Source organism: Schistocerca americana, chromosome 1, assembly GCF_021461395.2.
Source record: "Schistocerca americana isolate TAMUIC-IGC-003095 chromosome 1, iqSchAmer2.1, whole genome shotgun sequence".
NCBI classification, from domain to species: Eukaryota; Metazoa; Arthropoda; class Insecta; order Orthoptera; family Acrididae; genus Schistocerca; species Schistocerca americana.
Window position 1 is genome coordinate 209,889,320 of NC_060119.1, and position 72,089 is coordinate 209,961,408.

A 72,089-nucleotide genomic window follows, 5' to 3' on the forward strand; every position below is an offset into this window, starting at 1 on the left:
TTGGAAGTGGCTGTTTGACATGGGGCATTGTCATGATGCACCATCCACTTGGCACACATGTTACACTTTTTGTTGGTTTTTGAAGTTGAATGTCTCCTTGCATGAGATTCATCTTCAGCATGTTCTCAGCCTTCCAAAAATGAGTTGTGCCAGCAAATAAATATTGCCCTTATATGGAATGTCCCCATAAGCTGGTTTCAACTTTTCAAAGGTCGTATTCATGGATTCCCCAAGTTTAATACAAAACTTGATGGCATAATGCTGCTCTAAATTCCAATGGTGCATTTTCATCACATACATCAAAAAACAACTTCACTGATGGCACTCTCACAAATCATGTGATGGTTGAATGGAGCTGAAAGCTGAACTGAGCAGCTGGAAGGGATACCAGTCTACACAGGTAGAACAACAAGGTATTACTAGATTGCTCACAGTGTTGCAGTCGCATTACTTTTCTCAGACACCTTGTATAACACTTACTTTGTTTTATTTTAGTAATCTGGATGTTACATGAATCATACTCACAAAAATTCACTGTAATGTGAAATGTTTCAGCATGTTTAACACATTTTCTCTGTCAAAATATAACAACATGTAGGTCATTTACATGACTGATTTTTTTGTTTAACGTTAATCTGCAATAAAATTTAACAAAGGTAGTCCAACTACACAGATGCTTTCTATGTGGAAATTCACATGTAGAGCATAAGGGTTGTCAAGAAGAAAGTATTTAAATGTGCCATTGTCTTCCAGCACTTTTATTTCATGAGGGAAGTTTTCAAATATTTTTATGTCTGCAGATTTTGCTTCTTGCTGTGTAAGAGTAAGATTACGTTGTGGATAGTAGAAATAAATTATCTTCAAATTGTTACTAGATTTTTCACAACAAACTTCACAACAGTGGCAAACATGAGATTAAAGGATTGATATTAGATATTGTCCTTATGGTGCATTTCTGTGCAATGCATACTTTCTGTCTAAGCATGGATTTCAAGTCAGTTTTGTTTGGTCTATTCTTTCTGGAAAATGCAGTTTTCACAAATGTTGGTCAATTACAATCAAAATATTCAAATACACTGGCATTAACACATTATCTATTTCCATATTATCATTATAGAATAGTTGTCATGTCCAAAATGGAGCAATACTTCTTATGTGAGTAAACGAAAAGCTTATGTCATGGTAACTGAAAAGAAATGGAGGGTCTCTTTTTTTTTCTTTTTTGATGTTTGTCTAGTTTCATTTTTTTCTCTCTCATTATTGTCACACAAACATGGTCACATGATGTTCAATATTATTTATGACCCACTGCAAATTCAGCTATGATAGAGAAACAAAATGATTTTAATAGTGTATGAAGATAGCAACTGTTTACAAAAGAACAGATACCATTGATGACCATGCAGCTTCTCTAGAATAAATGATAATTAATTGAAACCCTCAGCTGCCAACAGGTGTTGTTGATATACCTTGATGGGGACAGCTGAAAATGTGTGCCCCGACAAGGACTTGAACCAGGGATCTCCTGCTTATAAGGCAGATGCTCTAACAATCTGAGCCAGCGAGGGCACAGATGAACAGCGCACCTGCAGGGATTTATCCCTTGCACGCCTACTGAGAGACCCACATTCCCAAGGTATATCAACAACACCTGTCAGCAGATGAGGGTTTCAATTAATTAAGATTTTAATAGTATCTGCATAATAAGGAGGTCATGGAAGTGAAATGACTGATGATTTGATCCAGAACATGTCTGTATGTCTCAGGTGTTCCAGACATGCCAAAATGAAATGTAACCAAAGGACAAAGAAGGACCTAATATGTATGTTATTTCTTTCTCAATGTTTCACAAATGCCACTGAGGGTTCTTCATTTTTGTACTATTTTTACATCCATATTCCATGGATCCACTTGTGTCTGTAATGAATCAATACATATTCAGACAAGTAATAATAATCTCAATGTAAAAAATAAAAAATAAAATGAAAAAATACATAATAACAATAATTCCTGACAGACATCACATTTCCCTTTAAATTATAACAGTTAAAAAAAACAGTTAGTGAAAACTTAAAAGCTGTGATATTAATAACTACAGAATAATCTTGTTTATAACTGCTATATACACAAGAAGACCACTTCTTGACTTCATTTGCTTCTACTAAATAGTTCTATCTAAAATGGAGAGACACATATCAATCAGGATCTTCCTTAACTTTAAATAGAGACTTACTATCTGTCATATACAGAGTGGTCAGAAACAGTCTGAAAAGCTTGTGAAGGTGTTGATGGGTAGGTTGTACTGAGAAATAATTGTTATGAAAAAATTCAATATGTTGCACTATTTCTGAGTTAATTAGCTCTGCACTTAGCCTATCAGGCCATCGGGTGCAGAAATTCAAGTGGTCCATTGGATACAATTAGTATCCATTGTTCTCACAGAATAAATGATACCACATGAGACTGTTCAGCCTTTAGCTCAGGTTCAGTCCTTACTACCATCCCATCTCCAACTTTTGTATTTAGGAAACCAAACAAAGAACATGTTTAGTGACACCGTCTCTGACAGGCCACTTGAATTTGCATGCACTATGACCTGGCTGGTTGGTTAACTTCAATGCTAATTAACTTGGAAACAGCCCAACATACCACAGTTTTTTCTTAGTAATTATTTATCAGCACAACATACTCTGCAACACCCATAAAAGCTTTTGAGACTGTTTCTGATCACCCTGTGTTTAATATTTTTTGACAGAGAATAGAAAATTTTAGTACTAACATACTTCATCACCTTTGCGCTATTGACTAATGCTTTAGCTCACAGTTAAGATCATCCTTTTGTCGATGCAATGTTATTGCTTTGGTATAAACTATTTCTTTTGCATGGAAAGGATTGTTTACTGCAAAACACATGAACTAATATATATGGTGTGATGTAGCCATAATTTCAAATCTTTCTGAAGAGCCCACAGCATGATGTTCTTGGACATACACCACCCGTAGGTCTCAGCTCTTTTTTTGTGCTACGAAGATTTTTTTTGAAATTGGCATGCTCAGCTAGAAAATTAGGCCACAATACATTATGAAGTGGAAATAATGAAGTATGCTAATTTTGAGACAGTGATCTCACCAAAACAGATGATAATTTCTAAGATAAATCTCTTCACTCTCTAGAAAATGTATTCTTTCCAATTCCTGTTCCTGTCTGCATGATCACTAAAAACTCTGGAAGAGTATGTGCTTTATTGGTTGGTTGCTATGGATAATACCAGTTTCTCTGGATTCTTACAGTTTGTGTGGAACTGAATGAAACTAGTTTTATTTAAGTTTATCAAGAGACAGTTAACAGTGAATCACACTGAAGTTTCTTTGGGCATGTTATAACTGTTGGATTCTTAGTTTTTAGAAGACTATCATGTAACACAATACTTGTATCATCAGCAAACATTGTGAGGATGCATTTTTTGCTTACTGATGAAGGTATGACATTGAGGAACTCCAGGGAATATTATCCCCCATTCAGAGGCCACTAGATCTTTTAAAGTTCTGTTTGAAACATCTAAAATTGTCTTCTGCTTCTGATTTCTATCTATGAGGTATGCCTTTAGCAAGTTACCTACTGATAAAAATATTCTACAATTATGAGCATTCTCTATGAGTACCTGTTGAGCTACACAGTTGTTGGCTTGGCCAATTTACAGAAGGTGCTAATCAATGACATTACTTTCCAATGACTCCAAAATAACATATGTGAATGAGTAAACAGCACTGTGTCTAGTTCTCTTTCTAAAACCAAACTGTCTTCTGTTAATGATGTTTAGGTTCATGAGATGCTCCACAATCCTGTGGTATAATACTTTTTCCTTAATGATTGAAGCTGTGGTGGAGAGAGAAATAGATAACAGTTTGTGGTACATGTTTCATCTTCAGATTTGCAAAGTTATCTGACAACTGCAGTGGTTCCCAACCTTTCTGATACCATTAGCCCTGAACGAGATCATATAGAAACCAGTACTCACCAATAGAGTTAAGTATATAACTACAGTTTAGATGGCTCAAAAGCTGTTTCTACATGCTATTTTTTTTAAATTACAAGAACATACAGAGTATTTCATTAATGTTCAACAAATAACACTCATATGTTTTGTAGGTGTTATATTAAATCAAGAAATAAAGACAGTCAGTAAGATGGCTGGTACTGCTTATTTCTAACAATATTTTTTATAGTCAGTTTTGTTTTGGCCAATGCACATAATAAATTGTGTTCTGAGTTCAATCAGTTCCTAGCTTTTGTTTTCATTAGTACACCTATAATTTGTGATGAATGGAATCAGCATTCTTAATGCTTTTTCTGATAATAATGGATATTCATCACCAAACTTTTTCAAAATGTTGCTGGTTCTATTTTAAAGAAATATCTTTTTATTGTGTTGTCTCCAAGAAGCCCAGGAATTTGTTGATGTTAAGGATCACTGTCAGTTACGGAAATCTCAAAATGTGTTGAACTACAGTGCTGCATTGGTAATATTCCAGTCTGTGAAGAAAATTGGTAATTTTATCATGTGCTATGAAAGTAATATTTCATTGCAAGCTGAGATTATATGCATTTATTTCTACCAAGAAATCTGCAAAATATACCACTTTCAAAATAAATATATTATGTGTAACTTTAGCAATATGTTCGTACTGGCGTCAGCTACAAAATCAGTGAAGTGAAGAACAGTATGCAAACTTCATTGACAATTGTTTATATACTTTTGATATCTTGAATAGAAACACCAAGCTCATAAGGGACTTCAGATGCCAGAAAGCACAAAGTCATTACCAGACTCTTTTTTCCAGTCATTACAGCTGTACAATATGTTTCTTTTATCCATGGTTCAGATCGAACAAATATTTTAAGTCTGTGACAGAGATTCAATAAAATTTTTGAACCGTCCGTTCTTACTGGCAAGTGGTTCACTGAAAGGAATATTTCCACTACAAATTGCACTATTTTTTAACACAAGGCTTTTTGCTCGTTTTTAAATGATGGTACAGCACAATAAACATGGCACTTGCAATCTATATTCACTCCAGCTGTGAGCCTGCTTGAGCTCTGACTGGAACAACTCTGTGCAACGCAGTTAGGTACAGTTCTGTGCTGTGTGATGCAGCCCCTGCCAAAACTGAGCATGCACAAATGTTCTGCTTCTTTTGTTCAGAGTGTGATCCACATTAACATATTAAGATGTTATTTGTTTGGCCACTTTGAAATTATACATAAGACTAGTAAACAAATCTCCACTGGCTAGAAGAGAGATATACATATAGTTCTTCCACAGTTACAAAAATCGAGTTTGCTACGTAAAACTATAAGCATCACTCATAAACATTGGTGGATTTGTGAGTTTTTTAAAGAAGGAAACATTGGGGATGGTCTTCTTGACACCTTAAAAATGAAAGACGGAAAATGTCTTACAGATGAATATAGAAGCTTACCAAATATTTCTAGAGGTGGGCAGGGGATGCATTTTTAAAAAAAAAAAAAAAAAAAAAAAAAAAAAAAAAAAAAAAAAAAAAAAAAAAAAAAAAAAAAAAAAAAAAGAGACAAAAATTTTAGACTGCCAATTTCTGCTTCCATCAGATTAGCAATGGTACTTTGTATTCATAATTCACTGAAAATTGTTCAAACAAGGGCAAATCTGACCAATAATGAAAATATAACAACTAAATGATGTTAGTGACTATAGGCTGCAAAATAACCAAATATTTTCATTGAGTAGTTCCCCTAAAATTGTTTGTGAATTATTGCATTGCAAAAAACAGGTTTTTAATATTCTATTCAAAGAGTAACATGTCTTCTGAAGAGCAGCAGATGGCTCAGCTTTCTGCTTTCCTTGACACAAAGGTAAATTCTGAGATGATCACTTCTGTAATAGGGCAGTAAAGTATGCTACAATGCGTGCTACAAAGAATTGCGGTAATAGGCCTGAACAATGAATTACTGCACACTACGCTTACAGGAGGAGTGCTGTCATGGGCTACATGTCTGGATCAGATTTGTTCAGGAGGCGGATTGATGAGCATGAGATTTGTGATAAAATGGGATGTGCAAACAGTGGCATGATGCCAAAGTGTGTCTAGTATTTTGAGGCATGATCAGATGTTAAATTTGTTGGAGCCTTAATCACAAACAAAGCCATTAAAAATCCTATGATGATAGTGAATATTTTTTTCTTTTTATAATAATGATAATGTAAAACATACATTTCATAGATTTCCATAAGGATTTTCCTCACAGCAGACTTCCTCAATTTCACAAGACAGTGCTACAAATCGACTGTTTCTTAATCAATAGCTGCCATGTGAATAGACAAAAATTCACTCACTTGCTTCTATTTCTCATCTATCAGTATGAAATACGTTGAAAACATGGTGAAACTGGTGGCAGCAACAATGTATTCACTTCATGTACTGCGAACGTGGTTGGCAAGTGAATGACTAACTACAGAAAGAAGAACAATGAGCAATCCAATAACTTCCCACGCAAGAGGCTGGGTACTTAGTTGTGATTGCTAACTGTGTGCGAATTTCAAATGATGTCATTAATACATTTCCTCTAGCCTGCGCCAGGTCATGTCATACATTAATGCTCATATATGAAAATTTTCAAATTAGTTACCCATCTAAAAGTTATTAATCTGATAGGGTAGTCACATGAAAATTTTCAAATTAGTTACCCATCTAAAAGTTATTAATCTGATAGGGTAGTCACACATACATACACACACACACACACACACACACACACACACACACAGGATATTAGCGGTATTAGATATATAAGTGCAGATATTTTTATTGTTGGGAACATAGTACACTTCATTTTCTCCAGGAACACTCCCTGGTGCAAGCATCCATGGCATATATGAGCTCTGCCTTGCTTATTTCATAATAGCCAGCTTTCAATAGTTTATTGGAGATTTTATCTATACCTGCAGAATTTTTACACTGCAAAGAACCAATGATTTTTATTATTCCTTTAATGATTATTGGGGTTCCACCTATCTGACTGTAGGGTACTGGGAACCCTGTGGCTTCACCTAAGAAACTGCTGCAACCTATTTGAGAGGTGATAGTTAAAAAGCAATTGTTATATACTTCAAACAATGGAAGATCCAGGACAGAATGTAACAATATTCTCAATATTGTTATACATTTCAACTATTTTCTTGCCGTCCACTATATGTCAATTATTAATGTTGAGAACAATGTTTTTGCCACTGTTAGAGGGTAAGAGCTCCTGTTTCTCTTTTTACCAACTCCAAACTGCTTTGATTTTATCATAGGAGATGTTAATTTCAAACTTTATACAATTTTTTTTTAAATTTCCTGATTATATAAGCTAGAATTTCATAATAATCCTTAGCTTGTCAGAATTATTTGAAATGTTGAATGCTATGTATAGCTCTCTTCCTCTGACAGTATGTTTTGATTCCATTTGTGAGCTGTGGATTTTTATAGGTGTATAAACTGTATTTTGAATTAATACCATCTGCATTATAGACATGCCTGAGTGAAGGCAAAGCATCAAAATACCTGAAAATTATTATTGTGACATAACATCAGCAACTAACCTGTTGCGAAAGACATTTGGTCGAGAATTACGCTGTAAACTTTGTACATGCATTAGATTATGGTGATCACTTAGTTCTTCAGAAGTAGAAAATCCTCGGCCACAGAGATCACAAAGCCATAGTGTTGCATGACAAGTTTCCTTGTGTTCGCGCAGACGTTCAGAGCTGGAATTATCATAAGATATCATTTGTCCATATGCTTAGACATCTCACATTAAATTAACTTTAAGAAATACTTTAACTTTGCACAGGCTACAAGAATTATAAGTCATGAAATGAGAGGTTTTTCAATATTAAAAGTTTATCATAAATTAAGTAGTGAACTAGAAACTAGATCCATATATATCATAAAAATGTATGTGCATATGTTCCACGTCTCTTCCTACACCCCTGGAGCAATTTCAACCATACTTGGTACATACATTCCTTACTGTCACAACAACTGCTTTGGGAGTAAGAACCACTTACATATCATAGTTTATGTCATAAATAAAGATATCTGTGAAAAACTGCCACATCATGCATGTTGTTGAAATTTATTATTTCTGTGCTACTAACTCTATTCACAAAAAATTTCACAGACAGTATCCTCATGTGCTGCTAAGTGCACCTACAAAATTATATCATTGCACAACTCATAGGTCAAGAGATATGATTTCATAAACATTGAAATGTATGAAATAGTGCTCCATGAAGCATGATGTTTTAATTTATTACATCTTTACTATTAACACTATTCACAAAAAATTTCACAGACAGTATCCAAATACACCACTGAACATATCTACAAAATTATATCTTTGTACAAAACATTGTTCAGAATATATGACATCATACAGATTGAGCTGTGTGAAAATTGAACTGCAGAGCAATATTCACTATAGATATAGACGAAATGTATGTACAAATATGTGTGAAATGTGTTAAATATGTGTGAAATATGTATTACATGTGCATACTCTGTCAAAGCCATGGTTAAAGAGCTCCTCCTAAACCAGTTGGCCGATTTCAAGCAATCTTGGTATCTTACTATCTGGAATGAAATACTGTGGGAGTAAAAACCACCAGTGTGTTATTGGGATGGGGGTGATAAGTTGTAGAAAGAAGGTGTGAAGGAAGAGATGGGCAAAGAGACAGAAGGAGGAGATGGACTCAGATAGAGGGAGGAGGAGGTGTACAGAGAGAGAAGAGCAGGAAATGGACAGAGAGAGAAAAGAGGATGAGCTGGACAGAGAGGGGTGGAGGGGGGGGGGGGGGGAGGAGATGTATAGAGGAGGAAGGTGGAAATGGACTAACAGTGTTGGAATACATACCCAGGCAATACTGAATACTCAGCTAGTACTATGATAAATCAGAAATGGGAAAACTGATATTCAGCCTACCAATAGATGTGTCACAAGCCACACCTTCATATTTATGTGTGTGTCTGTCTGCTCTGAATCTCATCATGTTCAAGTTGTTGTTCATACGCCTTTCTATTGCTCCATGCTCATTATATGGTCAACATTTCTCGACTGAACTGAACTATGGCATTTTGTCAGCCTCATATGACATATGGCTGTTCAGCAATTGCTATTTCATCATCTGTCTAAGCATCTGCAGATGGTAAAGGAGTGTGGGTAGGAGGGGGGGAACATACAGTCAGAAAATTGCACTCTTGGTTACTAATGTAAGTTTTAAATATGGAACTACTGCCTCTTCTTCGTGCAGCTCAGTGGTTGTTGTTCCCAAGTCTGTGAATACACCACATGCACAAAACCCTCTTACTAAGAGAACTGGCTGGCAATACCAAGGATCAAACTTGAGTTATTTGTACGGCAGTCATGCATGCTGGAAATTCAGATATAGAGTTAGATTTTTCACCATTAATATTTTACTGTGCCCATATTAAATGTGTTATTCATCCTGTCATGTAGTGTACTTGAGTGTGAATATCTCAATTTAACTGCTGTTCATGCTTGGACATTATGACTATGGAATTTTACCAGTGTGTTAGTTGTGTAGCCTTCATTTGCAAGAAACTTTTTCTACTGCATGTTGTAGCACAGACAGAAAAGAAGATAATAATTAAAAAAGATATGTTCTTCACCCAAACAGATCTCTGATATGCTATTGTGATTTTCTCAGAATATGCTCTAAAAGAGGAAAATAAGATTCTAATTATGCCTCACCTTTGAAAATTCAGGTGACATGAGGTACAACTCCAAGAAACCTCAGGATCAAACCCCTGAGAAATGATGTGGCCAAGTCGATGTACCTGATTTGTATCAACCTTTGTATATATCTTGTCATGCTCAATAATGTCATGGCCTGGCGTTTCTGACACAGAGCTGCTGATGTTACAGCAGGCTACATGGGAGTCCAGCTCATCTTGTGTCTGAGCTGTGTAGCTGCATATAGGACAGTTCAGACCTCCACCATGTCTGTCAACTTCACACTGATCTGGTGGTTTCAGGGTGCTGGAATCTTGATGTCTAAATGCAGATTCATTAGTCTGAACCAGGAAAAGAATTACAATATTTTATTAATTCCAGTTTCAACAAAAGTGGAATTCCATTAATTAGTTAACAATGACTCCTCCAAAACAAAACAAAGAAGAATAAGAAGAAGAAGGGAAATAGAATGTCCAAAGTCATATTACAATAGACTGGTTATTTTTTAAAAATCTAAACAGGTAACATTCATCATACGAGACCAATAGTACATAAAAAAGTTCTTTGATAGCAAAGGCATGTAACAATTTGACCTTTCACCAATGAAGTAACAGTATTTTCATTAATCCTGCCAAAATAAAACTTTGTAATGAGACATTTATGTTACATGTGTACATTTTCTGCCAGTTCTACTATATTTTTCATTATGTGCCATACATTTTTATTATTTTTATTATTCACAACAAGCATACCTTATACTTACTTGTACTAGGTATGTTACTGCTTTTTCCTGATTTTCTTTTATACAGCTGTACTTCTAATATCCTATTAGCACTTCTGTGAAGTTGCCTTTAACTGGATTAAATCATATCTTTCTGGTAGGCAACAGGTGATAAAATTTGTTATGAAAGTAATAGTTACTTTTAAGGATAGAGAAAGTAAGTTATGGAGTAGCTCAATGCTCTGTGTTAGGGCTTATGTTATTGCTTATTTTTATAAATGATTTATGTACCACTTGTTACCAGCACAGACATTTTTATTTGCATGTTATACTAGAAATCGTATAAGAAGCAGACAACAGAAGGAGCAGGAAGATGGTTTAGAGATGATTCTGTGATTGTAAATGAGAAGAAAGGGGTGTGAGTGAACTTAGAGAGGCCTAAGAATAAAATCCAGACACAGTACTATCCTAGAATTAGGTGCCGGTGGCTTTGAACTATGACATTAAACAAAGAAGTTTGGTTAGATGAACATTTAAGATGAGAAAATTTGTTGAAATACTGATAAAAAGGTTGAATAAAAACTATTATGACTTTTTAAACAGTATTATGTGCTTACAATGCACAGTGTGGTGTGACATCCTGGGCAAATGTGAGTTTTGTAAAACAATCATTTAAAATTCTAAAACAATGAATAAGGATTATGAAAGAGATTATATGAATGTGTGTGTTGCCTTAACTCCTTGACTGGGCTGTTTCTTGCACTGATTTGTGACCATTGTTGTGGTATTACTCGCCACTGTGACACTGCTGTCACAGGGATTTGCACACCCCACTATCTGTCCCCACCTATACAATTATTTCCATTCCTCATGGATCTTTCTTGCAGTGTGGCATAATCTGACATGTTCTGACGCAATTTTTTCAAGCCAAGTAGTTGCTACAACTGTATTTTTGACACCAGCAGTATTTATTAGGAAAATAAACAAATTGCTTCTCATTTATTTTGCTAATACCAGGAAAGATTTTATTGAAGGAGATTTTTGTGCAATATTTATTTAGAAGTTACTTCTCATATGGTACAGTTCAAAACAAGGTATTTCACATAGTAAAACATAGCATTCTTCACAATAAACATTTGTTTCTCTTCTTATTTTCTTTTCATTAATGTCTTTTTTGTTGCAGGACACTTGACTGTTCCTGTTCAGCACCTATTTCTTCTCAGCAGAAGGAATATGCTTAGGAAAGTGCCCTCTCCCCAATTGTGTTAGGACTGGTGCTTGGCAAGGGTGAACCATTTTTCTTTGTAAAAAGGAAGAATTCAAAAATTAACTGTATTTTTCAAGTAAAATTCCAATAATCTGAATTTGGAAATCAAGTCCCTCGAATTTACCACTGAGTTTCTTGTATAACAAATATGAATTTAGAGCTGCAACATCAATCAGATAAGGAAATTGTTTTGTGTAGTATTTTTGGAGACATTTCCTTGTTGCTGTATCATTTGTGATGTACTGGTCAGCTAAGTCAGTGCCATAGCGTCTGTCATTCTCACAGAGGATACCTTCTGGCAATTTCACCTCTGTTTATTTTAGTTCGTCATGGTAAATATTCGAAAGCTTGAGACTGCCTTTCTTGTCTCTGCATTGAATCACCATCATTTTCCCTCTGTAAAAAGACTTAACTTTACTGAGTTTTGTCTCCCTCAAAGCAGCTGGTGTTTTCTAACTGTTAGTCATGACTAGAGACTGGATTATATGCATTTGCATGTTGCTTATGCATTTGCATATTTAGTTCCTCTTCACTGGTTATTGCATATTTTAACTAATGTCTAGTGACAACACATATTTACGCTCTATGTTTACAATATTTTAAAAATTTAGATGGGTGGTCTCTAGCTCAAACTAGTTTTGATGTCTCACAGATTGACCGCAACATAGAACTGCATGCAGCCGCTAACCGAGTGGCTACTGCCTAGCAAAATCATTACAGAAGGGGAACAGTAATAGGTAGACAGAGTCAATGCTCCTGCACCCGCACCCCCAGTTAATTCTCTCTGCTGTCGTACCGTACATGTTCGCAACAATTAAATTGAATTATGCAAGCTTTTTATTTGCCTGTCCATTGTTTCAGTTTAGCTCTCTATTTACTTGTACACAGTTGAACGTTTTTACAATGTGTAGTGTGTAATGTGTTGTGTGCCATGCTGCCCAAAAAAAGAAACATTGTTTCATTGGTAGCTGACCATCCTGGAACATTTACATGTGATGGAAACGTTTTATATTGTCAAGTTTGCAAGAAAAACATTTCATGCAAAAAAAAAAAAAGTTTCAAACAGACACAAGTCTTCATACCACAGGAATGCAGAAGAAATGACAACAACTTCTGACAACAGCAAATTGCAGTAGAAGGGATTTGTCCAAAGGTAACCAAAAAAGTCAAAGTAACATGTATCTATGTCAAGAGTTCATTGCAAGCAATATTCCTATTCACAAATGTACAAACCCTATCCTCAAAGACTTCCTGCAACAAATATTGCTTAAATCAAAATATACCAGATGAATCAACATTGCATAAAAATTACATACCAAAAATGTTTTGGAAGAAATACACAATGAACTCAAGGACAGCATTATCTGGTTTTCAGCTGATGAAACTACAGAAACTTGTGGCCATTATACTGCAAATTTGATTATTGGTGCTTTAAAAGAAGAGCCTTCTTCTTCGTATTTAGTGGCCTGCAAAGAACTTGAAAAAGTAAATCGTTCCACAATTGCCAGTTTTGTGAATAAAATATTTCCAGTATCTTCTCCAGATTAAAAGGTGTTTGTGATTATTTTAGATACTGCTCTCTATATAATCAAAGCAGGAAAAGCCCTCCATGAATTTTATCCCAAATTTAGTCATGTAACATGCTTTGCTCATGGAGTACATCACCTTGCTGAAGAAGTATGTTCCACATTTGTGAATGTAAATAAACTTATTTCATTCAACAAAGGCTCCTGCTCACATCAAGACCTACAAAGGAAAACTACCAAATGTGCCTTTATCTCCTGAACTAGTGGTGATTCATTGGGGTGTGTTGGTTGAAGACGTGTTATTTTACAATGAACATTTTGAGACCATTAGAGAGGTAGTAAACAACTTTGATAATGGAGAGGCTTTGACACTTTGCCAGTGCAATTAAATTTTAATTGATTCTAGTATTAAAAAGGACAATGCTGTGATTAGCACACATTTTTCCCATATACCTGTAAGTATTAGAAAGCTTGAAGCTCGAGGTTGGGCCTTGAATGAATCTATGCAATTAATTAATAAAATTGTTCTAGTGAACTCCTCCTTGCCAGAAGTATTCCTAAGTATGTGTAAAGAAAAGTTTGAAAAAGGATTTTAAACAATAACCCAGGCTTTGAACCCTTGTGCCAAATTGATAGTCTTATTAATGGGACAGGTGAACTTTTACCAGAAACAATAAGCACCAACATAGCTACCTCAGCTGATGTAGAATGGTCCTTTTCTGCTTGTAAAAATGTTTTGAGTGATCAAAGACACAGTCTTACTATGGCACATTTGAAACACTACTTGGTCATTTATGTTTACAATAGTAGAAAAATGTAAAATAAATTGTAAATGCTGCTTTGGTCCAATAGTGTTAATTAAAAGTTAATGCTTTCAAATATATTCATGATTATATATTGTTGTTTAAATAAAATATTACAGAGTTTTTGAGCATGCCCCTCTGCTTGTGATATATCTCAAAGTTGGTCCCATACATATTGATTGTTTTGCTGTGACTCATTTGCATCAAATCCACTTATTACCAGCAACAATAGCAAAGAAGGAACAATTCTTCAAACATGGTATGCGTACCCATTTTGCAAATTTTTAGAAAATAATCCCAAAATGGCCCCCTTCCTAACCTCTACCAGAAAGTATTCAGAAAGTGACATCAGTGTTCCAAATGTACTGATTTTTCATGTGGCTGGTGCTCTCCTTCATAACTGATATGCACAGGTTTGACTTTGAGATATAATGCATGCATTAACTACCATGATTTTTTATTATTTGATCTTGCATATTTTGGCACTTTTCATGCATTTTTAAACATTTTACATGCATATTTGCACGCATATTTTAAGGTTTTTGTGATGCATATAATCTGGTCTCTAGTCATGGCTGTGCCAATGCTGTCAGTGTTTTTGGAGACGAGAAAATCAAAGAACTATGGACTTCTGTAAAATTTGCCAGCAGAAACATTATACCTCTTGGCAAAATAACCTTCAAGATGAAACAACTTTAGATGTCAGAAAATATTCACTATTTTGTGGCTCAAATGCACTGTACTGTAGTGACATAAATAGCCATTATTTGCTCTGCACAAGCAAAATGATTTGATCCCAAAATGAGCACATTTCATAGGTATATACTGTTTCATAGAGAGTCAGCCTTACATCATTAGAAGGGACTTATCAATAAATTATTCTTGTTTGGGAGTGCACAACACTTCAAATCTTTTTCTGCAGATGGTCAATAACAGTTTTCATTTTGTATAATTTAACATGGACACCACCTTCTTTCAAATAAAAACTATTGTCATTAAAATAAAGAAAGATTAATGAAGGTCTAAATCTACTTACTGGCATTACTTTCTATAAAATCGATACCTCAAAAATTTCATTCCTTGAGTAATACATCTCAGAATCACAATACTGAATTAGGCCTTCTAAAAATAACATTGCAAACAAAGGTATTGTTGGTACCTATCTGTGCAGATACAGTCATTGTTTCAGTTGAAGTGTTGCCATATTTACCCCCACAAATGTGCCCTCCGTAACTGCGACTCTGTCAAATTTGGCTGAAAATTGATTGTCTCAAGCAGTCAAATACTTTAACTGCACTTTTTTGTTAATTAACCTACTGTCGATGGCGAGACTGAGCCTCATTTACTACTATTTACACACAGTTAATGGGTAAGCCAGATACTACCCTTGATTGATGTCCTATAACAATGACAACTGTCCAATTGCAGTAACCTAACACTGAAGTGACAGAAATTTACATGTGGCAGACATACAGTTAACACAGTAACTGATTAATTACCTTAAATGCTGTCATTTCAAGTAGATAGTCATATCAGAATGAAAATTATGTGCACAGTAAGCATGATTTGGAAATAACAGTTCACAATTCACTACTATTGTCACACTTCACAGAATGCATTATTGAGGATTAACACATTTCTCGAGATTAACTGCAAGTTTACTAAGTTTACAGTCAATCACTGAAAACAATCACTGAGGTACAGAAAGATCTTTTGGATGTAAAATTTAGGTAAAACCCAGCACATTTTATGAACTGTAACTAGTGCTAATTTGCCTCCAGTACATTGTACGATAATTTTGGACACAGGTCTTGCTCAGGTTATACACTGCTACAGACTATTTCAAATGGCTCCCAGGAGCCTTCCTCTTATAATATTATAGTAATTAGCACTGCATTCAGCCACTGTTGTTTTTTTACAAATAACAATTAAAGATTTCTATATCTGAATAACTGAACAATGGAATAAGATTTGTTTGACTAAGGACTTTAAAATAAAATGATACTTGTTGTTGGATTATGCTCTCTAGTTTGTCAAAATACAGGTTTCTACTTCAGTAACAATTTTTTTAGATAAGAATGTTAATTACTCTGAAAATAAATGAGTGTAAAATTTCTAGCATATTTCCAGCATTAGCTACCTTGATGCTTCACTTATTTATACAAATTTTAATACACTTTATCTGAAAGGAATGTTGATTAAAAAAATTTGAAATTACTGGTATTTGTAATTAGCAAGGCTTTTAGGTAAACTAGTCACATGAATGGCTCCTAATTAACTAAATTAATGTACCAGATAATAAAGTAAAGTTGATTAAGTCCTGAGTTAATATTCAAGATTCCTGGTAGAGTGCACTTTGTCATATAAATGTTAAACTCAAATATATTTACAAAAAATAAATAAGTAAAACTATTGGGGGAAGAAAACATACCGGGGGTGGGTGGTGGGATGGGGGTGGATGGGTTGAGGGGGGGGGGGGGGGGGGGGGGAGTCCACCTGTTTTGTTACACAGTTATGTCCATATTTGACTTCTTAACTGTCCAGTTTACTTTTCTGTCTCCTTAGTCACCACTGCAAACAACCTCTCATTAAAAAAAATAATAAATAAAAAATTTAAAAAAATAAAATTTTAACTGTATTTGAAGGCTCTGCAAAATAAATTTGTATGATTGCTTTCCCTGTAAATGGAAATTTACTGCTATTTGTACTAGAGTTAATAGACAAAATTCTTGTAGAAACATCATCAGTTATTAGCACTTCTTCTATGCTACCTTAGTCACAAGAGGTTTCTCTATCACTGTCATTACAGTTCTCATTATCATTGCCATTAAAGTTCTTATTATAACTGTCTTTTCTACTTCTTTAAAAAAAGATGTCACCAAAATATTCATTACCACATTCATTTAATAATCTTCAAAGTCTTCAACATGAAAAGATGAGGATGATGCACAGTGCAACACACTTACTTTTGTATGAACAATGTGTCTACTTCCTGACAAAATAATTGTTTCATGCAACAGAAACACTAGTGACATCCATTAGTGCAACCCTGCAGCTGGTACACAACACTAAATACATTTTGTAGACCCTCCCAAATGTTACCAACTGCAGGACAAAGTGCCATTTGTAGATATGCAGTGCAGCATTGCCAGGCAACATGAACTCAGTTTGGGGAGCAGTTATGGAGAGGCAATGGCCCTTCCCAAGTCCAGCTTATAGAGCGTGCCAGCAGTGCCTCAATGGATCCTGAACCCAACTCATACAGCAAGGTCAAGGGGTTAAATCACATAGGATATTTTCAGCCTCACAGCCAAGCTCACAATTATGAAACTAGAAGTAGGAATGATTTTCGCAGAGAAGTACATAGCAAGCCCTATAATAGGAAGATAGGTTAATATAAATCTCAAATAACTTTTTATCCATTGCTTGGAGAAATTAAGAATATCAAAACGTGAGGCATATTTAAGAAAGAGATGAAAAATATGCTAATATATAATAGCATTATAGAATTGAGGAATAGATAAAATATGCACACTGAGCAGGTCCACCACCTTTTTTCAATGGCACAGTGATATGTTTTACTGTAACTTTCATGCAACAAATGTTTCCATTGTTGCATCTTTGGTTTTATTGTTTCAGGCAGTCAGTTATCCAGAGAGCTGTTGGTGTGAGCTTGGCAAAGAGCAAAAATATTTGTGGAAATGAAATTACATATGTGAAGAAGTATAAGCGGAGTGATGTCAGTGGTGTGTGTGTGTGTGTGTGTGTGTGTGTGTGTGTGTGTGTGTGTGTGTGTGATACTCTTAAAGTAGTGAGATATGTATTAGAACATACAGTTTTAATTGTTTTGGATGTAAATTGAAACAAACTTTTGTCTCCATGTTACATTACCAACATTATGTGCATTGCATACTTGTTTAGAATTGGCTAGTATATATCATCAAACAGAATATTCAGAGTATTAATAAATGTCATTTTTAGTACATACCACAAAACTGGGCATCTCATCACACACAAAATGAAATTCCACATTTTAAGTTAAGAGGACAAAGCACACTACAGCAACAGAATGAGAGTCATGGAATACAGTCCAGTCGAAATAGTTTTTCATCAATGTTGTGCATAGTAATGATCCAAACAGTAAAGTTGGATTATCTGTGAGCCTAGAGAATAAAGGTAAAAACTTTTTGAAGTTTGTTTGGGACCAGATTGATAATAACATGGGTAACCAAAGTAATGCTATGATACCCATAAAGTTGATAAAACCCAGCAAAGATAGTGTGGATGTAGCATTTGATGAAATTGAAAATGACTTTTGCATGAAGTGTCTGACAACAGAGAAGACGATTCACATTTTGTGTGTCCTTACATTAAAATTAATATTGATCAACTGTTTGATACAGGTAGCCCAATTTATGATATATCTCAACAATTTAGGGACAAGATCAAGCACAGTATTAATTTTTGTGGAAATGCCCATTCCACATATAAAGGTAAGAGGAGCTACAAGTAAGCAAAGCAAATTGCTAAAACCTCAGGTACTTTTAACTTTTAATATCAAAAATAAAACCGTCGAACATGTATACTTAGTGATCCCTAGCCTGGTAGAAAATATAATTCCCAGTATGGATTGGATATTTAAATTTGAGGCTTGTTTTGGATGGAATGCTAAAGAATTCTTTATTTTGGAACCTAAAAGTAATACTTACATGAAAAGTAATTTCTGTATTTTAAACTGTGGGAAAAGTTGTAACTATTTGTAAAACATTGTCAACCAACATGAATACTGGATGTTTTATTACAATATAAATTTTGATGAGACTGGGAATCAGGATTTTGAAAGTGTAGGAGATTATAAAGTGGGAAACTACAACTTTTAATGATCAACAAAAGGAACAACTTAGAAATTTGTTATTGGAGTTTAGAAATGTGTTTAGTGAAAGGAAAGTGAAATGCTATCACTGCATGCTTTACTTCAGAGATCATAAACCTTTCTTCTCAGGCCATATCATATACCATTTTCAAAAAGGAAAGATGTTGAGAAAGAAATTCATAAATGGAAACATGGGGGGTAATTGACAGAAATAGGAATGGTTACAATAATCCTTTAGTTGTGGTAAGTAATAGAAATGTTGGAGTGAGAATTGTTTTGGACTCTAGACATCTTAATAAGTTTCTTATCATAGAGAATGGCCATCCTGGAACATGGACAAGTTCTTACACAAATTGGATAATGTAAAATACATGTGTAGTTTGGACTTGATCTCTGGATTTCACCAGATCCTACTTGAAATTAATTCTAAAAAGTGTATTGCATTTTTGTATGGAGGTAAGTGTTTTCAGTACTGTGTGGTGCCATTTGGGCTAAATGGATCTGTAGCTGAATTCATAAGAGCTCTGGATTCCGTCTTGGGAAGTGAAGTGAGCTCAAAATTAATTGTGTATGTTGATGACATTTTGGTCACTGAAAAAACTTGAGAAAAACATTTGGATTTGTTAAGAGATGTGTTTCCAAAGCTGGGGTTGGGAAGTATGACTTTGAAAATAGGTAAGTATAAATTTGGTGTGGAAGAAGTTAAATTTTTAGAGTATGTTATATCTGAGAAAGGAATTGCTCCTGATAAAGAGAAACTAGATGCTATTGCTAATTTTCCTACTCCTCGCAACAAAAAACAGCTGAAATAATTTTTTGGGTTAACGAGATTCTATAGAAAATTTTGTAACAGCCAAGCTTTGAATGCTTCATGCCTGTGTGAAATTTTGAAGAAGACTACTATTTGGCACTGGAAACAGGAATGTCAGGATGATTTCGATGTCGTGTCAAAGCCAGATATTGTTCAGACCAGATTTGTCTCTTCTGTTTTGTATTATGATGGACAGTAGTGACATAGGTTTGGGTGCTCATTTATTTCAGGAGGTTGAAGTTGTTGGTGTTATTGAACACAGATCTCTTGCATTTGCAAGAAGAGTATTGCAGAAGTATGAAAAGACATACAATGTAACTGAGAAAGCACTTTTGGCTCTACATTGGGCTTTCAAAAAGTTTAAAAATTATCTACTAGGTCACAAAGTCATTATCTTTACTGATCACATAGCATTATATTATCTCCTGGTGTGTAAGTCCTACCATAATAGAGTTACTTGTTGGGTCTTGTTTTTACAGTCGTTTAGTTATGAAGTCAGACAGATTAAAGGCACAGACAATGTAGTTGCTGATGCTTTGTCTAGCCTACTTTTAGAAAGCAAATCATTTAACAACTTTGGAGAAGGAGAGAAAGAGTTTAAAATATGTACTTGAGAGGTGTGAAAGAGTAAAATTTGCAAAGACAGCTGCAGGTATCAAAAAACATGTTCAAAATTTGAAATTGGTTAAGAGCACGTTTGGCTTTTTTTAAATAAAAAAATTAAAAAAAGGGGGGGGGGGGGGGTAGAAAAGACTGAACAACATTTTAAGGTACACAAAGATATTTTATTTAGGTGACATAAGAGTGACTCAGATGACTGGAAACTATGTTGGCTGGAACAAAGTACTGATTCTTTAATTACTTATACACATGCAAGTTTTGGTCATTGTGGATCAACCAAATGTAGACAAAAGATTCAGGAAAACATCTATTTTTATAACATATGAAAGAGAGTGAAGAAGAAGATCACCATCTGTGACAGATGTCATAGAGTGAAGGTAAGTAACCAAACAAGTAGAGGCCAAATGCAAAACATACCACCCAATAGTAACTTTTATCTCATGTCTGTGGACATTTATGGACCTTTGCCTAAGTCTAAGAATGAATTTTGTTATGTTTTTGTGGTCATTAATGTACTTTTGTTGTTCATAAAGCTGATTCTTCTTAATAAAGCTACCAGAAAGCAAATCATTTCTAAGTTTGAAACACATATTTTCATTAAGTGGGTATTCCTAAAACAATTTTATCTGAAAATGGTTCTCAGTTTCCATCACAAGCTTGGAAAGATTTTGTTGATCACACAAATATAAGGCATATTCTAACCTCGGTATACCATCTGTCAAGTAACCCTGCAGAAAGATATATGAGAGAAATTGGAATACTGTTTAGAACATATTGTAGTAAGAATCATACCAGTTGGATAGACTATGTCAATGATTCTGAGGATATCATGAGCAGCTTACAATACTCTTCAACAGGTTCTTCACCATTTCAAATCATGTTTAGTCACAGACCAGCTAACTTTATTTCTGAGGATGTTGAGTTTCCTCCATGTAAAATTCTGTCACTGAAAGAGAGAGAAGAGTGTGTCAGGGAGATGGTGAAAAAGCAGGGGGATAGGAGGAAGCAGAGACATGATGGTAAAGGCAGATTTTCGAAGTTTGAGGTAGGAGATCTTGTGTTGGTGAAAGCCAAAGAGAAATCTAAAGTGTTGACATCTGAGATAAAGAAATTTTTTGATATTTATATAGGACGATTGAAAATTCTTGAATATCTCCATCCTAATGCATACAGACCTGTGTATCCTAAATCTAAGAAATTGTTCAGATTATGCAGTATCATTGAACTGAAAGCTTACAGACATAATCCATAAGTATCTAATTTTTTTGTTTCCTTTTCTTTCTCCATTGTCAGGAATGTAGTATGGAAGATGATGTGATTTCTTAAGTTCTGAGTTTAAATCTGCGTCGCACTGTCTTTGCAAAATCATACAAATATATAATTATGTATTGTTATAATGGAAGGAAACATTCCACGTGGGAAAAATATATGACTGTGTATCGACCTGCCAGCGCTTTTGTTCGGTAATTATGTATTGTAATAGATTTGTGCTTTAGAGTTTGATACATATATGCCATGATCCTAAATGAGTAGATCCTTTTACAGTTTTGAAAAAGGACAATGCCATTAAATATCTAGCAATAAATTTTCATATCTTGTACTGCAAAATTAGGAATAGTATCTTAGTATACCTTTGTATATCACCTTACTAGTTCATTTTTTAATTGCATTTAGCTCTGTTTATTAAAGTTTCATATATGAACACTTCTTAATCCTTTCTGACACAAACCCTGTGCACTTGTTTTTCCAGTATAAGTAGGCAGAGCATGTGCCATGTGATGTTAGGGAGGTATTGAACAGCATACTTAGTACACAAAATGGTGTTGCAGGATTTGAGGTGAAAGCTAGACAGGAAGTTACCTATCTGCCAGAGCATGTGATAAGAAATCTACAGAGGAGACTGAAAGATGTGGGTGGATCCATTCCCACACTCCTGTATGGCTGCAACCTTGTTGGTCCAGTCGATTTACAAGATATGGTAATGTACTGAAGCATCTGTCAACTTCATCAGTGTTGTGACTGAGATTTGTAAATTGTTAGCCAAGAAATTATCCTTTATGAAGAATTCATGGAACTATTTGTTTAGAAATGTCACCACTGCCATAGACAGTGTTATTCCATGTAAATGTGTTTATTCAAGTAGGGGGATTAACTTCCCAATATATTGTGTACACCGGTGGCCATTAAAATTGCTACACCAAGAAGAAATGGAGATGATCACCAGGTATTCATTGGACAAATATATTATACTAGAATGTACATGTGATTACATTTTCATGCAATTTGGGTGCATAGATCCTCAGAAATCAGTACGCAGAAAAACCACCTCTGGCCGTAATAACGGTCTTGATACACCTGGGCATTGAGTCAAACAGAGCTTGGATGGCGTGTACAGGTACAGCTGCCCATGCAGCTTCAACATGATACCACAGTTCATGATGAGTAGTGACTGGCATATTGTGATGAGCCAGTTGCTCGGCCACCCTTGACCAGATGTTTTCAATTGGTGAGAGATCTGGAGAATGTGCTGGCCAGGGCAGCAGTTGAACATTTTCTGTATCCAGAAAGGCCTGTAAAGGACCTGCAACATGCAGTCATACTTTATCCTGCTGAAATGTAGGGTTTCTCAGGGATCGAATGAAGGGTAGAGCCATAGGTTGTAACACATCTGAAATGTAATGTCCACTGTTCAAAGTGCCATCAATGTGAACAAGAGGTGAACGAGACGTGTAACCAATGGCACCCCGTACCATCATGCTGGCTGATACGCCTGTATGGCTATGACAAATACACGCTTCCAATGTGCATTCACCGTGATGTTAGCAAACACAGATGCGACCATCATAATGCTGTAAACAGAACCTGGATTGATCCAAAAAAATGACGTTTTGCCATTCGTGCACCCAGGTTCATCATTGAGTACACCATCGCAGGTGCTCCTGTCTGTGTGGCAGCATCAAGGATAACCGCAGCCATGGTTTCCGAGCTGATAGTCCACGCTGCTGCAAACGTCATCGAGCTGTTCGTTCAGATGGTCGTTGTCTTGCAAACGTCCCCATTTGTTGACTCAGGGATCGAGACGTGGCTGCACGATCCGTTACAGCCATGTGGATAAGATGCCTGTCATCTTGACTGCTAGTGATACGAGGCCATTGGGATCCAGCACGGTGTTCCGTATTACCCTCCTGAACTCACCGATTCCAAATTCTGCTAACACTCATTGGATCTTGACCAATATGAGCAGCAATGTTGCGATACGATAAACGGTAATCAAGATAGGCTACAATCCAACCTTTATCAAAGTCAGAAATGTGATGGTACACATTTCTCCTCCTTACACGAGGCATCACAACAATGTTTCACCAGGCAACGCTGGTCAACTGCTGTTTGTGTATGAGAAATCGGTTGGAAACATTCCTCATGTCAGCACGTTGTAGGTGTCGCCACCGGCGCCAACCTTGTGTGAATGCTCTGAAAAGCTAATCATTTGCATATCACAGTATCTTCTTCCTGTCAGTTAAATTTCTCATCTGCAGCACATCTTCTTCATGGTGTAGCAATTTTAATGGCCAGTAGTGTATTTCTTATCAGCTGTAAATGTATCTTCTAGGTCCCTCTGTACATAGGTTAGCTTGTATGAACAATTAGCTAATAGTGTGGAAGGCATTTACTAGTATAGACAGTATAACAAGATGTGTAAATTTCTGATATCAGACACTGAGTTTGGTCCTCAAGTACTAAATTATGTCATCATTCAAATGCTTCTGATTACCTGTGCTTATCCTGTGTACTGCAATATTGTATCTCATTGGAACTTGAGTAGTGGGAAAACTCATGTATAACTCTGTTATGGGTACCCCTGGTGACTGTGACAGTGTGTGTGTACTCCAGGAGAGCATGTAACTAGTGATTGAGGCTAGATGCTTCCTTTAATTATTCTTTACTTATGATTGGACTTATTGATGTATTATTATGAACTTTATTCATTTTGTTGTGTCTTCTGGTCTGTACTCAGTATCGTTTGGATTCATGGGGTGATCCCCACATCGTAAGCTTCGGCCCTAATATTTTTGTATTATTTTCTCCTTTCATGAGTTAACATATCCTTGCATACCCTGATTGATATTGTGCTATATCCCTACTCATAGTTGAGTATATTTTTCTGCTCTATACCTGTCATTGTGAGTTTTTAGAGTCAGCTCACTTGTCATACACTTAGGTTCTGAATTTTTTTCTTCTCTTTTGAAGATTTTTAAGATGTGAATTTATAGATGTAAACTTGCAATTTGTAATTCTAGTGATTTTCATTGTGTCTGCACTTATTTCTGTAGTTTAGTGTTGTAATGTTGTAGTTTTGTCTTTGTATAATTTGTCTTGTGATATAATGTTCCACAGATCTAAAAATCAGAATGCCATGTCCTGATATATGTATAAATTATGACTTGTGTAGTAGATATTTTTCTTATGTTTTGTGTAATATCTTATGTATAAGATACTTCTATCATCTGTATTCTATCTTATGGCATCATTTTTTACATCGTTTGGCAAACCTTATAGTAGGCCACAAAACCTTGTAAATACATTGGTTCAAAATTTTTTGAGGGGAATATTGTAAAGGGACATCCTCCTCTAGCATTACTTTTCCTAGATAGAAGTAATCGATACCAGAATTTTTTTAAAATTTTGAACAGATCACTATTATCTCAGCTGTTCTTTTTTAAAAAAATCGTATGATTTTGTACACAATGTGTCATATTTCAAGCTAAAATCTGTGAAAATAAATTATTTTGTTTTAGTTGTTTCTAGGTTTTTGTATTTTATATGAACAGTGTAATTTCGGGTTTGTTAATGTGAAAATTCAAAAGACAGTGAGATATAGTAAAATGTGACACAAATAAACATTGAAAAAACAAAAATTCTGCATAGATGTTCCTAAAGTTTATTTAGATCAGTTGGACCATGAAAAACTAAAATGTGAAAATTTCAGCTTCAAGAATCAAACTCCTAGACATGAAGAACTAGAGCCAACTGCTTAACGAAAGATGATAAGTAAAATTTTATTGTAAATCTTACTCAACTCAAATCTTCTGAAACTACTTAACCATAAAGACAGTTGTAACAACAAAGGAGGGAGGAGTAGATTACAAATGTTGTATTGAGCATAATGTTGTGTTTCACAGTTCGTGAATTTCGAGATGGCAGAGTTAGACGAGAAACGTGTACATTAAATTTTGCGTGAAACTCAAGAAAATCTTTACAGACACACACCAAATGATGCAGGAAGCCTACTATGATGAGTGATTAAGCCATACTCAGTGTTACAAATGTTTTACATAGGCCAGGTGGAAGTTAAAGATGACCCTTGTTCAGGATGAAATTATGAATGTCAATCGAAGATTGATGGTCTGGGAGATTGCAGAAGAATGTAACATTACAGTTGGATCATGTCATGAAACCCTAACACAGAATCTTGTAATGCATCATGTTGTCACCAAGGTCATCCCATGGCACATGTGTAAGGACCAGAAAGACCCACATCAGAATCTGTGAAGAGCTTTTGGATTGTGCCAGTGAGAACGAGATGCTACTTAAGAGAATCAAAACTATTGATGAGATATAGGATGTTGACACTGTGGTTCAATCTTAACAATGGGATGGGAAAGGTTCTCCAAGACCAAAAAAACCTCATCAGGACAGGTCAAATGTTAAAGCCATGCTGATACTACTTTTCTTTGACTTTGAGTGATTAGTTCATCATGAATTCATGCCACATGGATAAACTGTTAATCAGTGGTACTCTCAGGACATGTTGTGATGCCTGCAAGAAAATGTGAGAAGGAAACAGCCTGAAATGTGGCAAGGCAATTCCTGGCTCTTGCACCATGATAATTCACATACGCATTCACCCCTTTTGGTGTACGACTATTGCACAAAAAATGAAATCAGTGTGCTACCTTTCTCTGTACTCTCCAGAGCTGGCCCCTGCAGACTTTTTTTATTTCAAAAATTGAAAACCGCTTTGAAAGGATGAGGATTTGTAGCAATAGGTGAGATAAAAGAAAATTCAAAGACTGTGCTTTGTGTGAACCAGCAAGAGAAATACCAAGACTGCTTCTGCAAGTGGAAACAGCACTGGGTACATGTATCAATTGTGGAGGAGAGTATTTTGAAGGTGACCATGCACAATAAGTAAAAGGTAAGCATAGAAAAATTTTATGGACAAAATTCTGGAACTTTTTTAACAGACCTTTTAAATAAATAAAAAAGATATTTTGTCCACATGATGGATTATTCCATTATTATACAATAAATTATAGAATCATAAATGGAAAAACACAGAGATACCAAAACTTGAGTGCTTGTCATCAAAACAAATGTCGTTCTTCTGTCTAAAATACAACAGATTCTCAGTCAAGCTACCAATCATACATCATACAAAGGAAAAGAGGAATCAGCTTCCTCATTCAATGATTCCATTTATACATGTTGTTTTGGATTTTTTTTTCCTTTCGCACTGTATGTTTCTGTACCATTTTAGTCTGTTTCTCACTATCTTCAAAGTTAAACAAAGCCATAACAATGAGCTGAAGGTGCTTACTTAGAAGTACAACACTGATTCTAATTTGTGTGATAGTATAACAACAAATATAATTCCATTAAATCAGGTAGCAGCAACATTTAGCATAAATAAATTTTAAGCTTACTATTGCTGTAAACAGTAAGGTCTACATGAGGAACTGTCAACACAGGTTTTTGGTTCACAATAATTGGCCACTATGGCTGTCAGAAGTTGGGTCAGAATTCCTCTTATTTTGTGTTTTTCACTGCTGCATAGTTTTGGCAGCATAGCCATTTTCACATGTATTTAATAACAAATGGCATATTTGTTTTTAACAGGCTGGCCATCCAGTTTTATTTTAACAATGCATGACCAATATAAACTTTCATGGTAACATAATTATGTCTGTTTGATTAGTTACTCCATTCATTTGAAAATAGCTACACAGCCAAAACTGTGCAGTAGTCAGAAAGACAAAATAAAAGGATACTCTGGTCCCAATTATGACTGCCAGAGCAATGGGTTCTTGTCATTCAAGAAATTTAACCACAGTAAAATGATCCTGTTGGAGCACAAAAAGAAAATATGTTCCTCTTTAAAAGACACTGACAGAAAAATGAGGAACTTGCTGCTTCAATACTCATTCCACATTCCTCACCAGGAAGTTTGACACACAAACTTATTCACACTGTTTTAACAGAAAACATTCTAATTCCTTTCACCTAGTCTGTCTCTGTAGTTAAGCATTTATACTCAGCATTTCCCTCTCACTGCTTCTGTCTATATATGTCTCTCTCCCACTGTTTCCTTTATTCTCCCATTGATTTACAGTGCATCCAACTGCTGCTGTCTCCTCTCTCACTTACACTTTCTCCATTTGTATTTCTTTCCCATTGCCACTGTCTCCATTATACCTCAGCAGTTAAAAAATTCTTGGTAGTCCTACTTCTTTTTCCCCTATACCTACATTTTGCTCACAGGCCTAGGTGAGTCTCCCCACCACCACCACCCTTCCCGCAAAGCCTATGTATGGTGTCCACACATCTGTATTTTTCATTTCAACAACTGTCTCTTCTCTCTTTTGCTGCTTTTTTCTCTATCCATTGCTCTTTTGTTTTTACTGCCACTGTCTTTCACTAACCATCAGTGTCTCCTCTCTTTGGTACTCACAGCTATTGTCTTCCTCCATCTTTCTTTCTCTTTCACTGCCACTTTCACTCCCTCACCATCACTTCTTGTCTCTCTTTCTTTCCCACTGACTCTGTCTGCTCTCTCTTCCAGCATCACTGTCTCTCTGGCACTCTTTTTCAGCACAAAAACAGTGCTAACACATTTACACGACAAAATTTTTGGTGCAGAAGGCAGCATGAGGATTGAGGCAGCCGATTCTCAATTTTTTTGTCAGTCTTTTAAAGTGGAGCCTGTTAACCTTTTTTGTACTCCAACAGGGGCATTTTTCTATTGGTTCCCTTCATATATAAAATGGGTTTTATAGGTCAGTAAAGTTTTGACAGCTTTTTTATGTACTTTGACACATTTATATAGTTTGACTCATATAAACAACAAATAAATATGCATAATATAAGATTAACACAAAATGTTTAGCTTTACATTTTTTTCTGAATACCTTGCTCATCGATCACAATTGATGAAAAAGTCCAGCTTATGACTTGGATCTCAAAAGAGTTAATGTCCTAGAGAAAGTAATTTACTAAATTTGTAGTCTTTCCAGTTTTACATAATTTTTGGAATTTTTCCTTTCAAGCATGTCAAGATCCATCTTAGTCTATTTTTTGTCACTGAAGTACCACTTTGAGCATATTTGTATAAGGATGAACTGCCCATTATACAGAGGCCTAATGACATAAAATGTCATTGGTGAAAAAGTACAGACTAAAAACAGTTTGGTGAGCTCAAAACCCTTGTGATGACCCTATGACACTTCAGATGTGTTCATTACACCAGTTAAAACTACATTTAGGCCTCAGACTGCATATTACGCACATAATTTATATGCATAAGTATGGTAACTTTGAATCTCTGGATCTCATTAATGCATAATAATATTGAAAAAAGTATTAACGTACTTTTGTCAACAAAAATCATCGATGTTTAGGTGTTTCTTGAAAATGAATACAGATTATCAAAAACAGGAAAATGGTCTTTCTAACTGAATGTTAAGAATATGTACATTTAATGCTTGAGCCATTTTCCATTGATCAGTTATTAGATAATTGTGGTCCATAGTTCAAAAATTGTTCACATCTAAAAATCACAGTTTTTTCACATTTTCTCAGGAACACTTTTACAAGCTACCTAAGGTCTAACCTACACCACAACTAAATCAAAAGGAAGAAGTGGTTTTCTCAATATTCCCACACTGGAGAATGTGTGTAACGTTAAAATTTTGACCTTCTACTGTAGGATAGCTACAGTATATCTGTGCTTCTAATAGGTATAGAAATGTTCTCTGGACCAAAGGATATCCAAAACACTTGACCCATTATATCTGTGATCAATAGAACCTGAGATATGATCCATTGAAAAATCTCATTTTCTTGCACAGCTTTTTGGAACATATTGCTGCCATGCAATTTCAGCTGTAGTTGCAACTAAAGTACTGTCAACAAATTGTCATGAAAACCACTGCAGTAGTGCCAAATCAAAAGCATGCAATACAGAAATCCATAAAATTATTTCCATACCTTAGGTAGCTTGGTTTTTGTGAAGTCTTGAAATGATGTAAAATCATCTTCGCAATGCACAAATCCATCTTCATGTAACTTGAGAGACACTACTTTCTCCATTGTGTTTATGTTCGATGACTTACAATCAAAACTTTGCATATCAGAGAACGTGTTATGTAAAGGGACAGGAACAAGGGTTGTCATATTTTCCATTGAATTAAGGACTTCATTGTCAACTTCCTTTATGATATCTGCATTTGAAAACTGAAAGGATGGGAAAGTATCTTCATACGACAACACATATTCTTGTTCTTGATGCATCTCTCCTTGCAAGCTACCATTTTTATGGATTCCACAAGAACTAATACCTTCTTTTTCTAAAAATTTCAGCATTGACATATCTGTAGTTCTATTCTCTTCTTTCTGAAATGTAATAAAACAGTGCAGTGCTGCAGTAGCAAATGCAATATATTTGAAATGGATGAAGAGACAATAAATTTTAGGCTTACCATATTTACTGAATTGTGTGCTTTCTTTTGGGACTCTTGCTTTTCTTCGACCATGCCTTCAGTTTCATATATTTTGTTTTCACTTTCTGCAACATCTCTTCTCACAGAGTTATCAGGCTGTGAAACAGATATATAATAACTCAAAATTTCAAAATTTATGTAATAATCATCAGCCCACATAGAATTAAAATTACACTTTGAAGGAGAGAACTTTGGTATTCAATGGTAAAACAGCAGAAAACACCAAATTATAAACTAAGTATGCTAACAAAGTTTCGTTATACACAACTCTCTTACATTTGTCATTTGCTTTAGCATCTGCAGTCTCATTAAAGAGCTAAACAGAAATGAAGTCCATAATTATAATACAAGGAGCAAAAATAATTTCCATAACATAGGTTTTGCATTATTTTCTAAGATTCAGAATGGTATTTTATATTCTCCTGCAAAAGTCTTTAACAGGTTTCCAGCAGACATTAGGCAAAAAAACTGCAGATTCCCAGATACTGAAAAATTACATAAAAGAGTATCTTAGTTGATACTGGTTCTATAATTTATCAGAATATTTGCACTCAGGAACATAAATTCCAGGTAACATTACTGCTCATATTAAATAGGTTTTAACTTGGAAGTTCATAGACAGCTGACAGACATGTCTCATAGGCAAATTGCCAGATGGTGGATGTTAATCCTTAGTATGGAAAAGTAGTAGTGAACCAGGATGTGCATAAGACCTTTGAAAAAGTTACAACTTCCTTTGAAGATTTCCCCCATGGATGAGGACAAAAGATTGGGTTTCAGTAAGAAATTCATCAGACCACGGGATATAATACATTTCACAAAAGCATACATTCAAATAAAATTAAGAACTGCCTGAAATTTGCATTACTTAATAGGGTTCCTTTTTTTAAGTTTGTAGACTTCATTTGTCACTCAATGTCTACATGCTGTCAGATTCACTGAGGGTTTATTTTTGAAAACAGAAATATTAATTTTTTATTGGCAGTTCTGCTGAGACATTAACTTCTTGAGAATGCTGGTGATCAATTATCAAGACCTAGTATCAGACACTGAAAGTCTGGACATCACTTAGCACTCTGTTTTTGCCTTCTTTCCACTTAGTTCTACTTTTAATAGTAGATAGGTATTCAGAACTCAAGTACTAGTCTTCCTTCTCATTAACTCTCCTTTTAATACATATAACCCACACTATTATTTTCTTCTAAAGTCCATGTATACATATGACTTCAGCCTACTACTGCATAAACCACTCACTTCATAATGTCGCACTGGTCTACAAGAAGGGTAGCAGAAATTATTCACAAAACTATTATCCAGTAACTTAGACAACCACATGTTATAGAAACTTAGAATGTTTTTTGAGCTCAACACCAACTAGCATGGGTTCCAGAAACATGAGTCATATTAAACCTTTCACTTTTTTCACATGACACCATGAAAAACGTGGATCACACCAGTCAGATAAATGCAGTATTTCTTGACTTCTGAAAAGTATTTGGCTCAGTAAGACACCAAATCTTGTTAACAAAGTTTCAAGGCCCAGTATTAAATGGTTAATTAAGTAATATACTACAGCCCCCTATGTACAGCTCCTGAAGGAACAACAAAGACAAGATTAGATTAATCACAATATGCACTGAAGCATTCTTCCTGAACTCCATACACGACTATAAAGGAATAAACTTCAATACATGATATAGTGGGGCATATCCTCTGCCTTGCATATAAGTGGTTTGCAGAGTATACATGACAATGCAGAGGTAGTAATATAACATTAACATGATTTTATGATTATCTTTATTTTCAGATCAGTTAAGGCTTTTGTGTCCTGTAACTGGAATATAACTCAACCACAATATGATTGCGCCTGGGAGTGATAACACTTTGGTCATCTCATCATGAGTGCCCTGATAGTCCAGTACCCTTCTATCAAAATCAAGAAACAAAAAACTGTATCTTTTCTAGGAATGAGAACTGAAGTCTCTTTTTGGAACAGTTGTTCTAGTTTTTTGATATACGACTGTTACATAGCAGAAGCATGGAATTTCTCACTGTCATTAACAATCATAAAATTTTTCTGCTCACTGAAAAAATGTTTTTCAATAAAAAATGCAATTGTGCCTGTGGTTTTCATATAGCAAACATTTTGCTACACACAGAAAATTTGGGAAAAGTAAATAACTAAAAGAACAAAAAAGTGACACCGATGGGTGCTGAGGGACCCTTCACATCATTGCAGTTTCATCAAGAGAGCCCTGTTTCCTTACTAAGCAGTGCTCTACTCAGCTGTTCCTTTTAATCAGACATTCTCAGCTCAACAAGAAGACAAAGTTGTTAATTTTACCCAAAAACCTTCTACGATCAGAAAGTATCATGTGAGGGCATGTTAATTATTTAGTGAAAGGGTAAAATGATTGGTGCAAGATAAATACCATTTTTGAAAAGTTCTTCTCAGTAGCAGAAAGATAATTGAAGATTCAGTGGCATCACTGACCACAGAATTCAGTGAGGTAGTTAAGAATATTATAGAACAAAAATACAAACAATAAAATACAGATGTACTAGATTTACTCAGGATAACAATGTGTCACTCAGCGATGTAAGTTTCAGTGACTCACCCACTAAACACACACCAAAAATTCTCATTATTTTGCTCAAAAATGGTTCAGAAGAAAGGAAGGTTGGAGTTTAGATGGGGAAAGGTGACAGCCATATCGTATTTGAGGGAAAAATCGCAGATTGCTTGAAGTAATTTAGAGAAAGAAGGAATACCAAAAACTGGATGGTCAGACACTTTGAACTCTGTTGCTCTCTTAATACAGTTCTAGACTCTTAACAAAATTACTCAATGAAGGAAAGCAGTAATTCTCATCTCTACATCAAGTGAGCAGTGAAGTATTGAAAACTTATGCTTCATTAATGGGTTGGTCTTATGGTATGTGCTGGACAAACAGTCATCACATCAGTGCCATGTAACACCATTTATAGCCTAGATAATGGCCAAAGTAAAATGAGGAAGAGACTCCACCAGTTTCTTCAGGTATGCACTACCCAGCTGATAACATACACTCTAGGAAAAAAAAAAAAAAAAAAGAAAGAAAAAATGATGCACCACAAGTGAATTATCCAAATGGGATGGAAATCAGTAGACGTGATGTACATGTACAGAAAAACAATGATTACAACTTTAGAAAAATTGGATGATTTAGTCAAGAGAAAGATCTCCACGAATTTAGCAAGTAAATAATGTATTGTTCCACCTGGCCCATATGTAAGCAGTTATTCAGCATGGCATTGATTGGTTGATTGAGATCAAATGCCCTTTTTGGGCAAGGAAGGCTTTGGCAAACATGATGACAGGCAGTAGAAACACTCGCTGAGTGTAGGTGGGCATTATCATGCTGAAATGTAAGCTCAGGATGGCTTGCCATATAGGGCAACAAAATGGGGCATAGAATATTGTTGAAAAACCACTGTGCAGTAATGATGCCACAGATGACAACCAAAGTGGTGCTGCTATAAAAACAGATAGCACTTAAAACCATAACTCCTGGGTTTGGCCTATGGCAAGTGATAGTCAAGTTGGCATCCCACCACTGTCTGAGGCATCTCAAAACATGTCTTCGACCTGGAATATCATTGACTGGAGAAGAATTGTCATCAGTGATGAGTCCCACTTTGAATTGAGCACCAGTGATGGGATACCAACCGGACCATCACCTGCTGTATGGCCTGACAACCAGGAGTTATGATCTGGGGGTGCCATTTCTTTTCACAGCAGCACCTCTTTGGTTGTCATCCATGGCACCCTTACAGCAGTCCCCAGTTGAGAATGTTTGGAGCATTATGGCCAGGGCCCTCCAACCATCTTTGGATTTTGATGATCTAACCTGCCAAGTGGACAGAACTTGGCATGATATCCCTCAGGAGGGAATCCAATAACTCTTATCAGCCAATGGCAAGCTGAATAACTGCTTCCATAAAGGCCAGAGGTCGAACAACATGTTACTGACTTTCTCCATTTGTGAAGTTCCTTCTCTTGAATAAATCATACATTTTAACTGGAACTATATCATCTGTTCCTCTGAACCTCTACAATGCATCTACTGATTTGTGTCCTATTAATTCTTTTTTGGTGTGTTGTTTTTCTTAACTTAACAGACCTACCCAATGGAACAGATACTGATTGCTATGTTTCACCTGCATTTCCAGATGGTCCCAGACATTCTCTATAGGATGCAGACTGGATGATTTTGCAAGTCATTCGAGGTGTGATCAAGTTCATGAGTATTTGTCAAATGAAGAAGATACACGTCGCCTGCAAATGTGGCTGTTATCATGTTGGATAGGTTAAAGTTAGATATAGTGGGAATTAGTGAAGTTCGGTGGCAGGAGGAACAAGACTTTTGGTCAGGTGAATACAGGATTATAAATACAAAATCAAATAGGGGTAATGCAGGAGTAGGTTTAATAATGAATAAAAAAATAGGAGTGCAGGTAAGCTACTACAAACAGCATAGTGAACACATTATTGTAGCCAAGATAGACATGAAGCCCATGCCTACTACAGTAGTACAAGTTTATATGCCAACTATCTCTGCAGATGATGAAGAAATTGATGAAACGTATGGTGAGATAAAAGAAATTATTCAGGTAGTGAAGGGAGACGAAAATTAAATAGTCATGGGTGACTGGAATTCGAGAGTAGGGAAAGGGAGAGAAGGAAACATAGTAGGTGAATATGGATTGGGGATAAGGAATGAAAGAGGAAGCTGTCTGCTAGAATTTTGTACAGAGCATAACTTAATCATAGCTAACACTTGGTTCAAGAATCGTAAAAGAAGGTTGTATACATGGAAGAGTCCAGGAGATACTTGAAGGTTTCAGATAGATTATGTAATGGTAAGACAGAGATTCCGGAACCAGGTTTTAAATTGTAAGACATTTCCAGGGGCAGATGTGGACTCTGACCACAATCTATTGGTTATGAACTGTAGATTAAAACTGAAGAAACTGCAAAAAGGTGGGAATTTAAGGATGTGGGCTCTGCATAAACTGACTAAACCAGAGGTTGTAAAGAGTTTTACAGAGAGCATAAGGGAACAATTGACAGGATTGGGGGAAAGAAATACAGTAGAAGAAGAATGGGTAGCTTTGAGGAATGAAGTAGTGAAGGCAGCAGAGGATCAAGTAGTTAAAAAGACAAGGGCTAGTAGAAATCCCTGGCTAACAGAAGAAATATTGAATTTAATTGATGAAAGGAGAAAATATAAAAATACAGTAAATGAAGCAGGCAAAGAGGAATACAAGCATCTCAAAAATGAGATCGACAGGAAGTGCAAAATGGCTAAGCAGGGATGGCTAGAGGACAAATGTAAGGATGTAGGCGCTTAACTCACTAGTGGTAAGATAGATACTGCCCACAGGAAAATTAAGGAGACCTTTGGAGAAAAGAGAACCACTTGTATGAATACCAAGAGCTCAGAAGGAAAACCAGTCCTAAACAAAGAAGGGAAAGCAGAAATGTGGAAGGAGTATATGGAGGATCTATACAAGGGCGATGTACTTGAGGGCAATATTATGGAAATGGAAGAGGATGTAGATGAAGACGAAATGGGAGATACGATACTGCGTGAAGAGTTTGACAGAGCACTGAAAGACCTGAGTCGAAACAAGGCCCTGGGAGTAGACAACATTCCATTAGAACTACTGATGGCCTTGGGAGAGCCAGTCCTGACAAAACTCTACCATCTGGTGAGCAAGATGTATGAGACAGGCGAAATACCCTCAGACTTCAAGAAGAATATAATAATTCCAATCCCAAAGAAAGCAGGTGTTGACAGATGTGAAAATTACCGAACTATCAGTTTAATAAGTCACAGCTGCAAAATACTAACACGAATTCTTTATAGACTAATGTAAAAACTGGTAGAAGCCGACCTTGGGGAAGATCAGTTTGGATTCCGTAGAAATATTGGAACACATCAGGCAATACTGACCTTACGACTTATTTCAGAAGAAAGCTTAAGGAAAGGCAAACCTATGTTTCTAGCATTTGTATACTTAGGGAAAGCTTTTGACAATGTTGACTGGAATACTCTCTTTCAAATTCTGAAGGTAGCAGTGGTAAAATGCAGGGAGTGAAAGGCTATTTACAATTTGTACAGAAATCAGATGGCAGTTATAAGACTCGAGGGGCATGAAAGGGAAGCAGTGGTTGGGAAGGGAGTGAGACAGGGTTGTAGCCTCTCCCCGATGTTATTCAATCTGTATATTGAGCAAGCAGTAAAGTAAACAAGAAAAATTTGGAGTAGGTATTAAAATCCATGGAGAAGAAATAAAAACTTTGAGGTTCGATGATGACATTGTAATTCTGTCAGAGACAGCAAAGGACCTGGAAGAGCAGCTGAACGGAATGGACAGTGTCTTGAAAGGGGGATATAAGATGAACATCAACAAAAGCAAAACTTGTGTAATGGAATGTAGTCGAATTAAATCAGGTGATGCTGAGGGAATTACATTAGGAAATGAGACACTTAAATTAGTAAAGGAGTTTTGCTCTTTGGGGAGCAAAATAACTGACAATGGTCAAAGTAGAGAGGATATAAAATGTAGACTAGCAATGGCAAGGAAAGCATTTCTGAAGAAGAGAAATTTGTTAACATCGAGTATAGATTTAAGTGTCAGGAAATCGTTTCTGAAAGTATTTGTATGGAGTGTAGCCATGTATGAAAGTGAAACATGGACGATAAATAGTTTGGACAACAAGAGAATAGAAGCTTTTGAAATGTGGCGCTACAGAAGAATGCTGAAGATTAGATGGGTATATCACATAACTAATAAGGAGGTATTGAACACAATTGGGGAGAAGAGGAGTTTGGTGCACAACTTGACAAGAAGAAGGGACCAGTTGGTAGGACATGTTCTGAGGCATCAAGGGAACACAAATGTAGCATTGGAGCAGAGCGTGGAGAATAAAAATCGTAGAGGGAGACCAAGAGATGAATACACTAAGCAGATTCAGAAGGATGTAGGTTGCAGTAATTACTTGGAGATGAAGAAGCTTGCACAGGATAGGGTAGCATGGAGAGCTGCATCAAACCAGTCTCAGAACTGAAGACCACAACAACAACAACATCGTGTTGGAATATGGAGGTGTCCACAACATACTCATCATGAAGATTTAGAAGAAACGGCAACAGTCAGTCACCAAGAATGTCAAAATAAACATCCCAGCTCCTGGTCAGTAATCTGGATGAGTAGGCCCAAGTAAAGGTACAAAGATATCCCCAAAACATCACAGAACCACCTCCACCCTGAATTGCACCCTCCACACGCTGTTAGTTCACTGTCCCATTGGAGCGTAGAAGAACTTGACACCTCGCATCATCTGAAAAGAGACAAAATAATTACTCACTGGACCACACTACATGCCTTCACTCATCGACTGCCCAGTTTCTATGTTACTTGGTCCAATGAAGACATGTAACTTTTTGTGCCACAGTGAGTAATAGCCTTTTGCAATGTGCCTGCACTAAAAATTTCAACTGCACGCAGTTCCTTTTTGTAATTATCACTTGCCAGTTGGGTGAGATGGATCTGCGTTCACTGACAGCAGCAGTTGCTGTCAGGTTTGCAGCCAATTGCCACTGACAAGTCATGACACCTGTCTCTGGTCCCTGTCAGTTAGAATCATTTTATGAGCACTGCTCTTATACTAAGTTACATGTCTGAAAGTGGTGCACCATTTGTTGCAGACACACTGGACAGCCCACACTGACACATCCACAAATTTGATGATTTTGTTCACTGTGAGGTAACAGGAACATACAAGGACAATAACTCCTCTCTGCCATTATATTATGTCTGCATGTTGATCCATCTTACTATGCTGAAACCATGTAACCAACTGCATATACACAGATCAAGTCACTAGCTACATTTGTAGCAGTGGACTGGATGGTACCAGCTCTACAACATTTATGTTGCTTTAAAGTACCAATGTGCTCCTTTAAGGGGGTGGCTAATATTTCATCCAGTAAACTTAGCTTTGCAACTAGTCAATGACTGAAAGTCTTTTACCTGGAAAACTGAAATAGTAGTAACATTCATTAGTAACTAATCAATCTTGAGCATTGGGCAAATATCACTCCCAGTCTTTCCAAGAATTTTTGAGAAAGTAGCATGAGCTAGAAGGAATACTAATTTTTTGGAGATAAACTCATTAACTATCTCTTAATCTGACATCATTTTATTACATACCCACCTCCACAGGTGTGTTGTCTGATTAATCCTGAGCAATGGCATTCAAATTAGAGGTAAGCAGGATCAAATCCTTGTGGAGGATGAATTTTTTGCTGTCAGTATTTGGCAGGAATGGGGATGTGGTGTGGTGGTGTAAAGTTGCTGATCACCAGTCTTTATGCCAGTGACCTGGGTTCAGTTCCAAATCTCTCCGCAGTGTCTCATAAAGTGAGGACATGTGGCAATGTTGATGGTGATCCATCTACTGGATGGGGATATTACGAGGTGCATTCAAGTTCTAAGGCCTCCAATTTTTTTTCTCCGGACTGGAAAGAGATAGAAACATGCACATTGTTTTAAAATGAGACCGTGTTCATTGTCAATACGTCCCAGAGATGGCAGCACCGTATGGCGGATGGAATTTTACCACCAGCGGCGAGAATGAGAACTGTTTTAAATACTTTTCATTGGTTGTGACGTTGTGGCGACGTTTTCCTTACTTGAACAGCGTGCAATCATTCGTTTTCTGAATTTGCATGGTGTGAAACCAATTGAAATTCATCGACAGTTGAAGGAGACATGTGGTAATGGAGTTATGGATGTATCGAAAGTGCATTTGTGGGTGCGACAGTTTAATGAAGGCAGAACATCGTGTGACAACAAACCGAAACAACCTCGGGCTCGCACAAGCCGGTCTGACGACATGATCGAGAAAGTGGAGAGAATTGTTTTGGGGGATCGCTGAATGACTGTTGAACAGATCGCCTCCAGAGTTGGCATTTCTGTGGGTTCTGTGCACACAGTCCTGCATGACGACCTGAAAATGTGAAAAGTGTCATCCAGGTGGGTGCCACGAATGCTGACGGACGACCACATGGCTGCCCGTGTGGCATGTTGCCAAGCAATGTTGACGCGCAACAACAGCATGAATGGGACTTTCTTTTCGGTGGTTGTGACAATGGATGAGACATGGATGCCATTTTTCAATCCAGAAACAAAGCGCCAGTCAGCTCAATGGGAGCACACAGATTCACCGCCACCAAAAAAATTTCAGGAAACTGCCAGTGCTGAAAAAATGATGGTGTCCATGTTCTGGGACAGCGAGGGCGTAATCCTTACCCATTGCATTCCAAAGGGCACTACGGTAACAGGTGCATCCTACGAAAATGTTTTGAAGAACAAATTCCTTCCTGCACTGCAACAAAAACGTCTCGGAAGGGCGGCGTGTGTGCTGTTTCACCAAGACAATGCACCCGCACATCGAGCTAATGTTACACAATAGTTTATTCGTGATAACAACTTTGAAGTAATTCCTCATACTCCCTACTCACGTGACCTGGCTCCTAGTGACTTTTGGCTTTTTCCGACAATGAAAGACACTCTCCGTGGCCGCACAATCACCAGCCGTGCTGCTATTGCCTCAGTGATTTTCCAGTGGTCAAAACAGACTCCTAAAGAAGCCTTCGCCACTGCCATGGAATCATGGTGACAGCATTGTGAGAAATGTGTACGTCTGCAGGGCGATTACGTCGAGAAGTAACACCAGTTTCATCGATTTCGGGTGAGTAGTTAATTAGAAAAAAAATCGGAGGCCTTAGAACTTGAATGCATCTCGTAAACTCAGCAGCATGCTACATGCCATTTGAGAGGAGTAGGCTGTATGCCAGCACTGCATTCCACCCTCCTGTTCTTCCATCATCATCATCACACAACAGAAAGACACCACTACACTACACCTGCCTCCATTACACTGTTTTAAACCCCACAAATACACACAAGACACAATTCTCACGTATCTGCAAGGAGAGGCACCAATGTATGTGGAAGACCATTCCTTCTGTGAGGTAGCTGAACCCACCCTGTGGGATATCCAGGCCAACAATGCCATACAACATTTACTATTTTTTACATTTGATTAAGTACTTTACAGGGAACTTGATTTTATTAATTGAATTTCATAGAAAAGAATTTAAAAATGTTACTAATTTTTTCTGTGATCTTTCCAATGTATAATATTATGAGTAGCATAAAGTCTTACTCAGAAAAATACATAACTGGAGTCTCATTTTGTTTTTAAAAGAAATAATAATAAACTCAGACTGAAAAATACATCTTTCAAAATTATGAATATCTTCTATCAAAAGCTGCCAAGGTTCTTCAGAAATCCCCTATCATATGGTTTTTTTTGGTTTGTTTATGTATTCCATGACAATTTACACTGTACAGATTTCACCAGTTGATACCACAAGCATTCTCGCCACACTTAAAACTATAACAAGAATAAGTTTTTTGCTGCTAGGTTATTATGGAAATAGAAAACATCTAACACATTAGGCAATAATTACATTAATAGATACAAAAGTGCAATAGGTCAGGTTCTGACATAACATTTAATGAAAACCTTCAGAGGTACAGAACGGCTGAGCAACTCTCTCATCATACAACATTTGTTTAAATGTGTGTTTAGTAATTTATTGGACCTTTAGTGGAAACTTTTTTTCCTTTTTGACAAGAAACCATCTATAAAAGAAAATTAAGTTCAACTTTATATCACTTAGGAGTATCTCTAATTGTGATAACTTACAGATGGGAGTACTAAATTATTCTGCATGAAGTGTAATGGACTTCTGTACTAAAGTACCAAGCATCATTAAAGTGATTATTGCACAAAATAAGCAGTAATAATTCAGTGAAGGTCAGTAACTCAAAAGGTTAAGATTATTATTTGTTCATCTCAGGATCCTTATAATCAATTGTTATCATATTTTTTCTTTAATCATATTTATCCATAATATTCAGTTACACAAAGTTTATTGTCTGACACCAGACTTCAAAATGATATTTTCAAAGTCTTTGCAGACTTTAGTGAGGCATCATTTTGTTGTAACCAAGTCTTCAACAAGTTCCCCATTGATAAATGACAACAAAAATTGTATGGAATTTTGGAACAGAGGTTCTTATTAAAACTGTAGGGAATAAAGTACACGGGAGATGTTTTCAGTTAATATATATTGGTGAAGTTGATTAAATAGAAGTAGAAGATATGCTTTTAAAGCTGCACCTTTTCTCAAAGCAATAATTTTTAAGCTGTCTAATATGTTTGTTTTCCTACGGCCCTTTATGTACAGTGCATTTTTTCAGTTTTGCAAAGTTGTTTTCAAATTTGTAACATATTAGTTCTCAGAAAAAAAACCTACATATCATGTCTAAATACAGTAAAGTATCATGATAATTACCTTTGTTTTTTCCTCTTTTGATTTTAAGTACTCATTGAACTTGTTGTTAGATTCAATGCACATAACAACAAGCTCATGAGTAGTGTTCAGTTTATCAACACAGTCTGAGCAGACAAACACTGGAAAATCATCTTCTGCAGCCACCTGGGAGAAGAATAAATGAGTAATTAAAATAAGTACTAAACTAATTTCAATTATGCACACATAAAATATCTGCCCTAAGTGGGTAAATAAAAAAGGAATGTAGTCATTCCATCTTTCAGACAGAAATAAAAGGATTACAGACAATCAGGAAACACTGCTTACATGTCACTTAAAACTCAGATGACACTAATAACACTTTGGTTTGGTATGTTAGGCTTATGATAACAAAGCAAATATATAAAACTCTAATAGTTTCTGTTATCATGTGATGATAAGACCACAGTAATACTAAATAACAAAGAAGGTGTGGCACAAATTCATTTCTTTTTTCTTTCAAATTTAGCCTATCCTGATGTGATTAAACTTAGACCTCAGTACACTGATAAATGAATGATGAAAACAGAATAGAATAAGTTAATTTTAAACAGTTTTGCATTTAGTCAGTTTCATCATAAAAAGTTTATCAGAAGATGCTTTACATTATTCCTAGTTACAGTAAAACTATGTTACAATAAGTTATTTCCATCAAATATTCTCTTGGGTGTCTGCATAAATTTTTCCAAAGTGAGGCAAATTTCTGAAAATGCTATTTTTTATGTAATTGATACCAAGAGTTAGAAAACGGATGTGCCTCAGGAACTAAAATTGACAAGAAGTCAACTCATAGTTATGGAATTATTATTTTTAAGATAGATTACTTTGATGTCTTAATGATAAGAACATTCATAATTGGATTGGTCCCTTTCTGGAGATCAAAAGCAGCTGTACAAGGAAGAGGCAGACAAATGATTTCTGACATTATTTCTGTACCACTCTGTACATGTTTGCACCCATGTTAACTCAGAATAGGATCAAGGGATTAGCATGATTTCTTGTGAATGGTGTGAAAACCAAGAAATCTCAATACAGTTAGTTGTTAAACTCACAGTACCTTCTGTCATGGCAATCAATGTTAAGTTGCTGTTTAGTAGTGTCATAAACAATCGTTGTTAGAAATTCAATAAAATTCTGTTATGAGAAAAATCCTGTACCAAGATTTCAGGAGGGGTAAGAGCCCCCTCTTGCCACCCTCCCCCTCAGAATCACCTATGTATATATTGTCATATGCATTGTAGGAATCAGTACTTCTGGCAACATACTTAAGGCTACGTGGAATGTAGTGAAATGAGAGACATGACAACCAGACAACAGAACAAAGTAACAGCACTACTGAACTGAACAGAAGAGCTATAACTGGTGAGTCACAGGTAACAAACATATTTAATAATCGTTTATTAAATATAGCAGAAAGCATAGGGATAAACAGCTCAAGAGAAAAATCACAACAGTATGTTGGAAAATTAGCTCTCACAAAATTCAGTCATACGAATGTCTCACCAACTTCTCCTTCTGAAATTAAGGAAATTATACATTCTCTCAAAAACAAAATCTCAACTGGTTTTGATAGTGCTACCACTAGAGCACTAAAGATGTGTTCCCATGTAATAAGCCCAGTCTTACCCAAAATATTTAACGCATCAGTAACCCGAGGCATTTTTCCAGAGAGATTGAAATTTGTTATTATTAAACCCCTCTTTAAGAAAAGTGATAATAAAGTGACCTGTTCCACTGCTATCATTTTCCAAAACTTTTGAGAAGGTGTTGTATTCTAGGATAGTATCTCACCGTAGCGACAACAATATGCTCAGCAACTCACAATTTGGATTTCAGAAAGGTTTCTCTACTAAAAATGCCATTTATATGTTCACTAACTAAATTTTACAAGCATTAAACAATAAAATAGCACTAGTTGGCATTTTCTGTGACCAAACTAAGGCATTTGACTGTGTGAAACACATTATTCTCTAGATAAATTGAATTTTTATGGTATTGATGGTATAGCCAACCAATATACCATATCTAACCAAAAGAATGCAGAAATCTTTGTTAATTCAACCAATATAACTTTGGCCCATAATTCTGACTGGGAAGAAATCACGTAATGGGTTCTCCAAGGCTCAATCTTAAGTCCACTATTGTTTCTAATATATGTAAATGAACTTCTGTCTAATATACAATAAGCAGAATTAGTTCTTTTTGGAGGTGATAATAGTATTGTAATCAGTCCAACCATACACTCAGAAACAGATGAAATAGTAAATAAAGTTTGTAAGAGTATCATTGACTAGTTTTCTGTGAATGGTCCCATCCTCAATTTTAAAGAGACACAACATATTCAGTTCTGCACATCTAGAGGTACTACACCAATGATAAGTGTAACGCAGGGTGAGGAAACAATAAATAGGACAGAAACTTCACAATTCTTATTATCAACAAGAATTTAAATTGTTAAAAGCACTTTTTGGAACTCTTTAACCAACTTAGTTCAGCCACATTTGCGCTTTGGATCGTTGCAAATCTTGGGAAGAGACAAATAAGTAATCTGACATACAGTGGTGTCCAAAATTAAAGCAACAAAAGGAAATTTTGCAAGGCTGCATTTATTTTGCCACAAAACAGTGTAAACAGGTGATAGTAAAGTATGGAAAACGTAAAGAATACAGAATGCAAATGACTGCAACTTTCAGAATGGTAGACAAAAATGTTCTTAGTTTCTCCAACTTAACAGATTTGCACACACATTCTGACAACTGGTTAATGTGCTCAGTATGGGATGTGACCACCTCTGGCAGCAGGCTTGACAATGATGGGGCATGATGTGAATGACGTCATCATTCTCATGTTGAGGCAGTAATGCCGAGAGCTGCACACTGTCTTGGAGAGTGATTGATGAATATTGGTGTGATGCAACCCATCTCCCTACTGCATCCCAGACATGCTCTATGTGATTCAAATCAGGAGAGCAAGCAAACCATGCCATGCGTGCTATATCTTCCATTTCCAAGAAAACATCAACCACCTTTGTTCTATGAGGTCACGCATTATTGTCCATCAACACAATGTCTGGGCCCACAGCACCTCACCCAATAACCACAGATGGGGTCCCAAGATCTCATCACAATACCTGATAGCAGTTAAACATTGCTGATCGACCTGTACAATTTCCTGAAGAAGGGTTCGAGTGGTACACATAATCCCTGCACACACCACTACGGGTCCTTCTCAATCTCGGCCTCTTTCCTCAATTTTTTGGTCCCAAAATCATTTTCCAAGTTCCCTCCAGATGGGAATCCATTGAGAACCACTTTCCAGACTAAATCAAGACTCATCTGTGAAAACAACATTGGCCCACCATTAGACAATCCAGGTGGCATGTTGATGAGTCCACTCTAGACGTTCACTTCTGTGAAGACACATCAGAGGTAGACATACAACATGTCTCTGAGAATAAAGGGCACTTTGCCAAAGCTTTCTGCAAGCAATTTCCCTCAATATGACATGTCCAGTGAATGCTGTGAGCTCACGTGCCAATTGCCATGCAACTCTAAGGTGGTAATGCCATGCCCTTCCAGCCAAATAATGGTCCTCTCTTCTGTACTCACATATGGTTGTCCCTGCCCTGGTATTTTGGATACAGTTTCAGTCTCTATAAACCATTGCCACACCCAAGAAACAACGAAATGATTCACATCAAGCTGTCATGCCAAATCAGTTTACAAATGTCCTGCTTCCTTTCTTTCTATTGCCCTCCGCTGCAGAGAGTCTGTAGGCATCTTCTCTATGACATACCACACTGTTTGTGACTGTGTATGCAGTAATTGTGGATGTGGGGTTATCTGACAGCACTACCTCATTTCATAGGTGCCCTGATGTTATCGTTGGCATGAATCACTGTACACTGGAATGCCATTTTCCATGATGAATACAATCATATGGACGTCTGGTTGACCATGTGTATAATCGAATTAGACACAGAAAGTAAAAACAGTGGTTTGTTGGTTTAATATTGGAGACCACCATAGTTTGCACATTTCCATCCAATAATTTCATTTGGAATAATGCCTGCGGAATATGTGGTGCTCACTGGTGATCATCTTGTAGGCATCTGTTTAGTGAGTTGGGTATTCTGACTACTGCTTCACAATATATTTATTTCCTCATGAACATTGTTGTAAACTGATTGAGTGACTGGTTGATTTATTCATCCATAGAACAACATACATTGTATGGATGTTTTTAAATATTTGTGCAGTTCAAAAGGAACAATGATGTACATAATTACAATAACAGAAAAAAATTAGATTCATTAACCCATATTAAGATTGTTTTTAACAGACAAAGGGGTGCAAAATGCTGCAACAAAAATTTTTGATCACTTGTACTGTGACATAAAATGTCTGGCAGACAGAAAAGTAAAATTTGATAACAAACTGAGAAAGTTTCTCCTTGACAACTCCCTCCATTCCATAGAAGAATTTCTATTACTGTAATGTGTAAAAGTTAGCAGGTGGATATTAATAATTCACATCTGTATATATTTTTTCTTTTACACGGAAATATTTGAAATATAACCACATGTACAAATTAATTTTCCATGTGAATGTAAAATGAGTTGTTCCATTTCATTATGACCTATTGTGCAAAATTATCCATGGAATACATTAACTAACTGTAAGATAATTCACATATGAAACAGATGTAGTGTGCCATACTAGTAGGATTAACATACCTACCATATTTAATAATATTGTACAATAGAGGATATTTGAAAAACATTCATACAGTTTTGCAAGACTTTATCTGCATTGAAGAAGACAGAAACTTGGGGAATTTTAACTTACGTGTAGGACTAAAAATGTTTTAACAATAATGGAAATTCCTGGATGGAGCAACAAGTAAAATAACAGAAATGCAATCACTCAACTACAGGAGATCACTCCACAAAGCACAGAAACACATAAAGGAAAACAGCATTCTCTTTAGCTTTGGAGTTCCAGCTCTATTTCTAGCAACAGTACACACATTCACGCACACAACCACCAAATACCCAAACACACAAGTATTTAGTGAGTATGGTGAACTGCCAATTATCTTCAGTTCTTGAAACCTACAAGTTCCTCAGTCATTTCCATTGTGGGATCTCAATAGACATAGCACTGATAACCTAACACAACTTCTTCAAACAGTTCCATGAATGATAGTGTCTTTCCTAGATCATATCTGATCATGTTGTGCTAAAGAAGAGCATCCCCCAAGATTCTGTTCAAGATGTAAGCAATTTTGCTCTACTTAAGTTCTGTTCAATGTTCAGCTTTTGTGAAATAATTCTGATATATTCCACACCTCCTCCAACCTAATAACCACAAGTTGTCATTAGCTGACATGGACCAAGTTAGTAAATGAACTGAATGTTGTGATTTCAAATTCTTTTCAGAATTTCATCATTCTCATGGTGTGTTGGCCAACCTAAACTATGCACAATTGATGCTGCCCTCAGTTTCCAGAATCACTATGTAAATTGCCTTAAGTTTAGGTGAAAAATTAATACAATTTTCACATCTGCAACACACTTAAAAGAAATTCCACAAGGTACTCAAACCCTCAACCTTCCTACTATTTCTGGAGTCAACATAACCACATAAATACATCTGAAATTTATACTTTCCTTGTTTTTAAAACCATTATTTTCAAAATATATGACTTTCTGCTCCTGATTCATTTGTATCAATTGAGGTTTTGTTTAGCTTTAAATTTACAATTCTTTTAAACTTATTCATGATTTTTGCACTGAGTATCACCGGAGTCACTGTGACACCAATCTATTTATCTGTACTTGAATGTGATTCTATGAAAATAGAACAAACATTTCCTGCTTGCTTTTGTAATCACAGTTATGGTTTCTTGCCTCAGCTGTGTCTTACCTCAGTATGTCATAGAATTATCTTATGAGTAGAAAGTGTTTGAGTAGTCCTGAAATATTAGCAATTTTGAATGAAAAAGAGGAATTAAGTTAAATATCATGTAATGATAATGGAGAGATTGGTACTACTATTTCTGAAGGCAGTGAATCAGCTGAAGATTCTGATGATGATGTTGGATATTTGGAAACTATTGTTCCTGGAGATGATAACATCACAAATCATAATGTTTTCAAGCAACTATATTTTATCTATTAAGTGCAGAATCATGGACCTTACTGTTAGTGGGGAGTCTTGGGTGCCTCAGTGATACAGATAGCCATACCAAAGGTGCAACTGCAATGGAGGGGTATCTGTTGAGAGGCCAGACAAATGTGTGATTCCTGAAGAGGAGTAGCAGCCTTTTCAGTAGTTGCAGGGACAACAGTCTGGATGATTGACTGATCTGGCCTTGTAACACTAACCAAAATGGCCTTGCTGTTCTGGTACGGCGAACGGCTAAGCGCAAGGCGAAACTACAACCATAATTTTTCCTCAGGGCATGCAGCTTTACTGTATGGCTAAATGATGATGGCATCCTCTTGGGTAAAATATTCTGGAGGTAAAATAGTCCCCCATTCAGATCTCCGGGTGGGGACTACTCAGGATGACATTGTTATCAGGAGAAAGAAAACTGGCATTCTACAGAACGGAGTGTGGACTGTCATCTTTCTTAATCGGCCAGGTAGGTTAGAAAATCTAAAAAGTGAAATGGATAGATTAAAGTTAGGTATAGTGGGAATTAGTGAAGTTCGGTGGCACGAGGAACAGGTGATTACAGGATTATAAATACAAAATCAAATAGGGGTAATGCAGGAGTAGGTTTAATAATGAATAAAAAAATAGGAGTGCAGGTAAGCTACTACAAACAGCATAGTGAACGCATTATTGTGGCCAAGGTAGACATGAAGCCCATGCCTACTACAGTAGTACAAGTTTATATGCCAACTAGCTCTGCAGATGATGAAGAAATTGATGAAATGTATGATGAGATAAAAGAAATTATTCAGGTAGTGAAGGGAGACGAAAATTAAATAGTCATGGGTGACTGGAATTCGAGAGTAGGGAAAGGGAGAGAAGGAAACATAGTAGGTGAATATGGATTTGGGATAAGGAATGAAAGAGGAAGCTGTCTGCTAGAATTTTGTACAGAGCATAACTTAATCATAGCTAACACTTGGTTCAAGAATCGTAAAAGAAGGTTGTATACATGGAAGAGTCCAGGAGATACTTGAAGGTTTCAGATAGATTATGTAATGGTAAGACAGAGATTCCGGAACCAGGTTTTAAATTGTAAGACATTTCCAGGGGCAGATGTGGACTCTGACCACAATCTATTGGCTATGAACTGTAGATTAAAACTGAATAAACTGCAAAAAGATGGGAATTTAAGGAGATGGGATCTGCATAAACTGACAGAACCAGAGGTTGTAGAGAGTTTCAGAGAGAGCATTAGGGAATGATGGAGAGGAATGGGGGAAAGAAATACAGTAGAAGAAGAATGGGTAGCTTTGAGGGATGAAGTAGTGAAGACAGCAGAGGATCAAGTAGGTAAAAAGACGAGGGCTAGTAGAAATCCTTGGGTAACAGAAGAAATATTGAATTTAATTGATGAAAGGGGAAAATATAAAAATGCAGTAAATGAAGCAGGCAAAAAGGAACACAAACATATTGACAGGAAGTGCAAAATGGCTAAGCAGGGATGGCTAGAGGACAAATGTTGGAGAAAAGAGAACTGCTTGTATGAATATCAAGACTCAAATGGAAACCCAGCTCAAAGCAAAGAAGAGAAAGCAGAAAGGTGGAAGGAGTATATAGAGGGTCTGTACAAGGGAGATGTACTTGAAGACAATATTATGGAAATAGAGGAGGATGTAGATGAAGATGAAATGGGAGACATGATACTGCGTGAAGAGGTTGACAGAGCACTGAAAGACCTAAGCCAAAACAAGGCCCTGGGAGTAGACAACATTCCATTAGAACTACTGACAGCCTTGGGAGAGCCAATCCTGACAAAACTCTACCATCTGGTGAGCAAGATGTATGAGACAGGCGAAATACCCTCAGACTTCAAGAAGAAGATAATAATTCCAATCCCAAAGAAAGCAGGTGTTGAAAGATGTGAAAATTACCGAACTATCAGTTTAATAAGCCACGGCTGCACAATACGAACATGAATTCTTTACAGACGAATGGAAAAACTGGTAGAAGCTGACCTCGGGTAAGATCAGTTTGGATTCTGTCCGCCCCCGGTAGCTGAGTCGTCAGCACGACAGACTGTCAGTCCAAAGGGCCCGGGTTCAATTCCCAGCTGGTTCGGAGATTTTCTCCACTCAGGGACTGGGTGTTGTGTTGTCCTAATCATCATCATTTCATCCCCATTGACACGCAAGTCACCGACGTGGCATCAGATCCAAAGACTTGCACCAGGCGAACAGTCTACCCGATGGGAGGCCCTCGTCACACGACATTTTAGTTTGGATTCTGTAGAAATGTTAGAACACGTGAGGCAATACTGACCCTATGACTTATCTTAGAAAATAGATTAAGGAAAGGCAAACCTACATTTCTAGCATTTGTAGACATAGAGAAATCTTTTAACAATGTTGACTGGAATACTCTCTTCCAAATTCTGATGGTGGGAGGGGTAAAATAAAGGGAACAAAAGGCTATTTACAATTTGTACAGAAATGAGATGGCAGTTATAAGAGTTGAGGGGCATGAAAGGGAAGCAGTGGTTGGGAAGGGAGTGAGACAGGGTTGTAGCCTCTCCCCGATGTCATTCAATCTGTATATTGAGCAAGGAAACAAAAAAAAAATTCAGAGTAGGAGTTAAAATCCATGGAGAAGAAATAATAACTTTGAGGTTTGCCGATGATATTGTAATTCTGTCAGAGACAGCAAAGGACCTGGAAGAGCAGCTGAACGGAATGGACAGTGTCTTGAAAGGAGGATATAAGATGAACATCAACAAAAGCAAAACTTGTGTAATGGAATGTAGTCGAATTAAATCGGATGATGCTGAGGGTATTACATTAGGAAATGAGAAGCTTAAAGTAGTAAATGAGTTTTGCTATTTGGGGAGCAAAATAACTGATGATGGTCAAAGTAGAGAGGATATAAAATGTAGACTGGCAATGGCTAGGAAAGCATTTCTGAAGAAGAGAAATTTGTTATCATCGAGTATAGATTTAAGTGTCAGGAAGTCATTTCTGAAAGTATTTGTATGGAAGTGAAACGTGGATGATAAATAGTTTAGACTAGAAGAGAATAGAAGCTTTCAAAATGTGGTGCTACAGAAGAATGCTGAAGATTAGATGGGTAGATCATATAACTAATGAGGAGGTATTAATAATGCATCTTTATTTTTGTTGTTTGGCTTTTATATATTCTGTCAGATTGTAAAAGCACTCCGAATGCCTCAATCTTTTCGCTGGCCCATTTTACAGTGTGTGATGGGGAATTATCAAGGAGCAATATGACTTTGTGTTGCCTTTTTTCATATTCTGGTCATTTTTCAAGTAATGCTCAATTTAAATCAATCACACCCTGTGGTAGCAATCAGTGTTAACAGTTTCATCAGGTTTTAGTCGCTCGTGATAGATGACATCCTTCTGATTCCACCAAACTTAGAGCATTGTCTTCTTTCCAAAGTGATTTGGTCTTCCAGTGGATGTTGATGGTTTGTCTGCACTCATCCAAGATTTATAAAGCTTAGCATTCTCAAAATATATCCATTTTTCATCACCTGTAGGTTTTTGATGCAGAAATGGCTTTCTTTTGTATCTGGCAAGCAGTATTTCACAAGTGGTCTTTCAATTTGCTTGTTGTCTTTCATTCAGTTCATGGGGAACCCATTTTCCCACTTTCTCCACCATTCCCCTAGCATTCAAATTTCTGCATCACATTCAATTGTTCTGTAAGTTTCTCTTGAGTTTGAGTATCATCTTTATCCAATAAGGCCTGCAATTTGTTGTCTTTGGAGTTTTTCAGTGTCTACCCATGCTCATCATTTCTCATGTCAAAATCACTACTTTTCAATTTTTTGAACCACTCAAAACACTGTTTTTACCCAAGTGCATGTTTGCCGGAAGCTCCAACAAACATTCAATGTGATTCTGCAGCAGTTTTCTTCAAATGATAACAGAAAACCAATGCTGTCCACAAATCATAGTTCATAGGCACAAAACTTGACATGTTTACAGGTTTGAAACAGATATCAATACACGGAACTTGGGTTACTGTGTGTTGACATTCATATCAGCTGTTACATGAAGCAGATGGTGCTGCAGACATGGTCTCACAGGCCCTACACCGATGGCTAGCATCATTTATAGGGAAAGTCTGGTTTCATACTTTGACACCTGGTACAATTTGTTTACAACAACAGTCATAATAATAATAATAATAATAATAATAATAATAATACAAATAATAATAATTCTTTCTAGAACGAGCAGAAACTAGCAAAATACACAAAGCAATCACTCATATAAATACATCGGCTACACCACTGCAATTTCATAACCACCTCTACAACCCTTTAGATCACATAACATCAACAGATACGAAGAAAGTAAATTGGAAAAAGAAAACACTACATGGCAAGCACCCGTATCATCTAACACAACCACACATCGATCAAGATGCATCCAACACATGGCTAAGAAAAGGCAATATATACAGTGAGACGGAAGGATTCATGATTGCAATACAGGATCAAACAATAAACACCAGATATTACAGCAAGCATATTATTAAAGATCCCAATACCACAACAGATAAATGCAGACTTTGCAAACAACAAATAGAAACAGTAGATCACATCACAAGCGGATGTACAATACTAGCAAATACAGAATACCCCAGAAGACATGACAATGTAGCAAAAATAATACATCAACAGCTTGCCTTACAACATAAACTTATAAAACAACATGTTCCCACATACAAGTATGCACCACAAAGTGTACTGGAGAATGATGAATTCAAATTATACTGGAACAGAACCATTATAACAGATAAAACAACACCACATAACAAACCTGACATCACACTCACCAATAAAAAGAAGAAATTAACACAACTAATCGAAATATCCATACCCAATACAACAAATATACAAAAGAAAACAGGAGAAAAAATTGAAAAATACATCCAACTGGCTGAGGAAGTCAAGAACATGTGGCATCAGGATAAAGTTGACATTATACCAATTATACTATCAACCACAGGAGTCATACCACACAATATCCACCAGTACCTCAATGCAATACAGCTACATCCAAACTTATATGTACAACTACAGAAATCTGTAATTATTGATATATGTTCAATTACCCGAAAGTTCCTAAATGCAATATAACACATACCATTCAGTTAAAAGGAAATGACGCTTGATCAAGGTCCGCGTCACTTTCCATTTTTAACCAGACTTAACGTCTGAGAAAGTAAAGAAATAATAATAATAATAATGCAAATTACGGATACAATATTACTGGAACATACCAACACAAAATCACACATTTACTGTACATGGATGATCTAAAACTACTGGCAGCATCAAATCAACAACTCAACAAATTACTAAGGATAATAGAAGTATTCAGCAATGATATAAATATGGCTTTTGGAACAGACAAATGTAAGAAAAATAGCATAGTCAAGGGAAAACACACTAAACAAGAAGATTACATATTGGATAACCACAGCGACTGCATAGAAGCGATGGAAAAGACAGATGCCTATAAATATCTAGGATACAGACAAAAAATAGGAATAGATAATACAAATATTAGAGAAGAACTAAAAGAAAAATATAGACAAAGATTAACAAAAATACTGAAAACAGAATTGACAACAAGAAACAAGACAAAAGCTATAAATACCTATGCTATACCAATATTGACCTACTCATTTGGAGTAGTGAAATGGAGTAACGCAGACCTAGAAGCACTCAATACACTTACACGATCACAATGCCACAAGTATAGAATACATCACATACATTCAGCAACAGAAAGATTCACATTAAACAGAAAGGAAGGAGGAAGGGGATTTATTAACATAAAAGACCTACATTATGGACAGGTAGACAATTTCAGAAAATTCTTTCTAGAACAAGCAGAAACTAGCAAAATACACAAAGCAATCACTCATATAAATACATCGGCTACACCATTTCAATTTCATAACCACTTCTACAACCCTTTAGATCACATAACATCAACAGATACAAAGAAAGTAAATTGGAAAAAGAAAACACTACATGGCAAGCACCCGTATCATCTAACACAGTCACACATCGATCAAGACGCATCCAACACATGGCTAAGAAAAGGCAATATATACAGTGAGACAGAAGGATTCATGATTGCAATACAGGATCAAACAGTAAACACCAGATATTACAGCAAGCATATTATTAAAGATCCCAATACCACAACAGATAAATGCAGACTTTGCAAACAACAAATAGAAACAGCAGATCACATCACAAGCAGATGTACAATACTAGCAAATACAGAATACCCCAGAAGACATGACAATGTAGCAAAAATAATACATCAACAGCTTGCCTTACAACATAAACTAATAAAACAACATGTTCCAACATACAAGTATGCACCACAAAATGTACTGGAGAATGATGAATACAAATTATGCTGGAACAGAACCATTATAACAGATAAAACAACACCACATAACAAACCCACATCATACTCACCAATAAAAAGAAGAAATTAACACGACTAATCGAAATATCCATACCCAATACAACAAATATACAGAAGAAAACAGGAGAAAAAATTGAAAAGTACATCCAACTGGCTGAGGAAGTCAAAGACATGTGGCATCAGGATAAAGTTGACATCATACCAATTATACTATCAACCACAGGAGTCATACCACACAATATCCACCAGTAGATCAACGCAATACAGCTACATCCAAACGTATATATACAACTACAGAAATCTGTAATTATTGAAACATGTTCAATTACCCAAAAGTTCCTAAATGCAATGTAACATATACCGTACAGTTAAATGGAAGTCACACTTTCCATTTTTAACCAGGCATAACGTCTGAGACAGGAAAGAGAAATAATAATAATAATAATAATAACAATTATAAGTAAATGTGTAAAATAGTAGCCTCATTATTTTCAGAATCAGAAATGGAAAAGAAACATGGGGGAAACCCTGTTAGATTACAAAGGAGCTTGCATGAAATATGCTGAAACGAGTGCCTGGTCCAATACCACATTGTGTAAGGAATGTAAATACTGTGCAGTAAGCATTTGAATTATTTATTGAAACCATCAGTTCCCAAAATATTTTGAAATGGACCAACAAAGGACATAACATTACTTTTGGGAACAAATGGACAGATCTTTAGAGAGAAAAATTTGAGTGTTTTCTGTAACAAACCTGTTGGACACAGAAGAAGTAAAGACCAGCTTACATAAATAAATCAGGGAGAAATAGTAGTGTTGGAACTAACAGAACATTTATCTGAGACTGTCAGAAATGCCACACCAGATAATTTTTTCACAAGTTTATAGTTGACAAAGAAATCAGACCAAAAAAAGGTGATTCTTCTTGAAGAATAAGAAAAAATCATCATGAACTATCTGCAGAATTTGTTGTGGCAAGTAAATAAATGTAGTTTCAAGTCTCCTTGGATGCTAGGAATCAGCTACAATACTCTCCTACTGCCCAAAAGTGGATACGACAATGACACAGCTGAGTACGATGCATTTTAAGAAGATACCTACACTATGAAACATATGACTAGATGGTCTATGGTTATTTTTTATAATTAATAATAATAATGTTATAGTTAAAAATATTTTTTATAATTAGCACCCTCACTGCTTTCATAATTTGGATGAACTTAAATTTCAAATGGAAGCAAAAAGAAATTTCTTCTTCAACTGGGAATATCTCTAGTACAGAAGTCAGAGCAGCAAAGTTCCTTCTCTTCCTTCAGCATCAGTGCAAAGGGGGCAAAATGTGAACAGTGCTCCATACGCAAACATTCTGTGGATAGAAAACATCCAGAAAGGTGCAGAAGATGTTTTTCTTTCATTGTTAAACAACATTCATTGTTGTTTTCTTTGTAAGGTAAGGATTGTTTAAGATAAAGAATGAAGACAAAATCTGAAAATGCTTATACAGTTTTCCTATTTTTAATTCTGTAATTTATGTTTTTATGTTCAGTTCATTAAAACAAATGAAACACTGCAAATATAGCCCATGTAAATTACTTTGAGTGTTTATGAAACAAAAAAAATCCTGGTAGTAGAAGGGTTAAAGTGTGTAAGTCGTAGACTGTGGGGAACCATTCTACAAGGCTTATGTGTGATTCCAGTGGTTTTATATGTGTTGAGTATATGCTTCAGTATGAGTATTACATATAAAAAATGTCTGTGCCATTTTTCACAAGTAGATCAGATTATTAATGGGAACAATAGTTAAAACCAGTCCTATTGCCAGCCTTTCTGCTGAGGCTGTTGAGCTACTATTTGCTATTGAGTGGTGTCTCCTTATTGTGCATCAAGCACACAGCAGCCTTTTCATACCATTGCTCTCACTTCACTGAGGTGATTGGATTCTCTTAGTGCTCTTCAGGAGATTCAACATATGTACCCATCAGAGATGCACATCCTGAGTATATAGGTGAAGCATAGCAATTTACATCACCAACAGGGAGTCTGATAGAAGCTTTCTTGCCACAATTAATAAGTGGTGACCCCAAAGAATGATTTTTTATGTTGATACGATCATACATCACTCATAAGTCAGCCAGCCCTTCATCAAGCCAGTCCAAGTACATATACTGAACGGAGATTGAATTGACAGTATTGTAACTCAATTGTTGTGAAACTTCGTATAGCATTTGGTAATGATAATACTTAACAACTGTTTGAATTTCAGTTTATTATCTGAGGTAGCTTTTGATTACACAAAAATTACCTAAAACAGAGAATTTATGATTTTCTATGATGAATAAGTCTCTGACATATTAATGTGTAGTGTGTAGAAGTTAGTGAAGAAGGTAAACACTTGATCCATAAATAATGGAGTAAACAGTGTTTTGAAGAAAAGACTAAAGTTAATGAAACAGTTTCAATTTCATATAGCTACTATTAGTTTAGCTGCTGGATGACATTATTTTCATCTGTTGTGTTGTCTGAGTGAATGAGGTAATGAAAGCAGCATTTTTGTGACTATAACAATTAAAATTGTAAATAACGAAGCTTGAATGATGTGGAAATCCTTGATGTAGGACATATATGTGGAGGAAAATGATAATTGTAAAGCAGTCAATTTTTGGTATTTTGGAAATGTAATTCTTCCATCAGTCCTTCAAATGATTAAAAATTCAGTTAATTAGATTTCTTTTTCTTTTTGGAAATTTGTTTTTTTGTAAGTTCTTATAAACTGATTTTGGAACTGGGATTAATCCAAAGAATGAGAGTACTGGATTGTGTGAATCAAAATATGAAACTAATTGGCTACTGTGTTATTTCATGAACTAGAGAAGAGATGCTTTGTGCACTTTGGTACTGAGAGAGGAACTGCACATATGAATTGAAAAGAGTCTTTAGTCAGCTCTTGGAATGAGAGGACACATGTCCCAGTGCTCTAGGCATTTTCATTAACACTGAGCAACAGTATATTTTTTTTTTTTAGGTAAGTGTATGACTCATCATGGATGAAGTGTAGAAAAACTTCTGATCTTTGCAGTGAAGACTGAAATTTTCTATTGCAGGGTGCCAGTTCTGCATGTTGTTTGGTACAAGAAGACAATTTGGTGACATGTGTACAGGTATTAGTTAATTGTTCCCTAAATTGAGAGTACTTTGTGTGTATAATTTGCACATTATGCAATAAAATCATATCAAATGGTATTAGAGTACACTCAGTGATGTATAACTGGAATTGTTATTATGTTTTGCGAAAGTGGATCAAGAAAACGTATCAAGGGTGACTACTCAAACTTGAAAAAAAAAAAAAAATCTCTAAAATTCCTGGTTGATGATATCATTAGTGGCTCCTGATTAAGTAAAGAGGTAGGGGGGAGGGGAGAGGAATCTCATAGTACAATAATAGCTTTTCTTTCCTTGCTGGTGAGACACTGAGGCATACTAGCCAACAAGTAGTAGTTTAACCGTGGTTTTAAACCAAAAGCATCCATGATGCTATATGTTATACAGCACAGTCAATTTTTGCTCTCCCAGATAAAAGCCAAGACTTACAGCCACCTAAAGTTGATATCTTTCTAGTAATTGTTTTTCTTATATTTAGTTGTGTCAGAGTGATTGTAATATCAACTAGTCAAGGACAAAGATAAGTTATTCATGTAATTTCATCACTGGTGTACTGCATACACCATGTAACTGGCCATGTAAGTACTATTTTATTGTCAGTGTTATCTCTTGTACTTTTACACAAAATGGCGCACTAAAAGTAATGTGTGTTTCAGAGACATCAATTATTATACGTCAATGGCTACTGACAGTAGTATGTGTTTTTAATTTTAGAGCCACAAAATACTTGAAAGGGGAGGAAACAGAGTAAAGTCTTTTAGAGGAGCTTGCAGAATACGATGACTGTGAATATATTGGGGATCTGTTTTCTGCTGGAAAGAATGAAGTAATATTATGATAGTGATTCTGAAATTAAGTGTGCTGAAAGATAACTTTGCTTTAATGCTGTAGATATATATTTATTGATATGGCAACAGAAACAAAATGGATAAAAACTGATATGCATAAAAAGACATCCCATATACCAATAAAAAATATTATCAAGATCTGTCCAGGCTCTAAAATGATAGCACAAGGTATTGTGGAGGAAACTGAATTGTGTCACAAAATCATCAGTATTGATATGATAGATGATCTTATGCTTTTTGCAGATGAATAATTCACAGAAATAGACAAGAGGAGAATTATTCTATAGATAGGTGTGCTAAGTTGACAGATTGAAATGAAATTTGTGCGGTATTAGGCATTCTTTATTTGATTCACCTCAAAGGTAGAAACACATAAATACATTAGAACATTGATGAAATGATGGGACAGGAATAATTGTTTTGAGAACTTGCTTGGCTTGCAAGAGATTTTTGTTGTTTCCCAGGTGAATTAGATTTGGCGATAATGAAGCTGTGGGTATGAGATGTAAAACAGATAGGGTAGCAGCTACTAGGAGCTTTCTGGATGGATTTGTGATAAACTGCATAAACAGTTACAATCTTGGAGATTTTGTTACTCTTTGTGAGAAACTAGAAGCATCAGAGGTTGTTGCAGCATCATGAAATACATTCCGAACAAACTAGCTAAGTATGGCATCAAAATATTTGCTCTGTGCAATGCTAAGTCATTTTGCTCTGGTTTGTTGGAAGTCTATTGTGGTAAACAGTAAGAAGGATCATTTTGTGTTTCTAATAAGCCATTTGATTTTGTGTGTAGATCAACTGAGCCAATACAAGGCAGAAATAGATATGAGACAGTAGATAAATGGTATATTATCTAGTTGCTGGCTCTCTCTCTGCTCCAAAACAAAATCACTTTTGTAAGAACCCTACACAAGGCTGAAAAAGAATCTCACCTGAGTTTTTGGACAACAAGAACAGAGAAACTGGTTTGTCAGTTTTTGGATACCAGAGACATTTCTGTGGTATTGTGTTTGTCTAAACATAACAAATCTGTTGTACTCATTTCCACAGTGCACAATTAAGTAGCAGTGGATGGGTCACTAAGAAACTTCAAATTATACTAGATTATAATAAGACATTTATTTTTATTTATTTTATTTATTTATTTATCTCTTGTTCCGGTGATCCATGTTGTGACAGTATCACAGGATATGGAACGTGTCAATTTTACAAGCTTTTGGCCAGAATTTATGGTAATACATAAAACAAAACAAAAACAGTAAACAGTAACTTAGGTCCCACTACAAAAAAATACATTTTAGATATAGATAGAGATTACAAAACAAAAAACAGTGAACAGTAACTTAGGTCCCACTACAAAAATACATTTTAGAGAGAGATAAAGATTACAAAATAATAAGTGTTACAAAGAAATAAATATTGCAAAATATATGTTCACAATGAAAATATTCGGTATTACAAACACAAATTTGGGCATTTCACAATACAAGAGATGTTAAACACTGTAGTTCAGGAACTCTTCTAATGTATAAAATGATCCTTGCAATAGGAACTGCCTTAAGGTTTTTTTGAACAGGAGATCATCATCTATCAAACACTTAATTCTTGAAGGGAGGGCATTAAAAATCTTACAGCCACTGAAATGGACTCCTTTCTGCACCATACTTAGATTTGGCTGTTCATAGTGGATATCATGTTTCCTTCTAGTATTGTGACTGTGATATGCACTATTCAGCTTAAAGATGGATTTTTCTTTCCTTATGAAGCACATCAATGAGAATATATATTGCGCAGTGGATGTAAGTATTTCAAGCTTCTTAAAAAGATTCCTGCATGTGGCTCTAGGATTGACTCCACACATGATCCTTATGGCTCTTTTTTGTACACACAGTACTTTTTTAGCCAGTGGCTGATTTCCCCAAAATATAATTCCAAATGCCATAATTGCATGAAAGTAACCATAATATGCTGACTTCATGGTTTCCATATTTCTATAAGAAGAAACAATGCGCAATGCATATGTTGCTGAACTTAGTCTTTTGCACAGATCCACGATGTGGCTGGACCAATTCAGTTTGCTATCAATATGCAAGCCTAGGTATTTTGAGGAATCTACCCTGTTCATTGTCTGCTCACCTACCTTTACAAATATTTCCTCATCTTTGGATGTTTTGTGGAACTGAATGTAGTTTGTTTTACAGTAATTTAAAATAAGACCATTAATGTTGAACCAGTTCACCGTTTCATTTAAAATCTTATTTGCCGTTACCTCAAGCTTATCTTCCGAATTATCAATAAGTAGTGTAGTGTCATCCGCGAAAATGGTGAATCTACAATATTCCGTAGAGAGAGGAAGATCATTTATAAATATAATAAAAAGTAGGGGGCCCAGAACTGAGCCCTGCGGCACTCCACATGAGATGGTACCCCATTCTGAAGATATAGGGACACCAACTTGACTATCTACTACAACTTTTTGTTTTCTGTTTGACAGATATGAGTCGAGCCATTTCCCTGCTGCACCACTTATACCGAGATGTGCAGCTTTTTGTAAAAGAATTTGGTGATTTACACAGTCAAATGCTTTTGTTAGGTCACAAAATATGCCAATCACTTTCAGTTTTTTGTTGATAGATTCCAAGAGTTTGCCAGTAAATGCAAATATTGCATCTTCTGTTGACAAACCTTTCTGAAACCCAAATTGACTTTTGCTGAAGCTATTGTGTTCACTGAGATGCTTAACTATCCTGGCATGCATTAGTTTCTCTAAAACTTTCGAAAAGCTTGTCAGTAGTGATATTGGCCTATAGTTAGCAGTATCCGTCTTATCCCCCTTCTTATACAGCGGTTTTACAACTGCATACTTAAGCCTCTCAGGAACTATTCCTTGCTTAAGTGATGCATCAAAAATGTGGCAAAGGACTTTACTTACATGGCTGGAGCAGTATTTTAATAATTTGTTAGAAATGTTGTCAATTCCAGCAGAGTTTTTACTTTTCAGGGATTTAATAACTCTTTCAATTTCTTGAACAGTGACTGTTTTTACCTTCATGTGTTGCACTAAACCAGGTACTCTAGCTTTCAAAAGATTGATGGCTTGCTTCATGGACCCTTGTAAACCTATTTTTTCTGTTACTGTTAAAAAAATTGTAGTTGAATGTGTCTGCAACTGTTTTTGGATCGCTAACAAGATTACCCTCACTTTTGATTTGGATATTTTCACTACAAACTGCATTTTTCCCGGTTTCCTTCTTTACAAATTTCCAGATAGTTTTTACTTTATTGCTTGAGTTGTCAATTTCTGCCTTCAAGCACATGTTCTTTGCTGCCTGAATTGTCTTATTCAGAACTTTACTGTAGATTTTATAGTGTGTAATCCTACTGTTATCATTTGAACTCCTGGCTGCAGCATATAGTTCTCTTCTTGTTTTACAAGAGATTTTGATGCCTTTAGTAATCCAAGGCTTGTTTCCAGATTTGCACAGGTTTTCTCTCACTGATTTTTTAGGAAATGCTTCTTCAAAAAGGCTTGTAACTTCATTGATAAATATATTAAATTTTGAATTAACACCAACTGTAGCATATACAGGAGACCAGTCCACAAGCCGTAATTGCTGATTAAAGGTTTCAGTGGTGTGTCTGTTTATAATCCTAAATGTTTTCCAAATGAAATTTTCTTTTCTTCGTACATTCATTTGGTTTAGAGTGAGGAATTGCCCTTCATGATCAGAGAGACCATTTGTAATATTTTTCATGGTTAAATTATTGCAAATATCCTTATCTACAAATACATTATCTATTAAAGTGCTAGAGCTGGCAGTTACTCTAGTTGGAGTGTTCACAAGTGGTACTAAATTGTAACAGTACATTAAATGTAGAGTTGAAACTGTTGGCCAAATGTGCAATAAATATTCAGTAACACAAATGACAAGAAGATGGACAGCAGTTACATGGTATAGGTTGTGATTGCTATCAACATGCATGTGTTGTCTCTAGAAAATGAAAAGAATGAGAAACATCCACATCAAATTTTTCTAAAAAATGTTTCTTTCAATTCATGAAAACATGTCTTATCAAAAGATCTGTGATACCAAGTTTCTCATCTGATGTTAGCATTTATCAACATAGTTACAGAGTTCAAAAGATGCATATTCAAGAGCAATCAATGAAGAAACGATGTGAAATTTGTGGAAAGGCAAAGAATAGAACTACAACAGTAAGATATAGCTGTTTTAACATTTTTATTTCCAAAAATCATTCTCAAACTTCAAAAAATGTGATGTGTGTTCTCACAAGGTCAAAGACAATTAATTTTCAAGTAAATTATTCCAGTGTAACAAATTAGCATTTGTAACATATGAAACTGTTGTTAAACATAAACTTAAATGTTACTTCTGATCACTGTATGATATAATGTAAATTACTGCAGTAAATAGACATTTATCATCAATTTGTACAGAATTCACAATGCCACTGCTCCTGCAACATTAAAGAGTGCATCCACTCAATGTTTAAACATGGATAATATGTATGGAATAATATTCATTTAATTAACATAGTTTGAAATATTAAGTAGTATTTTAAAATTTTGTGGTTTATGAAGTTCAAAAAAACGAAATTGCAATGCTAGGTTAAAAACACATAATTCTCTGAGGTTTCTCTGATTTTTCCAGGTAAAATATAGTTCCCTGAGAATTCTAGGTTTTCCAGAAATATCGCATGTGGAACAAAGTGTAACAGTCATATGGATGCAATTGAAATGTGGTGTTCCAAGCATGAACATAAGGTGCTAGAAGTATTGCAGAAAGACCTGACAGCCACAAAAGAGCACATTGCACAGCTGGAAGACATGGTGAAATGCTTATCTAAATCACCACAAAGGGAACTTCGATATTTTCAAACCCACAACAAACTAAAACAATCAGAATGAGATTTTCACTCTGCAGCGGAGTGTGCGCTGATATGAAACTTCCTGGCAGATTAAAACTGTGTGCCCGACCGAGACTCGAACTCGGGACCTTTGCCTTTCGCAGGCAAGTGCTCTACCAACTGAGCTACCGAAGCACGACTCACGCCCGGTACTCACAGCTTTACTTCTGCCAGTACCTCGTCTCCTACCTTCCAAACTTTACAGAAGCTCTCCTGCGAACCTTGCAGAACTAGCACTCCTGAAAGAAAGGATACTGCGGAGACATGGCTTAGCCACAGCCTGGGGGATGTTTCCAGAATGAGATTTTCACTCTGCAGCGGAGTGTGCGCTGATATGAAACTTCCTGGCAGATTAAAACTGTGTGCCCGACCGAGACTCGAACTCGGGACCTTTGCCTTTCGCGGGCAAGTGCTCTACCAACTGAGCTACCGAAGCACGACTCACGCCCGGTACTCACAGCTTTACTTCTGCCAGTACCTCGTCTCCTACCTTCCAAACTTTACAGAAGCTCTCCTGCGAACCTTGCAGAACTAGCAAACATTAGACAGCTTAATTTCATGTCTTATTTAACACTGGTGCAAAAGTAATGAAATTTTGTATTTAGCCTTAACCTCATTTGAACTTGCTTGTATCTATAGTAGTCTCTCTATGAAATGTGGCGGTTCATGTATGTGTGTGAAAAGAGGAATTTCATTTAAGCAAAAATGACCTTATTGCATTAAGTGTTGATAAACATTTTGAACTATCAGCTGTTGACATAAGAAAGCATAGTATCTCAAAAATTTAATTGTATTCTGTGTGTACCAACCTCCAGTGGTGATTTGGAGATTTGTTTCTCAAAACTAAACCAGACTCTAGGTAAGGAATGATGTTCAAAAACATCAGTGGAAATTTAAATATCAATACATTGAAGCCAGATGTTAAGTCAGATGACGGCAGCAAGGCCTACTTAAATATTCTGTACAGTTACGTTAAGTCTGCACTTACGAATTGACCCACTATGGTGACCAAACAATTTTCAACATTGATAGACCATGGGACAATGGATATAGACAGGAAAAAATGCTGTATGTCCATGTTTAAACTAAAATTTGAAGAGGCATTCCCCAAAACATTGCATTCTATTTCAACTACAGAAAGAAAAATATGGATGACCAGAGGTAAAAAAAAAATCTCTGAAACTCTTAGGTATCTCACTACTATCAAAAATGTACAGGCTGAACCACCCTTTGCAATTTTATAAAAACTACAGGAGAATTGCCAGAAGATACTGCTAGCTGCTAAAGAACTTGCAGGTCATAAAATACTAATGCAGGCAGGAAATAAAAGCAGAGCAACCTGGAATATTATCGTATGGGAGACAGTAAACATTGGGCAAAAACATTTGAAAGCACAAATAAAAACAAAGATAGGCAAATAACCCAACTGAAAGAAATAGCAAACTTGGTGAATGTTTACTTCAACAACATTGTTAAGAAATTCCAACAGAAATTTCCAGTCACATATTTCTTATCCACCCAGGACCAGCCGCCAAACTCAATAGTACTCTAGCTAGCAATAGAAAGACAGGTGGCAGAGTGCTGGTAGCTTTCACCACCCTCCACACAAGAAAGCAGTGGTGAACACATTAACACATACAGAGCAAAAGTTATGTCTGACAATGACCATCTACAGTCTGAACTGCAACATTTAAGACACATTTTCAGAGAAAATGGTTATAGCAAAAGAGAAATTGCAAATGCTTTCATGTGCCACCGAAAAAGGATGCCATGTGAATCACCAGAAGAAGCCAAGCTGGTGGCTTTCCCACCATACTGTGAGCAATGAGCAGAAATTTAGGGTGTGTACTGCAGAGACATGGACCAAGACCAGTATTCTGACCCACAATCAAGATACAAGATATGCTGTGCCTTGTTAAAGATGACATAGCTCGTCGTGTGCCTAGTGTGCATGGTGTCCCTTGCAAGTGCAGCAGTATCTATATAGATCAGACAATTTGCACAGTTGCAGAGCATCATACGAAGCACAAGAGACATATTAAACAAATTGAGCTTGACAAGACAGACACAAAATACAGTTTGAGAACATGAGAGTCTTGGTTCATGCGTCACCATATTGGGATTCCATTACAAAAGAGGTAGATGAGATTAGAATGAATAGCAACAATTTTGACAGAGCCGAGGGATACACACTGAGTAGGACAAGAGGTTGGGCTTTGGATGTCGAAAGGAAGCAACGGCAGATGCTTAACACTTGCAGGGAAGAGTGAGCGGCTGATTCAAAACTGGTGCCTGTCACTTGCCCCACATGACATCACTCAGTCCTGCAGTGGGCCATAGTTGCTACGAGCTGCCCATATCACCTTCCGGGCACATATCTGTTCGGCCCTCTTTGATTGGTGCCAGTGGCCGTAATTGTGGCTATATACACTATGTGATCAAAATTATCCAGAAGCCCCCAAAAACATGTGTTTTTCATATTGGGTGCATTGTGCTGCCACCTACCTCCAGTTACTCCATATCAGCACCCTCAGTAGTCATTAGACATCGTGAAAGAGCAGAATGGAGCACCCCGCAGAACTCATTGACTTCGAACATGGTCAGGTGATTGGGTGTCATTTGTGTCATATATCTATATGCGAGATTTCCACACTCCTAAACATCCATAGGTCCACTGTTTCTGATGTTATAGTGAAGTGGAAACGTGAAGGGACATGTACAGCACAACAGCATACAGGCTGACCTCTTCTGTTGACTGACTGAGACTGCCGACAATTGAAGAAGGTCGTAATGTGTAATAGGCAGACATCTATCCAGACCATCACACAGGAATTCGAAGCTGCATCAGGATCCACTGCAAGTACTATCATAGTTAGGTGGGAGGTGAGAAAACTTGGATTTCATGGTTGAGTGGCTGCTCGCAAGCCACACATCACACTGGTAAATGCCAAAGGACACCACATTTGGTGTAAGGCGCATAAACATTGGATGATTGAACAGTGGAAAAATGTTGTGTGTAGTGATGAATCATGGTACACAATGTGGCAATCTGATGGCAGGGTGTGGGTATGGCAAATGCCATTATCTGCCAGTGTGTGTGTGCCAACAGTAAAATTCGGAGGCAATGGTGTTATGGTGCAGTCGTGCTTTTCATGGAGGGGGCTTGCACTCCTCGCTGTTTTGCATGGCACTATCACAGCACAAGCCTACATTGATGTTTTAAACACCTCCTTGCTTCACACTGTTGAAGAGCAGTTTGGGGATGGTGATTGCATCTTTCAACACGATCGAGCATCTGTTCATAACTCACAGCCTGCAGCAAAGATGTTACACGACAATAACATCCCTGTAATGGACTGGCCTGCACAGAGTCCTGACATCAATCCTATAGAACACCTTTAGGATGCTTTGGAACACTGACTTCATGCCAGGCCTCACCAACTGACATCAATACCTCTCCTCAGTACATCACTCCATGAAGAATGGGCTGCCATTACCCAAGAAACCTTCCAGCACCTGATCGAATGTATGCCTGAGAGAGTGGAAGGTGTCATCAAGGTTAAGGGTGGGCCAACACCATGTTGAATTCCAGCATTACCGATGGAGGGCACCACAAACTTGTAAGTCATTTTCAGCCACGTATCCAGATACTTTTATCACATAGTGTAAGTGGAAAACTATGCCAGCAGAAGCAGTCAGTAGTGTTACTCCTAATGATAATGGCAGAGCTAGCCATCAAAAGACGAGAATTTTATTCAAATTGACACAGCTTGAAAACTGAGAAGATTTTATTTAATGGGAATTCAGCAGAATGTGTAACATTTATCAGATTCTTGTAGTTGAATGCAGACTATCAACTAAAATGGACAAAGGATGTAAAGTCTTTGGCAAAGAGACCATCCACAGAAGTTATGCTTTGTGAATCCTTGCACCAGTATGCAATATTCCATGTTCAAAGTTATCCGTTTTGTATTTTGAGGTAAAAAAAAAGATCTGTACAGATGATAACAAATAGTAGACTAGGGCCTACTGTATTGATTTATTCAAAAATCTATATCCTGACTATCCCATGTGAATTCATTTATTCATCTGTATACTACAAAACAGTTCAATACATGACCATGAATTTAGATTCCATCACTAATTATATGTAAATAGTCACTAATTACACACAAATAGGAAAAACCAGTTAAAAAAATAAAAAAAAGATAGTATGTTGCATAATGGCCTAAAATGGTACAATGGGCCATCACAAAAAATTAAAGGCTTTAATGAAAAGACAATGGCTTCAAGCATATTTGTTAAGTAGGAGTTGTTACACTGTAAATGAATATTTAAAATAATGATAGGTGACCACTTAATATTCATGAGTACCCCATGTATTAAGCAACACTGTATGGTATAATTATAAACATTGTGAGACTAATTATATGAACTTTGAAAATTTAAGAATCCATGTAAACGTATTTAACAAGAAACCCTGCACCAACAATTGATAAGATCCATACAATTTTTAATGTTCTTTGAATTAATAAATATATCAGTCATAACCATGACCTTTCACAGCCCAAAAGCAATGATCTGTATAGTATTTGAGTGAGCACTTGCTTTTTCAAACTGTTTATTAACAAATAAAAATTGCAGATTTTTTTCAGTCACAGGTCTGAGTTTAAATCTTAAACTGGGTTTTAGAGGGAAAGTGTGTGTTTGAGTGTGGAAGGATAAGTAAAAACTGTGCTTCTCTTCATTTTTTTCATTTGGTGTAACTACATGCTAGGATGGATTTGGAAGAAAATGTCTGTGCACAAAATGACAATACAGAATAGATATTTTAAGTGAGGCCTTTTCCTCATTTAGTAGTTGCACTAAGTCCTGATAAAGTTGACTCACTTTGCCATTATAATAGAGCTTAATAGCTCTGTGCACCCTGTTGATACTTGTAGTGCAGCTAATTTTTTACAGCTTTTCTCAGCTAAGGAATATTAATTGTCATTTCAGGGCAGGTCATGCTCCTGAAGAACTTACTAAGGTGACTACCTTTTACATTAACAGAAAGACAGAAAAATGTATGCTGCTGCACAGGATTCCTTCCTTTTCTTATGAAAATAGGGAGTGGAGTTTTCATTCTGCCAGGTACCAGGGTACAGAGAGGTTTGCCTTAAGAAAAGCAGAGAAATTTTTTAATAAAACCATCTAGATAGGTAAATAAATTTCTTTACTTATTATGCCATTTCAGGTGCTGCCATCATCAGATACTAAAAATATGTAGAACTTGGAAAACAAGGTAGAGTCTCAGTACTAAAAACCTATGCCCAATTGGGACATCAACAGCACCAGAGATTGTGGATTCATACAGGAAATTTACTCACTTTCTTTAAAATCATGGCAAACCAAAATCTGGACTATCAAATGACTACTTGAACCACCGTCCAGTCTCTTTCCACTTTGCCACCCCGTTCAATCTCTGTCACTCCTATGTGGCAACATTGTAATTACATGTATTAAAACAATCTTCATCTGCAATGTAGATGAAAAAGGCATAACCATAATGCGCTGCAAATTGATTGTATGCCGGGCATGATAGTTGATGTGTGTGCAATTTATTTTTTATCACCTGCTGAGATAGGCGATTCATCTTCCAATAAGAAACTGGCAATATATGTTTCATTAATATCAAGTTGTGCATTTAAAGACAACAAATCAGTAATCTGGGCATGCATCACAGCAAACAATGCCTGACATCTCAGCTCTAAGATCATACTTGGAGCATTCCAACAACTGGCAGAGAAGTTTGAGCAGATCAGCTTTCCTTACAGAATTTCAATGAAGACCACAATGTGCAGCATTATCCGTACAACTGATAGTGGTCCACTGCCCACTGCCCACTGCTGAGTTGCAAGTCTTTCCAGTTGATACCAAATTGGACAACTTGTGTATCAATGATGATAAGAACAATGCAATACTGAGGCCCCGAGTGGAGAAAATCTCCGACCTGTCTGGGAATCGAACACAAGTCTGCTGCATGCCAGTCACGTGCACTGACCACTCAGCTAAGGAGGCAGTCAACTAATGTTGAAAGTATTTTTGACAGATTGTTTAGCAAATACTTTGATGTTCGGTATACTTTTTTGCTTCCAAGAAAGGACAATTTTAAACATAAGCGTAAACAATTGTTATCAAACTGGTATATTAGTGAACCTGAAAGTATTATGGAAAAATATTGTTATTGTGAAGCATATATAAAAATAAGTACGAATGATGCAGATAGAAGAGCATATCTGAAATATAAAAAATATTAAAGTTTGGTTTCTTCGTGGAAAGAAGTTTATTTATTTATTTATTCCTTCTAATTCTACATGATTATACAACTCATTATCAAGAAAACTTTTCATTTAATCTGTGGATGAGGGGGGGGGGGGAAAGGAGAGAGAGAAAGAGATAGGTAGAGATATTTCTCAAAATCATCAAGCAGTATTAGTAGTTCCAATAATTTCCAAAATGTTTTAAACTCTTATATTCAATCAAACAAGTGATTATTTTGAAGAAAATAACCTCTTTTCACAGAATCTGTTTGGTTATAGGTGGGCAAATAATTAGCACTTCAGCTTGACATTGTGAATCAGATAATCATAGCTTTTGAAAATAAGAATAGAGCCCTACTTGTTTCATTTGATCTAAGTAAATTCTCTGATCATATTTCTTATGAGATGTTGCTTGAGAAGCTTCAATTTTATGGAATTAATTATACTTAGCACAAGTAATTGATTCATATTTAAGTAAAAGAAAACATTAAATCCCTGTGAGAAACAGACATTAACTGATGAACACTGCTGAGTGGGGGTACCACATGGATCAGTTCTGGGACCATATTTTCCATAATTGCAATCAGTGATTCACTACATCATCTTCACCATTCACTGAACTGCTATGCAGATGACACAATGATAATTACAGCCCATCAAGACACATCAGCATTAAAATATGTCACTTGACTCACCAATACTGTGAAATGGTTCTCCTCCAACAAACTTCTGTGTAACCCAGATAAGATCCATCATCTTCTATTAGCACTATCTAACAATACAGAAAATTAGTCAGTCAAAGTTGTAGGATTTCATACTGACTCCAAATTGACCTGAGGAGAGCATAGCAAACATATTTGCAAAATAATATCAATAGTAACATACCGAATTTGGAAATTGAGGTACACACTTACTTCTGAATACCTAAGACTGACATCTTTTGTACTGTTCCTGTCTCACACTTCTTAGGGGCTGCTGGTATGGGTGTATTCTTCAGATATAAGGAATATATTGAAAATACAATAAAAAGTTATGTGGTGAAAGTGTAAAATCATCACTAAACATATGTTAACTGAATAAAAAGAATTTCAAATAAGAGAAGATATTCACTAACAAAACACTAGGAGAAAAATTAAAATGGATATTCCAAGACACAGGCTACTAAAAGTGGTCCACTCATTCAGAGTCAGCTCTCCAAAAATACTTTTAAAAATGTCTCCCTTAGAGTGACCCATCTCTTGGTAATTATTTCAAAGAAAATTGTATAGTTCATTGGCTGAAAATCCATTTTATAATACAATAGAATTTATCAGTATACAGAGTGTAACATGATACATTAAAATTAAAATGCATTACAAATTACCTGTAATTATGTAGGTTTGTAATTAAGTATGTTGGTAACTATATGTGCCCACATTTACGTATAAGAGATGAAGCCTGTTCTACTGTTTATATGGTCAATGTCAAATGAAAGTTGATTCACTGTGTATTTAAACCAAGTTGTCAAACTTTGTACTACGCTGAAATCTTACCAAGATCTGTCAGTTGCGCAATTTTTTTTTCCTTTTTTTTCAAATAATACTTTATTATAGACAATTGCGTGAGCTGCTAAAAGTCTTAGGTTAGTGTTAGTGAAGTCTGGCTGGTTATTAATGTACAAAATGAACAACAAGGGTCCCAGTACACTATATCTGGGCACACCAGAAGCCACTGGTACTTCTATTGATGCCTCTCAATCCCAGGTAATGATGTGCGTCCTCCCTAGGAAGAAATCCTAATGCCAGAGACAAATTTCGTTTGATACCTCATATTATTGTATTTTCATCAATAATCAATGCTGTGGTACTGAGTCACATAAGAAAAGAGCTTCTCATACAGGCTGTAAGGATCCAAGGGATGTCTGCCAGCTGGCATGCCATCCCCTGCTTTGTGGTATGGAGTCACATGGGGGGGGGGGGGGGGGGTCAGCTTTTTTGCAGACTTTACAGACTGTGAAATCCCTACTGCTCTGTCAAGTAGATCCTTAATTGGCATCATGACACTGAGTGCACCCTGTAATTGTCCTCCCACTCTGAAAAATCCTTGGCAGTACAGGGAATTGAATCTGGCTCCTCTGCTTGGCAGTCATCTACACTGACTGCTCAGTTACAGAGGCAGATTGAGTCATATTCTTTACAAAAATCAAGAAATACTGCATACACCTAATTGTCTTGATCCACAGCTTTCAAAGTGTCATCATAAAAGTCTGAGTTAGGTTTCATATGATTAATATTTTCAGTATCTGTGCTCTTTGGCATGGAGGAGACCATCCTGCTGAACATACCCCATAATGTCTGAGTTCACAGTATGTTCTACAATTATATGTTATGGTTATAATGAGAGATTACTTAGCTGCAGATGCTGTGTAGGATCTGACAGGGATTCCATTGGACCCTAAAGCCTTGTTCAATATTAGCAATTTCAGCTGTTTCCCAATAACGTCTGTATCACTCATCTTTGCAGTGATGAGTGATGCAAAAATTAACATGGGGCAGCAGT